Source organism: Oncorhynchus clarkii, chromosome 2 (genome assembly GCF_045791955.1).
Source record: "Oncorhynchus clarkii lewisi isolate Uvic-CL-2024 chromosome 2, UVic_Ocla_1.0, whole genome shotgun sequence".
Classification (NCBI taxonomy): Eukaryota; Metazoa; Chordata; class Actinopteri; order Salmoniformes; family Salmonidae; genus Oncorhynchus; species Oncorhynchus clarkii.
Window position 1 is genome coordinate 41,780,343 of NC_092148.1, and position 72,089 is coordinate 41,852,431.

At 42.0% G+C, this 72,089-nt stretch overlaps 1 protein-coding gene across 1 annotated transcript; it reads right to left on the reverse strand.

Moving 5' to 3' along the window:
* Positions 1 to 23,182: 23,182 nt before the first annotated feature.
* LOC139381173 (tyrosine hydroxylase) lies at positions 23,183 to 42,918 on the reverse strand. Its single transcript, XM_071124563.1, has 13 exons — positions 42,752 to 42,918; positions 42,086 to 42,289; positions 39,535 to 39,709; positions 38,997 to 39,085; positions 38,653 to 38,720; positions 33,965 to 34,015; positions 31,872 to 32,017; positions 31,301 to 31,436; positions 27,094 to 27,163; positions 26,801 to 26,857; positions 26,510 to 26,605; positions 25,522 to 25,655; positions 23,183 to 23,398 (listed from the first exon to the last, which is right to left on the reverse strand). The coding sequence occupies exons 1-13, from the start codon at positions 42,833 to 42,835 to the stop codon at positions 23,299 to 23,301; spliced, it is 1,410 nt and encodes a 469-aa protein (XP_070980664.1). The 5' UTR covers positions 42,836 to 42,918; the 3' UTR covers positions 23,183 to 23,298.
* Between the last annotated feature and the right edge of the window lie 29,171 nt (positions 42,919 to 72,089).

Consider the following 72,089-nt stretch of genomic DNA (forward strand, 5'->3'; position numbering starts at 1 on the left):
GTCACCATTGCCCTTGATTCTAAGCAATGTTGTGCTGCTATGTTTATATACTTTGCCAAAGCTTTTGATACGGTAGACCATTCCATTCTTGTGGGCCGGCTAAGGAGTATTGGTGTCTCTGAGGGGTTTTGGCCTGGTTTGCTAACTACCTCTCTCAAGTGCAGTGTATAAAGTCAGAACATCTGCTGTCTGAGCCACTGCCTGTCACCAAGGGTGTACCCCAAGGCTTGATCCTAGGCCCCACGCTCTTCTCAATTTATATCAACAACATAGCTCTGGTAGTAGGAACCTCTCTCATCCATTTATATGCAGATAATACAGCCTTATACTCAGCGGGCCCCTCCCTGGATGTTGTGTTAAACGCTCTACAACAAAGCTATCTTAGCGTTTAACAAGCTTTCTCTGCCCTTAACCTTCTTCTGAACACCTTCAAAACAAAGGTCATGTGGTTTGGTAAGAAGAATGCCCCTCTCCCCACAGGTGTAATTACTACCTCTAAGGGTTTAGAGCTTGAGGTAGTCATCTCATACCAGTTCTTGGGTGTATGGCTAGACAGTACACTTTCTTTCTCTCAGCACATTTCAAAGCTGCAGGCTAAAGTTAAATCTAGACATGGTTTCCTCTATCATAATCGCTCCACTTTCACCCCAGCTGCCAAAATAACCCTGATTCAGATGACCATCCTACCCATGCTAGATTACGGAGATGTAATTTATAGAATGGCAGGTAAGGGTGCTCTCGAGCAGCTAGATGTTCTTTACCATTCGGCCATCATATTTCCCACCAATGCTCCTTATAGGACACATCACTACACTCTATACTCCTCTGTAAGCTGGTCATCTCTGTATACCTGTCGCAAGACCCACTGGTTGATGCTTATTTATCATACCCTCTTAGGCCTCACTCCCCCCTATCTGATATATCTACTGCAGCCCTCATCCTCCACATACAACACTCATTCTGCCAGTCACATTCTGTTAAAGGTCCTCAAAGCACACACATCCCTGGGTCGCTAGTCTTTTCATTTCGCTGCAGCTAGCGACTGGAACGAGCCTCAAGAAACACTCAAACTGGACAGTTTTATCTCAATCTCTTCATTCAAAGACTCAATCTTGGACACTCTCACTGACAGTTGTGGCTGCTTTTTGTGATGTATTATTGTCTCTACCTTCTTGCCCTTTCTGCTGTTGTCTGTGCCCAATAATGTTTGTACCCTGTGCTGCTGCCATGTTGTGTCGCTATCATGTTGTTTTCATGTTGTCTTAGCATGGCAGCAACACATGACATGTTGGCTTAGGTCTCTCTTTATGTAGTGTTGTGTTATCTCTCTTGTCGTGTTGTGTACTGTGTCCAATATTTCTGTTTAATTTATTTTTATTTTTAATCCCAGCCCCCGTCCCCACAGGAGGCCTTTTGCCTTTTGGTAGGCCATCATTGTAAATAAGAATTTGTTCTTAACTGACTCGCCTAGTTAAATAAAGGTTAAATAAAATAAAATAAAGTAAAATCTCCATTCTGAACTCATTCTCCATAGGATACATTCTAATGTTGTGCTGATCAAATTAAAATTATAGGTAGAGTACACAGTATTTAAAGGGATCGCTTTAGATAAATTAACAGATCAACAAATTGAGTAAAAACTTCCTGATCAAATTGGTAGGCCACCCAGTGGGTGTGTTTACCTTGCCTGATGACTCAAACTGAATTCTTCCGCTGCTGTATGTTTGCTGCATACTTGAAGTCGTTTGTGGCGATATCAAAATGAGGGGTGTTGTCTAAAACATTCCCCTCTTCCCAAGTCATCAGCGATTGGAACATTTCTAACCAACAAAGCCAATGACGAATTTTCTAAATGCCACTTTACTCATGTGTATTCTGGCTCTAGCCAAACCTATCGGTTTCTGTGACCAATCAGAACCGTTAGAATGTGTTTGCGTTCTAGCAATTGTTGGGGAGGTATTCAGATCCAGACTCATTTCGGTGAAGAAACGTGGGTGTGGCATAGCATTTGGCCAGAGCAAGGAGTTTGGGTAGCCAGGGAAGTGTTTTCTGGGATTGAATTAGATTTATTCAGTGCACACAAGGAAGCCCCACCTGCAAACCTCGTTACACAAGTTTATAGGGTAAGTAAACACCAAATAATGAGTGTTTAAATCAAAAAGTGTAAAAAAGGCATGCATTTCCTAAATCTGCATCGGCTCCTATTTGAATTCATCCTCCCTATATAAAGCGAAGCCACTTTAGAAAGGGAACCCAAGTGCCCGCCACAGCTGACGCATCAGGTGCTCGTAACAATCACACCTACCTTATTTGGCTGTCGATTTAAGGTGACCGGTTCTGCTCACACATTCTGCTGTTGCTCTCTGCTTCCACTAGTATGTATTTGCTTCTTTTGCTGCATTGATGCTCTTGCTGTAATTGGCGGTACTCCCTATGCTGCTGTTTCTGATATGACATTTTCTTTGCAAATTCTCGCTATCTGTGTTTGAATCTCACCCACGTCACTCAATCTGCTCATGTTGTAATGTTAGGCTGCTGCGGGGATGTCATTGATTGCGGGGATCAACCACGTTGCTGCTCTAGTGTTGTCAGTCAATAGCCGGCTACAATTAGCTAAGTAGAATTAGCCTCGGGAGTAACCTATCATATACTTTGTTTGTTCCCAATGCCAGTTTTGTTGTACAAATTATTTCTGCCTATGGTTATTATTCTTTGGAACCCTATTCCCTTACACTTTTTAAACTAGAAACACATTGAATCTCATTTTCAGACTGGTCTGGATTAGTGCGCTTGTTCAAATCCAGGCTGTATCACATCCGGCTGTGATTGGGAGTTCCATAGGGCGGCACACAGTTGGCCCAGCGTTGTCTTTGTTTGGCCGTGTTAGGCCGTCATTGTAAATAAGAATTTGTTCTTAACTGACTTGCCTAGTTAAATAAAATGTAATTTTTTTAAAACATTTTTTATCCTACACATTTGCTGCTTTTCTGCTCTGAGAAAATCAGAGTATATGGTGATGACCATGCTGGTTCCTCATCTAGGAAAGAGACACTTTGTATGTGGACAATTGGTACAGAAGTCTTCCGGCATCTGCTCTCCAACAGCACAGGGACCTGTGGCACAGTCAGGTTGAACAGGAAGGGGATGCCGGGATTCGGAAGCAGGAAGATGCAGAGGGGGAGGTTGTGTTCAAGGAGAATGGTCAACAGCTGGCAGTAAAGTGGCACGACAAACGAGACATCCATGTCCTCTCCAGTGTCCATACGTCAACCATGTCGGTCACAGGGATGGAGGAAACATCAAACCAGACTGTATGCTTGACTATAACCTCAAAATGGGGGCAGTGGATAACGCAGACATGATAAATGTGAAATGCGTTCAGAAAACTGTCCTCAATGGCCACATAGTTCACCGCCAAATAGCTGGTGAGATGATTACTGTACAATATGTTTTTTGGACATACAGTTCACATACAAATCACAAAGTTGCATTAATCAATTATAGTGACAATATCTCACCCACCTACCCACTCCCTCATCATTCTCTCCTCTCCCTCATCCTCCCCACTCCCTCATATGTAAAGTAATTACCTACCAAAAGTACAGAGAGAACCTCATGAGAGAGCTGCTGGAGGAGCACCACACCCCTCAGTGTGGATCCACTGGGGGTCGTCCTGCTGCAGACAATTCCCTATGCCTCACTGTACGACATTTTCCCTGTGAAGTCCCTCAAACTTCTGCTCAAGGCAGTCACACACGGAGACACTGCAAAGTCTGCCTGTCTGGAACCAGGAGAAGGAAGCAAAGGAGGTTGACAAAGTATATGTGTTTAGCTTGTGACACACTCCTGTGTCTTTCACCATGCTTTAGGGAGTACCAAACGCTCAAGCACTATTGAGCACATCTGCAGATATTACTGACTGACTGACTGACTTGACAGGTGACCTGCCATGATGTTATGCCTTTAGTTGTTGTTCAATCACTGCATTAATATTGAAATATGGATTATGCATATTCATAAGTTGTCAGTATTTTCTTGCAGTTTTTTTCCCTTGAGTAAAGCAAGTTTTTGTTGTTCAACCACCGCCAATATTTCAATAAAATAGACACACGTCTTGCAGAGCGTTGGTTTTCCTGTGATTTACTCCTCCCGTGTATGATAGTTTTTTGCCTGCCTCAGTAACTTTGCTTTTTGCCTATTCCCTGCCTGTACTTCAGCATATTGGATTTCCTGTTATCTACCTATTGCCTGATCTCCCGGACTATGTTACTAGCCTTTCCCTGCCTGTACTGTTGCCCTTTTGGACCCCCTGTGTGTGACCTTCTGCCTGCCCCTGGATGTTTCCAGATTGGTTTTTGAAAATGGCGCTGGAGGAGATGGACGCCGTTTTACGGTCTCCTAACCAATTGTGCTATTATGTGGGTTTTTTCGCGATATTTGTAAATTATTTTGTATATAATGTTTCTGCAACCGTATCTGACGGAAGAAAAGAGCTTCTGGACATCAGGACACCTCGGATTAGATGAAGATTTCTTTAACAACAAGCAGGACTCAAACGATATTCTCCAAACACCCCATAGGGCAGACATCCCAATTATTCACAAAAGGAAGCGACGCAGAGGACGAAGAGCCGGATGCCTCGTCCGGACCCGCAGACGACAACTAGGAAAGCTGCCGTTACCGTCAATATTACTCGCCAACGTGGAATTATTGGACAATAAACTAGACGAGGTAAGATCACAAATATCCTACCAACGGGACTTCAAAAACGGTATTATCCTATGCTTCACAGAATCGTGGCTGAATGACGACATGGATATTCAGCTAGCGGGATACACATTGCACCGGCAGGATAGAACAGCACACTCTCTAGGCAAGTAGTGTGGCCTGCAGTTTATCACAATATACTCTACTTCAGGAAAGCAAAATCTAGAGACTTCCTTAGATTTCGTGCACCAGCACCAGTCGTAAGACTCGTGGCTGTTTATTTACCACCACAGACAGAAGCTGGCACTAAGAACCCCACTCAGTCAGCTGTATAAGGAAATAGGCAAACAGGAAACCACTCATCCAGAGGCGGCGCTCCTAGTGGCCGGAGACTTTAATACAGGGAAACTTAAATCAGTTCTACCAAATCTCTATCAACATTGTAAATGTGCAACCAGAGGGAAAAACATTCTAGATCACCTGTACTCCACACACAGAGACGCGTACAAAGCTCTCCCTCGCCCTCCATTTGATAAATCCGATCACAACTCTATCCTCCTGATTCCTGCTTACAAGCAAAAATTAAAGCAGGAAGCACCAGTGACTCGGGCTATAAAAAAATGGTCAGATGAAGCAGATGCTAAACTACAGGACTGCTTTACTATCACAGAATGGAACATGTTCCGGGATTCTTCCGATGACATTGAGGAATACACCACATCAGTCACTGGCTTTATCAATAAGTGCATTGAGGACGTCGTCCCCACAGTGACTGTACGTACATACCCCAACCAGAAGCCATGGATTGCATGCAACATTCGCACTGAGCTAAAGGATAGAGCTGCCGATTTCAAGGTGCGGGACTCTAACCCGGAAGCTTACAAGAAATCTCGCTATGCCCTGTGACGAACCATCAAACAGGCAAAGCGTCAATACAGGGCTAAGATTGAATCATACTGCACTGGCTCCGACGCTCGTCGGATGTGGCAGGGCTTGCAAACTATTACAGACGACAAAGGGAAGCACAGCCGTGAGCTACCCAGTGACACGAGCCTACCAGACGAGCTAAATCACTTCAGTGCTCGCTTCGAGGCAAGCAACACTGAGGCATACATGAGAGCATCAGCTGTTCTGGACGACTGTGTGATCACGACCTTTAAACAGGTCAACATACACAAGGCTGCTGGGCCAGATGGATTATCAGGACGTGTGCTCCAGGCAGGTGTCTTCACTGACATTTTCAACATGTCCCTGATTGAGTCTGTAATACCAACATGCTTCAAGCAGACCACCATAGTCCCTGTGCTCAAGAACACAAAGGCAACCTGCCTAAATGACTACAGACCAGTACACCTGCCACACTGATCCTCAACACTGGAGCTCCCCAGGGGTGCGTGCTCAGTCCCCTCCCGTACTCCCTGTTCACCCACGACTGCATGGCCAGGCACGACTTCAACACCATCATTAAGTTTGCAGACGACACAACAGAGGCCTGATCACCGACAACGATGAGAGCCTATAGGGAGGAGGTCAGAGACCTGGCCGGGTGGTGCCAGAATAACACCCTATCCCTCAACGTAACCAAGACTAAGGAGATGATTGTGGACTACAGGAAAAGGAGCACCGAGCATGTCCCCATTGGTCCAAAAACACCAAGACAGTCGTGAAGAGGGAACGACAAAGCCTATTCCCCCTCAGGAAACTAAAAAGATTTGGCATGGGTCCTGAGATCCTCAAAAGGTTCTACAGCTGCAACATCGAGAGCATCCTGACCGGTTGCATCATTGCCTGGTAAGGCAATTGCTCGGCCTCCGACCGCAAGGCACTTCAAAGGGTAGTGCGTACGGCCCAGTACATCACTGGGGCAAAGCTGCCTGCCATCCAGGACCTCTACACCAGGCGGTGTCAGAGGAAGGCCCTAAAAATTGTCAAAGACCCCAGCCACCCCAGTCATATACTGTTCTCTCTACTACCGCATGGCAAGCGGTACCGGAGTGCCAAGTCTAGGACAAAAAGGCTTCTCAACAGTTTTTACCCCCAAGCCATAAGACTCCTGAACAGGTAACCAAATGGTTACCCGGACTATTTGCATTGTGTGCCCCCCCAACCCCTCTTTTACGCTGCTGCTACTCTCTGTTTATCTTATATGCATAGTCACTTTAACTATACATTCATGTACATACTACCTAAATTGGCCCGACCAACCAGTGCTCTCGCACATTGGCTAACCGGGCTATCTGCATTGTGTCCCACCACCTGCCAACCCCTCTTTTTACGCTTCTGGCACTCTCTGTTCATGATATATGCACAGTCACTTTAACGATACCTACATGCACATACTACCTCAATAAGCCTGACTAGCAGGTGTCTGTATAGAGCCTTGCTACTCTATTTTCAAATGTATTTTTACTGTTGTTTTATTGATTTACTTACCTACACACACACATTCACACTTTATTTTAATTTTTTCCCCCACACTATTGGTTAGAGCCTGTAAGTAAGCATTTCACTGTAAGGTCTACTACACCTGTTGTATTCGGTGCATGTGACAAATACACTGTAACATACTGGGTGTAGTGGGTGAGAAGTCAGGCGCAGAAAACAGAGAGTTCAGGGTAGTGCTATATTTAATGCACAAAACGGTGAACATACACGCACAACAAAACAAATGTCCCAAACACGGGGACTAAAACAGTCCAGCAAATCCCACGAAATGGGAAACAGGTAACCCACAGATGTGCATACAAGTTACACAAAACAATCCTGCACAAAGAGCAGGCGGGCCTACTGGTAAATAAAGCCCGACTAATCAGCCTAAAACACAAACAGGTGAAACCAATAACCAGAAAGGGGAAAAAGGGATCAGGGGCAACTAGTAGGCCGGTGATGACGACCGCCGAGCGCCACCCGAACAGGAAGTGTTCACCTTCGGTAGGAGTCGTGACATACACTTTGGTTTGATTTGATCCAGCTACCTGCCTCCTCCTGTGGTCCTTTGCAATAAACACCTGCTGCGCCCTGCGACCTTCTCTTGAAACCAGCTCTCTGTCTCCCCTCGTGTTTATCACTTTTATACTGTTTGTGTGTGTGGTTTCTGGAAGTACAGAATAAATATTAGGATATAGCAATAAAACAGTATTGCAAAGAACATAACACTGCTCTAAAAATAATATGTTGCATTGACAAAATGAAAGCTCTACAAGGGGACAGGGCAAGGCAAAGCAGCGCTATGCTAAACAGGCCAAATTAAATCACACAGACCATGGTCATAAGACCAGGGCAGCTTCAAAAGACAACACAAGCTAATCCTTCTCTGACACCGTTAGCATTGTTTTACAGAGCTACAATAATAGAAGAATGTAGCTAGCTACAGAAGCACAACTGAGTATAACACCATAAGGGCTATGTCCGCGGTTATAAGGAATACACACAAATATATTATGCTCCATACATACAGTGAGCAACAGTGGAAACGACACACAGAAACTTTTATGATAACCTAGTAAGGCACTTACTTTGATAGAAACGCACAAATGTCCAGAGTTATTATCATGTAGTAATGAAAACAACAATGAAATCAATGAGGGCAATTGTGACCTCTATCTGACCAGCTGGTCATAATTCTGACCACTATATTATGTACTATATTATTGTAACGGTTTTCTTCCTTGGCTCCTTACGATAAACAGGGGGAGTTAAGGAAGAAAACTGTTACAGAATCACCCACCACAACAGGACCAAGCGGCGTGGTGACAGGCAGTGGCAGCAGGAGCAGCGCAAGGAGGGGAAGGAGATCCTGGCGGGAAAGGATCGCCTCCCATGGGAACAGGTGGAGGCAGCTAGGAGAGCAGAGGCAGCCGGAGAGAGGAGCCGGCGATACGAGGGAACACGGCTGGCAAGGAAGCCTGAGAGTCAGCCCCAAAAAATTATTGGGGGGGAGGCACACAGGGAGTATGGCAAAGCCAGGTAGGAGGCCTGCGCCAACTTCCTGTGCTTACCGGGGGGCTAGAGAGACCGGGCAGGCACCGTGTTATGCTGTGGAGCTCACGGTGTCCCCAGTGCGGGTGTATAGCCCGGTGCGGTACATACCAGCTCCTCGTATCGGCCGGGCTAGATTGGGCATCGAGCCAGGTGCCATGAAGCCGGCTCTACGCATCTGGTCTCCAGTGCATCTCCTTGGGCCGGCGTACATGGCACCAGCCTTACGCATGGTGTCACCGGTTCGCCTGCACCACCCAGTGCGGGCTATTCCACCTCGCCGCACTGGCAGGGCGACCGGGAGCATTCAACCAGGTACGGTTGGGCAGGCTCGGTGCTCAAGAGCTCCAGTGCGCCTGCACGGTCCGGTCTATCCAGTACCACCTCCACGCATCAGCCCTCCGGTGGCAGCTCCCCGCACTCGCCCTGAGGTGTGTGTCCTAGGCCCAGTACCACCAGTGCCGGCACCACGCACCAGGCCTACAGTGCGCCTCGCTTGTCCAGCGCTGCCAGAGCCTTGCTCCTCTCCAGCGCTAACAGAGTCTCCCGTCTGTCCTTACCTGCTAGAGTCTCCCGTCTGTCATGAGCCGCCATCGTCTCCCGTCTGTCATGAGCCGCCAGAGTCTCCCGTCTGTCATGAGCCGCCAGAGTCTCCCGTCTGCAAGTCAGCCAGGATCTTCCAGAGCCGCCAGTCAGCCAGGATCTTCCAGAGCCGCCAGTCAGCCAGGATCTTCCAGAGCCGCCAGTCAGCCAGGATCTGCCAGAGCCGCCAGTCAGCCAGGATCTGCCAGAGCCACCAGTCAGCCAGGATCTGCCAGAGCCGCCATTCAGCCAGGATCCGCCAGAGCCGCCAGTCAGCCAGGATCCGCCAGAGCCGCCAGTCTGCCAGGATCCGCCAGAGCCGCCATTCAGCCAGGATCTGCCAGAGCCGTCAACCTGCCTGAGCTATCTCTTAGTCTTGGGCTACCTCTCAGTCCTGAGCTACCTATCAGTCCTGAGCTACCTCTCAGTGTTCAGCTACCCCTCAGTCTTGAGCTACCCCTCAGTCATGAGCTACCCCTCAGTCTTGAGCTACCCCTCAGTCCCGAGCTACCTCAGTCCCGAGATGTCCCTCAGTCCGGAGCTGCCCCTCAGTCCAGTGGGACCCTTTGTTAAGGTTACTAGGCCAAGGTCGGCGGCGAGGGTCGATCAAGCAATGCCACAGGAGGAGACATAAAACATCACGTCCTTCGCTAAAGTGGGCCACCAGTACCTCCCCCTAAGACCCCGCACTGTCCTCCCAATTCCCAGATGACCCGAAGAGGGTAGTGTATGGGCCCACCGAATCAATTTGTCACGAACACCAAGCGGCAAGTACTGAAGGGGGCGCGGGTTCCAACTGTAATGCCCGCTCGATGTCCGTGTCCACCTCCCATACCACCGGTGCCACCAGACATTAAGCTGGAAGTATGGGAGTAGGATCGATGGACCGCTCCTCGGTGTCATAGAGACGGGACAGCACGTCGGCCTTATTGTTAAGGAAACCTGATCTATAGGAGATGGCGAACCTAAATCTGAAAAACATGGCCCACCTTGCCTGACGAGGATTCAGTCTCCTCGCTGCCTGGATGTACTCCAGATTACGGTTGTCAGTTCAGATGAGGAATGGGTGTTTAGCCCCCTCAAGCCAATGTCTCCACACCTTCAGAGCTTTTACCACAGTCAACAACTTCCGGTCCCCCACGTCATAGTTTCGCTCCACCGGAGCGAGCTTCCTCGAAAAAAAGCACGGGGGCGGAGCTTCGGTGGCGTGCCCAAGCGCTGTGATAGCACGGCTCCAACCCAAGCCTCGGACGCGTCCACCTCCACTATGAACGCCAAAGAGGGGTCTAGATGAGCCAATATGGGAGCATTGGTAAACAACGCCTTCAGATGACTAAAAGCTATGTCCGCCACCGCAGACCACCGCCCCCCCTTCAGCAGTGAGGTAATGGGAGCAGCCACCTGGCCAAAACCCCGGATAAACCTCCGGTAGTACTTGGAAAACCCTAAAAACCGCTGCACCTCCTTTACCGTGGTTGGAGTCGGCCAATTACGCATGGCTGAAACGCGGTCACCACGCCAGATGTGGAAATGCGATACCCCAGGAAGGAAATGGCTTGTTTGGAGAACACACATTTATCAGCCTTGACGTACAGGTCATGCTCCAGCAGTTGCCCAAGCACCTTGCGCACCAGAGACACATGCGTGGCGTGTGTGGCGGAATAGATCAGTATATCATCGATATACTCCACCACACCCTGCCCTTGCAGGTTGCTGAGAATCTCGTCTACAAAGGATTGAAAGACAGCTGGAGCATTTTTCAACCCATGCGGCATGACGAGGTACTCATAATGGCCAGATGTGGTACTAAACGCGGTCTTCCACTCATCTCCCTCCCGGATACGCACCAATTATACACGCTCCTGAGATCCAGTTTTGTGAAAAACTGCGCTCCGTGAAATGACTCCACCGCCTTAGCGATGAGAGGTAGCGGGTAACTAAACCCCACTGTGATGGAATTTAGACCTCTTCAAAATCAATGCACAGACGCAGACCTCCCTCCTTCTTCACAAAAAAGAAACTCGAGGAGACGGGTGAAGTGGAGGGCCAAATGTACCCCTGTCCCAGAGATTCAGTGACATATGTCTCCATAGCCATTGTCTCCTCCTGTGACAGTGGGTACACGTGATTCCTGGGCAGTGCTGCGTTTACCTGAAGGTTTATCGCGCAATCCCCTCGTCGATGAGGTGGTAATTGGGTGGCCCTCTTTTTACAGAAGGCGATAGCCAAATCTGCATATTCTGAGGGAAGGCGCACAGTGGAAACCAGGTCTGGACTCTCCACCGTCGTTGCACCGATGGAAACTCCTATACACCTACCTGAACACTCCTCTGACCACCCCTTTAGAGCCCCCTGTTTCCATGAAATCCTAGGATTGTGACTAGCCAACCAGGGAATCCCCAACCAGGGTATCCCCCCAGTGTGGTGGAAATGCAGGCGAATCAATAAGGAAGAGACTAACCCGCACCTTATGACCTCCCTGCGTTGGCCTCCCTGACCAGCCCTGACCCTAACGGTCGGCTATCTAGGGAGTGCACGGGGAAGGGTTGGCCTATCGGCACCAGCGGAATCCCTAAACTAAGAGCGAGTCCGCGATCCATAAAGTTCCCAGCTGCACCTGAATCGACTAGCGCCTTATGCTGGAAAGAGGGGGAAAACTCAGGAAAATAGATTAGTATGAACATGTGACCAACAGGGAGCTCTGGGTGAGTCTGGTGCTGAGGTGTCCGAGAAGTGCTCTGCCTGCCCTCTCGACTCCCAGACGAGCTCCTCCAGCACCGATCGGCAGTGTGCCCTCTCCGACCACAACTGGTGCAGGAGGAGCCTCCTCCTCCGGTTCCCCTAGAACCTTGGGGGTGGAACAAACAGGACCCGCTCTGGACGCCCGCGGGCAGCTAGCAGGTTGTCCAGTCGGATCGACATCTCTATGAGCTCATCCAGGGTGAGGGTGGCGTCCCGACAAGCTAGCTCCCTGCAGACGTCCTCCGGGAGGCTACAACGGTAGTGGTCCATCAGGGCCCTGTCGTTCCACCCTGCTCCAGCGGCCAGGGTCTGAAACTCCAGCGCAATATCCTGTGCGCTCCTCGTCTCCTGCTTAAGGTGGAACAGCCGTTCACCTGCCGCTCTGCCCTCTGGTGGGTGGTCGAAAATGGCCCGGAACCGGCGGGTGAACTCAGAGTAGTGGACCCTTGCGGAGTCAGGACTCTCCCAGACCGCATTGGCCCACTCCAGGGCTCTGCCCGTCTAAAAGGAGACGAGGACGCTCACACTCTCCTCTCCAGAAGGAGTCGGGCGAACGTTAGCCAGGTACAGCTCTAGCTGGAGCAAGAATCCCTTGCACCCGGCAGCCATTCCATCGTACTCCCTCGGGGGTGCGAGCCGAAGAGCACTGGGTCTGGACGGCACCGTAAAAGTAGGTAGAGCAGGCGGAGGAGGAGCTGGAGACAAGGTAGGGAGGCCACTCCTCTCCCATCAGTCCATTCTCTCCATCATCTGGTCCATTGCCGTCCTTATTCGGTGTTGGATGGCCGTGTGATGGAGGACACGCTCTTCCATAGATGGAGGGGGGGGGGGGGGTCGCAGCTGCTCCTGCTGACTCCATGCTTGGGTGCGGGCTTCTGTCACGTTAGCTAGGAGTGGTGGGTGTGGAGTCAGGCGCAGAGAGCAGAGGTTCCAGAAAGGACGTATTTATTCCAAAAATGGTCAAGCAAAAAACAACAGGCACAAATGACCACAAAACGGGACACCAAACAATCCGTAATGGAACAAAACACAAACCTCCACTGACAGAAAATAAAATAAGCCTGCACAAAAGCAGGCGGGCCTTGAAGACTTAAATAGCCCCGAATTAACCACAAACAAGGTACAGACAAAACCAACAGAAAAGGGAAAAGGAATCGGTGGCAGCTAGTAGACCGGTGACGACGACCGCTGGGCGCCGCCCGAACAGGGAGAGGAGCCACCTTCGGTGGAAGTTGTGACAATAAGTTCTGTACTCCTTCCCGTTGTTCCCTCCTTCAACCTTCCACCCAAGCTAGAAGATTCCTGCAAAAACGGAGAATCAAGAATTGAAAAAGGCAGTTGAGAGGTATAACATTAGAATGCGTGTTGAGGGGGACCAGGGATAGGCAAAATGTATTGTATTGTCAAATACAAATCACGCAAAAATACAGTGGCATTAAGTACTTCAGTAAAAATACTTTAAAGTACTACTTAAGTAGTTTTTTGGGGTATCTGTACTTTACTTTCTTTGTTTATATTTTTGACAACTTTTACTTTTACTTCTCTACATTCCTTAGGAAAATTATGTACTTTTCACTCCATACATTTTCCCTTACACCCAAAAGTACTACTTACATTATGAATGCTTAGCGGGACAGGAAAATTCACGCACTTATCAAGCGAACATCCCCGGTCATCCCTATTGCCTCTGATCTGGCAGACTCAATAAACACACATGCTTCATTTGTAAAATGATGTCTGAGTGTTGGAGTGTGCCCCAGGCTATTCCTTAATAAAAACATTTAATGATGCCATCTGGTTTGCTTAATATAAGGACTTTGAAAGTATTTATTATTTTATTTTGATACTTAAGTATATTTTAGCAATTACATTTACTTTGATATTTAAAACCAAATGCTTCTAGGCTTTTACTCATCTAGTATTTTACTGGTTCACTTTCACTTTAACATTAGTCATTTTCTATTAAGGTATCTTTACTTTTACTCAAGTATGACAACTGGATATTTTTTCCACCACTGCAAAAATACAAGGATCTCTGATGAATCATCTCTGATGAAATCTTCACATCCATATTGGGGGTACAAGCCGAGCTTACTGTTTTACAGACATAAACAATTAATGTTTTGTCTATTCATGTACCATCCATCTCTCTCTCTCTCTCTCTCTCTATTTAGTCAGCCACCAATTGTGCAAGTTCTCCCACTTAAAAATATGAGAGAGGCCTGTAATTGTCATCATAGGTACACTTCAACTATGACAGACAAAATGAGGGGAAAAAATCCAGAAAATCACACACCACACTGTCTGAAGCCCAAGTAGTGTACTGGCTAAAATGCCTACCCACAGGGCCTGCCACCCCTCACATCCAGTTTAAGTTCAACCAACTGAAAGCTCAAATCTACACTCTGCACCCATATAAGACTCCCCAAGCTGAGATCCATTGCACACTCAATGCAACAGAAACTGATGACTGTCTCTACACTGCAGACTGGGACGAAGACATGATGCACCTGACCCCACCTATCAGGTGTTGTACCATTGGGTGTGGCCCAGAGGGGGTGGCAGCACCGGTCATCCTACGATCAAGGAACCTCCATGCACCCCTGGCCTGGACGGCTGAAGCATCAACAGCCATAGCACTCCTGAAAACAGATCTATCAGCGGCAGCAGCTCTGACTGCACCTGACTACAAGAACAAGTTCCATTTGGATGTTTCTGAAAGGGAAGGATTCACCTCATCCGTCCTATTCCAGAAACAAGAGGGGGAGAGAAGGGTCTTGATGTACTACTCTTCAAACTTGACCACATTGAGGTAGGACAGTCAACATGCTCCAGATACGTTGCTGCAGTAGCAAAAGCTATTGAAAAAACAGCTCACCTTCAATCAGCCATCATCCCTCAACCAGCATCGGCCAAATTAGCTGAAATCATCGGATTGACGCAGGCCCTCATCAGAGGAAAAGGAAAGACTGTGAATATCTATACAGACTCAGCCCATGCCCATGAAGCAGGCCACACTGATGGACCCAGAACTTTTATGAGAAGCACATGGCCCCACACACGAAGGCAAACTAAAGACCCTCCAAAAGGCCTCGCACATCTGGTGGCACCCTCACATAAAAAATATGACTGACTTATTTTATGACGATGATTTATTTTGTGACGAATGCAATGTTTGTGACAGACACAACCCAAAGAAACCATATCGAACACCAATGGGCTCATACTTAATACCTAATGCAGGTTTTCAGGATATTAGTATAGACTACACCGACATGGGCCCCGACAATGTATCTAAAGGCAAACGCTATCTCCTAGTTATAGTAGATAGGTTCTCCAAATGGGTAGAGGCAATACTAACAAAAGGGGAGGATGCTAGGTCAGTCTTTGAGTGGCTACAAACCAAACTAATACCCAGGTATAGCATCCCAAGACAAATCAAATTTGACAAATGGCTCACATTTAACAAACACCTGAGACAGGTGGAAGAAAGATTTGGCATAACCCACAGATTTGGATCTGTGTACAGGCCCCAATCCCAAAATCTGGTGGAACGTCAAACCAAAAGCAAAAGCTAAGATAGCTAAAGTATGTGCCTCATGGGATAATGACTGGTAGAGTCATGCATGGTCCACCAAGGGAGGGAGGTCATATGCCCGCCCTTGATGTACAACAAATTGTAATGTCTAATTATGTGAAAAAACTGACGGTTCTCTCTGCAGCACTCTCTACCCAGGTTCACAAGGTCCAGGAGGGGGAGCTGCCGGGGGACACGCCACTACTGAAGGTAAAGGTTGGTGACTGGGTGAGGGTTAAAGTCCACAAGAGAAAGTGGCTGGAACCCAGGTGGACTGGACCGTACGAAGTGAAGGTGGTTACTTCACACTCAGTCCAGGTCAAAGGTAAATCAGGCGCACCTTGGCACCACCTTACACATTGCACCCCAGCCCCAATTCCTTCTAGAACACTGACTGAAGTCAGAGCTGATTTGAGCGGCCTAAATTCGATTCCAAATGAAGACACTCAGGCATCAAACTCCGCCTCCCCTGAGAAGGGAACCTCGCCCAGTTAGAGGGAAATTTCTCCCTCTCTGGGTGAGGCTGGGGATATCTGGTCCCTTATTTGTGATATTCCTACTGATATTTGGAGTAACCCTAGGACTTTCACATGGTTAATTGAACAACTATTTCACCCTGCCACATCACGTACACCAACCCCTACACATGTCCCTAACTCCTTTCCTGATATCACTCCCTCCAATCACTCCCGTCCCAAACGTAGCACTACACCTACAGACCCACCATGCAAACCAGACAAGGTTAGAAGCACCACCTTATGTATACCCACGATTGCAACCGCCACCTTTCTGCTATAGTTTTCACGTCTAATAGATGTGAAGAGGGGGATTTGTTATATAAATATTCATACACATAGCTCATATAAACAAAGACATTCCGTCGCAAGAACACATACACCCAGCCACAAGACTGACCCCCTCTATTGGTCGGATGCTCAGGATAAGGCTCTGCTGTGCACCAATGGGGCTTCTGCTCTGGCTAGAGCAAGGCCCGCCTCCAACCCTCCGACCAGTCAAGAAGACCGAAACGACAAGACTCCACCTACTTTATTCTATGTATAAAAATGAATGTAACCGTTGTATAAGGCCTCTTTTTCACCTGACTCCTTGCCGAGTTGTATGAACTAGGTCCGTGCACGTAAAACTGCGGGACAAGATATCTCTGACTCATTAAAACTGTCTTTTGTTACAACTGAAATCCACTCTGTCCAGCGTCCGTGATTTGGTCTCAACTCAACTATTTAAACACTAACACTTCAGACTCTGACTCGAGGTTTAATGACTTGACTCTATCACTGTATAGTATCAGCAATTCTCATTCAGATGAGACAGACTGGTCTCATTGATTAACAGATATTACTGAAACTGAGATTTTTTTTATTTTAATTACATTTATTATATTAAATATAAGGCAACATACAAGCAGTACACAGGGGGAGAAACATTAACAACAACAAAAAACAAGTAATAAATCAATCAAGAAGGTCAAAACAAATTGTGTTGCAGTTCTTGTGTTTTTTTCTGGTGAATAAACATGACTGTCATAAGAGCAGTGTAATGACACCTTTGGGCACAGGATGGTGCAAAGCATGCACACTCCTGAACAAGAATACACCACAATATATGCACAAACATATACGTACAAACCACACATACAAATATAGCCTATAATAGCAGCCAGATATCCTAAAGTGATGACTGGGGACAGATCCTAGATCAGATTCTGAGTGTACGTGATAGCCCAGGATCAGTTGGTTAGTGCTCAACACTATGTTCAAACATTTTGGCTATTGACCTTTCTAATATGCAAATGCTATTGATATTAAAACCGCAAATTTTACACAATACAATATTCGGGTTCAAACAAAGGAATTTGAACGTTTTTTTCACAGCAGGTAAGATTATTAGCTTTTCTTGAAAGGACATGTTGAAATGTGGGTTGTAACCAAAGAGCTTTTTAAATTACATTCAGCATATAAAGGCTTCATAACGCCTTCATAAGCACTACATAAATGTGTTTCAAAGCATCTATAAGCATATGTCATGCTTTATAAAGGGTTCATAAATGTGGCATAACTGTATGACAATCACCAATGTCAAACATAATATTATACATGTGCTTCATTTTTATTGTTAATTTTTTTATTTTACCTTTATTTAACTAGGCAAGTCAGTTAAGAACAAATTCTTATTTTCAATGACGGCCTAGGAACAGTTGGTTAACTGCCTGTTCAGGGGCAGAACGACAGATTTGTGCCTCATAAAGGGTGCATGTTGTGCTGAAGGATGGCTCACGCTCTGTGAAGTCATGTTAGTCACATTACACCTAATCTCGTTCCCAGACACTTCTGCCCAAATGTACAGAAGGTCTGGTGGACCAACGCATTAAACTTGGCCTTCATTAGTTCGGTTACATTTCAAATCAAATTTTTAAGAAGAGAAATTGTGGAACTGTACAAGGTTTTGCCATAATTATGACTTTGTGCCTGTGTTAACTAGTGATACCCAGGGGAAATGCTTTTGTTGACAGAGTACATAGCCTGATGACAAATACTTTACTCAGTAAGGTCCCTCCCATAGGATTCTATGGTCACTCCCACTAAGGCCAACTTTGAATGGTTGATATCCCAGGCTTATATGTGTTGTGTGCTCAAAAGCCTTATCCAAATCAACTTACAGTCATGCGTGAATACATTTTTATGTATGGGTGGTCCTGGCAATCAAACCCACTATCCTCGTGTTGCAATGCTCTACCAAGATGCATGACAAGGTTGTAAATGCTTTGTGAACCCTCAATGTAATATGATTTATAAGCCTTTATTGAGTAGAGCTTATGCCACCCTTTATAAAGCACCGGCGTATGTCATATTTGACGTAGTGGTTGATGTCACATTTGACATTGGTGGTTATATCACACAGTTATGTCACATTTATGAACCCTTTATAGAGCTTGAGACACTGTACACTTATAGATGATTTGTGACGCATTTTTGTTGTGTTTATAAGCTGCACATCACTTAAAGCACGGCCAGAATTGGTCCCAAAACGTCAACAACATTTTCCCAAAGAGTTTCAACAGTGAAACGGTGTCAAAACATATGCATGAAGTTTCCTATTTCAGAACAAGAGCATTTATCGTTATCGGCAAGCTGCATTTTAAATCTGCTCTCAGGAGTAAAATAGGTACTGTGTGCAAATTTGAAATGGATCAGCTAATAGACCAACACATTTGTTACATTGTATTCATTTCATTTGGTCCATTTTGGTTTCATATTGCCAAATGTCTAACAAACAAAAATGACCAAACAAAACCACATGTTCATGCAAGTCATTTGTTTTTTGGACACAAATGGTCATGTTAAATCCATTTATTATCATCATGGAGCATCACTTGTGTGTCCCAATCTTCATATTACCTTTGCTTTGGTCAACATACTGGAGGAAACTCATAACTGCCATGATAGGGGAGACTGTGTGTCTCATCATGGGTTGGTTGTCAGAGTTCTTAGCCTATTACTCTAGGATGCTGTGTAGCCTAGTAATTTTAAGATTAAAACGTGTGACCTATGTGACTTGGTCAATTCATATCAACATCTCAAAACATGGAGGAGAGTGGGATCTGTGTGTTTTTATAAGAGGTCATAATAAAAATACATGTATTGGTACACTATATATACAGAGGTATGTGGACACCCGTTCAAATTAGTGGATTCTGCTATTTCAGCCACACCGGTTGCTGAAAGGTGTATAAAATCGAGGACATAGCCATGCAATCTCCATAGACAAACATGGCCTTACTGAAGAGCTCAGTGACTTTCAACGTGGCACTGTCATTGGATGCCACCTCTCCAACATGTCAATTAGTAAAATTTCTGCCCTGCTAGAGTGGCCCCGGTCAACTGTAAGTGCTGTTATTGTGAAGTGGAAACGTCTAGGTGCAACAACGGTTCAGCCACAAAGTGGTAGGCCACACAAGGTCACAGAATTGGACTGCCGAGCGCTGAAGCATGTAGCGAGTAAAAATCGTCTGTCTACGGTTGCAACACTCACTACCGAGTTCCAAACTGCTTCTGGAAGCAAGTCCGGAAAAACAAAAACTTCATGAAATGGGCTTCCATGGCCGAGTAGCCGCACACAAGCCTAAGATCACCATACACAATGCCAAGCGTCGGCTGGAGTGGTGTAAAGTTAGCAGCCATTGGACTCTGGAGCAGTTGAAATGCATTCTATTGAGTGATGAATCATGGTTCACCATCTGCCAGTCCGATGGACAAATCTGGGTTTGGAGGATTCCGGGAGTATACTACCTGCCCCAAAGCATAGTGCCAACTGTAAAGTGTGGTGGAGGAGGAAAAATGGTCTGGGGCTGTTGTTCATGGTTTGAGCTAGGCCTCTTAGTTCCAGTGAAGGGACAGCTACAGCGCACAATGACATCCTAGATGATTCTGTGCTTCCAACTTTGTGGCAACAGTTTGGGGAAGACCCTTTCCTGTTCCAGCAGCTTGACTGTCCTGCACAGAGCCCTGACCTCAACCCCATTGAACACCTTTGGGATGAATTGGAACGCCGACTGCGAGCCAGGCCTAATAGCCCAACAGCAGTGCCCCGACCTCACTAATGCTCTTGTGGCTGAATGGAAGCAAGCCCACGCAGCAATGTTCCAACATCTAGTGGAAAGCCTTCCCAGAAGCGTGGAGGCTGTTATAGCAGCAAAGGGGGGACCAACTCCACATCAATGCCCATGATTTTGGAATGAAACGTTTGACGAGCAGGAGTCCACATACTTTTGGCCAAGTAGTGCATTATTTGAATTATAGGAGTAGGCTATCCATGAACAATGTATTTGTTGAAAGAAGACAGGAGAGTTGTGTTTCAAACCTATTTCTGAGTTGCTATCGGACAAATCATATGGAAATGAATATCACATTTTGCCTTTATGCTCAGTTGGGGGTAATTGTATAAAAAATGATATTACAAAGTTTAAACGGTTGAATTTTGTTTAAGAATATTGTTATATACTCTGTTTTTATAGTTTATTCTCCATTTGTCAGCAGCTCTACACTAAATCAGTGTCTCTGGGTGTGCGCCAGCTCATGCTTTTTATAAGAATATTGTTCAATCAAAATCAATAGCCTGACTATTTCTAGTTGAAAAGAGTCTCATAAGATATCCTACTGGTAATGAGGAATACAAGTGTGTAAAAATTCTGACATCCAGCCCCCATCTCCCTTAAATCGGAAGCACACATAAATGAGCTGCGACTCACCAAATGTTTCAGAGAAAACAAGTTATGATATTGCATACATTTGATCAAATGCTCGCATTCAAACAACCAATAACACTGTGTGCATCTGGTTCTTTTCCTGTGTTTTGTTGGTATGTATGATGTTTATTTATTTAATAAAATGTCGTCATAATAGCCAGATTAAATTTGAGAGGAATAGTCAAAGCGATAGTCAATATACTAGAAAATGTACTGTATAGGTGTGTTTTTGTTTTGAGGAATCCCTTTTTCTTTGAGATTATTGAGTCAGGAATGGACACCCAGAGGTAATGCTAATGTCTGATTATTTCTTTTTTTTATATTGATATTTTTACAGAGAATGTGCATTCATAACTTCCTCAGTGGGCAAGCATAAATATATTTATATAACATCAGATACAGTTCTTTCTTTTTATTCTGCTATTAGATCGCAACAAGCACAATGCTTACAATTCACAGAACATTTTTATACACACAATAATATATATTTTTTTATTCCAAACAGGGTGATTTCTTTTTAATGATTTCAATATTTTCCCTGGTTCAATATTACAGTAATTTACATAAACATCTTTCATTTTTATCATTATACCATGTCCAGTTTCCCTACTTTTATTACATTCATAATTTTACTGCTTGGATTTGGTCATTTTCCTAGCGTTTTACATATTTTGTTGAATTCATACCAAACTATTAAAGTGAGGTGAAACTTTGCATTGAGACTTTTGTTTGAAAGCATAATACATGTGAGTAGCAAACCACAACCTTGCCTTAGCCCTACATTAACCCTGCATTTTAGCCCTATTCCTTGTGCACAAAATTTGCATTTTGTCGACAATGCGCCATTTAAAAATAATTTCAGATCGAAGTGACATACTCTCCCCTCTGTATTTATTTGGACAGTGAAGTTTACATTTTTAATTTGTCTCTATAATCCAGCATTTTGGATTTGAGATCAATTGTTTTGATGCAACAGTACAGAACGTAACATTTTATTTTTTTGTGTGTTTTGTTCTGTTCTGTGTGTTGTTGTTTTGTTTTGTTTTGCACTTTATGTATCAAGTCCCAACATTTGAAGGTGTCAAGTATTTGGACAAATTTACTTGTGGCCTATTATAGTGGTCAGAAGCTTAGTAATTGTTCCCATTTTCCTAGCACGCAATGCCTACACTGTACATCAAACTTGTGACTCTTCAAAGTTGTTGGATACATTTGCAGTTTCTTTTGGTTGTGTTTTGGATTATGCTGTGCCCAAAAGGAACTGCATGGTGAATAATGTAGGTTGTGTTTAAAACAGGTAGCCCAGCGCTGATCTTTTCTCCACTAATTGGTCTTTTGACCAAAATCAGATCTTCTCTCATCAGATCTTTTTCAGATCTGATCAGATTCATCAAACGCAGCCGAATTGTTCATTTTGGAATCACTTTTATTGTAAATAAGAATAGAGTATGTTTATGAACACAACAATAATGTGGATGCTACCATTATGGATAATCGTGAATGACTACTGAATAATGATAAGTGAGAAAGTTAGAGGCACAAAGACCATACCCCCAAAACATGCTAACTTCTCACCATTACCAATAACGGGAGTTTTTTGGTGGCGGGGTATGATATTTATGCCTCTGTAACGTTCTCCCTCATCATTATTCAGGATTCATTCATGATTATCCGCAATCATGATAGCATCTACATTCCTTTAGAAGTGTTCAGAAAAATATTTTATTCTTATTTACAATAAAACTGACTCCAAAATGACACAATATATTATTCACCATTCAGTTCCTATTGGGCACAACGTAATCCGAAACATAACCAAAACAAACTGCAAATGCAACCAACAAGTTTGTGGAGTCACATGCTAGGAAAATGGGACCAAATACTTAAATGTTTGACTACTTTTAATACACTATACGTGAATTTGTCCACATACTTATGACACCTTCAAATGGGCCGACTAGATACATATAGTACTTTCATTTCTAAACGGTAAAACAAATATGTATGAACATACCCTCAAATAAACGGTGACATTCTGTGCTGTTGCCTCATAAAACATTTGATCTCAAAATCAAAATGCTCAAGTATAGAGACAAATTAAAACTTTTAGCTTCACTGCCCAAATAAATATGGAGGGGAGTGTGTACAACATTTGAGATGAATGCAGTCTCCACCAATGGAGGAAAACTGCCTTTAAACGCCTCATTGTCTACAAAGCGCGATCAGATTGAATCCTGACTTTAGTAAGCATTGGTACCAATGGATAATGCCCACCCACCTGCACAACATATCTTAGAGACATCACCAGATCAAATAAACCAAACAAGTCCAGTGAGAGGTTTCAAGGTCGCCACTTAGCCAGCCACATAAAGCACAAGAGAACAATGGTTATGTCACACATCAAAATGGCACAGAGTGGGACCAGTAGCAGTAGCAGTGTTGTTGTGCATCATGCGAGCACGTTGAGGGCATCTGTGAGCATCTTCAGCTCATCCTTGACAGACTCCAGGCCTCCTCGGATCTTCAGGGGATTGTCCAGGACCTCTATGCTGTAGGTGTAGGGGTCAAACCGCACAGAAAACGGCCTCTTAATTCCAGCCACATACGATCTGTCAGGAAAAAAACAAGGCAAATATACAATGTATAAAAAGTCTAATATCTATTGATTGGTCAATGTCTGCCTGCCTGCCTGCCTGCCTGCCTGCCTGCCTGCCTGCCTGCCTGCCTGCCTGCCTGCCTGCCTGCCTGCCTGCCTGCCTGCCTGCCTGCCTGCCTGCCTGCCTGCCTGCCTGCCTGCCTGCCTGCCTGCCTGCCTGCCTGCCTGCCTGCCTGCCTGCCTGCCTGCCTGCCTGCCTGCCTGCCTGCCTGCCTGCCTAAAGTGCAATGACAACATTCTCATCATTCTTATTGTATCTGGCAATATGGATATAAAGGGTTCACCTTTTCTTCAGTAGAGGCCAACTACAAGAAACATGAATTCAATATGCATTGAATCACAGAAAACTGATTTGCATTGCACTGCAACTACATACTGTATTAACCATCTACAGTCTAAGCCTCTAGAGAGCGATATCAACTAACCAAACATATATAATTGTTTTAAGTTAGTAATAACATGGACCATTTAGCTGATTTGGAATTTTAGGACACCTGTAGGTATAAAAAAAAAGTATTTTTTTATAATATTACATTTTGCCTTACTGCTATTTGACCATAGAAACCCACTGAATAACACACACATACATGGCAAATAAGACAAGCAAAATATATACACTACCGTTCAAAAGTTTGGGGTCACTTACAAAAGTCTTTGTGTTTGAAAGAAAAGCAAAAAATGTTGTCCATTAAAATAACATAAAATTGATCTAAATACTGTGTAGACATTGTTAATGTTGTAAATGATTATTGTAGCTGGAAAAGGCTGATTTTTAATGGAATATCTACATAGGCGTACAGAGGCCCATTATCCGCAACCATCACACCTGTGTTCCAATGACACGTTGTGTTAGCTAATCCAAGTTTAGCATTTTAAAAGGCTAATTGATCATTAGAAAACCCTTTTGCAATTATGTTAGCACAACTGATTGAGTATCTGGAGCATCAGCATTTGTAGGTTCAATTACAGGCACAAAATGGCCGGAAACAAAGGCGTTTCTTCTGAAACTCATCAGTATATTCTTGTTCTGAGAAGTGAAGGCTATTCCATGCGAGAAATTGCCAAGAAACTGAAGATTTAGTACAACACTGTGTACTACTCCCTTCACAGAACAGCACAAACTGGCTCTAACCAGAATAGAAAGAGGAGTGGGAGGCCCTGGTGCACAACTGAGCAAGAGAACAAGTACATTAGAGTGTCTAGTTTGAGAAACAGACACCTCACAAGTCCTCAACTGGCAGCTTCATTAAACAGTACCCGCAAAACACCAGTCTCAACGTCAACAGTGAAGAGGCGACTCTGGGATGCTGGCCTTCTAGAAGCTAGCAGGTAGATCAGGTTTAAAACAAAAACTGATGTAAGTTGGTAAAATAATAAATCTAGTGTGAGCCCGGACTATACGGCTTGTACGTGTGCGCTTGTGTGTGTATGCATTCGTGTGTCAATGGCCGTGTCTAAAATCTGTCTTGCCTACTACTTACTAAAACTACATGCTGTGTACGTCAGTGGAGGCTGGTGGGAGGAGCTATAGTAGGGCAGCTCATTGTAATGGCTGGAATGGAATTAATAGAAGGTATCAAACAAATCAAACATATGGAAACCACATGTTCGACTCCATTCCATTCATTTATTTCCAGCCATTACAATGAGCCTGTCCTCCTATAGCTCCTCTCACCAGCCTCCACTGATGTACTTATAGTACTACATACTATTTTGTATGTACTGTTTAATAAAAATGTATTCAGCAAACAACAAATATCAACATTCCACTCATCCATACTGAGAAGGCATCATCTAATGCGCAACCGCGCTTGTTAATTTTTCATTCATCTTTGAATGGATGATTCTCTTCCTCGATAGTGTGCAGTGAATTCTACTTCATGTAAAGCCAAAATTAGTATGACATCCTGGCATACTACGTTTTCTAAATGTATATTTTTGCATACCAAAAAAGCCTACTATTTAGCCTACAAGTATGGGTATTCTGACACGGCCTATGTGTGTCTGGTCCGTTACCTGAGTTTCTCTTTGGCATCTGTGAAGCTCTCAGAGACAAAGTATACAGACTGGTAGTTCTGGTCTTGGTAGGGCTGAATGGCAGCAGCCTCTGGGTCAAACTCCCTCCTCTCTGGCTCATCTGACAGAGCATGCTGGGCAAGACAGGGGGAGAGTGAGAGATAGAGAGGGAGAGAGGGAGAGAGGGGGGGGGGGGGGGGGGGTGGTTAATGTCTGGACGTCTGGATATTCCTGTAATTCAACATTTAATTGAAAATTAGGTTAGGGGAGGTTTATTCTGTTCCATTATGTTGTCTATATTATGGTGGCTTATATCTAAGATGAACCTCTTAAAGATCTGACCTTTTTTTTGTTGCCTAAAATGACATACCCAAATCTAACTGCCTGTAGCTCAGGACCTGAAGCAAGGATATGCATATTCTTGATACCATTTGAAAGGAAACACTTTGAAGTTTGTGGAAATGTGAAATGAATGTATGAGAATATAACACATTAGATCTGGTAAAAGATATCACAGAGAAAAAAATGTGCAGTTTTTTTCATCATCTTTGAAATGCATGAGAAAGGCCATCATATATTATTCCAGCCCAGCTGCAATTTAGATTTAGGCCACTAGATGGCAGCAATGTATGTGCAATGTTGTATCAAGTCTGCCCAAATGTGCCTAATTGATGTATTGATACATTTTCAAGTTCATAACTGTGCACTCTCCTCAAACAATAGCATGGTATTCTTTCACTGTAATAGCTACTGTAAATTGGACAGTGCAGTTAGATTAACAAGAATTTAAGCTTTCTGCCCATATCAGATATGTCTCTGTCCTGGGAAATGTTCTTGTTCCTTATAACGTAATTCTAATCACATTAGCGCACATTAACTCAACCGTCCCGTGGGGGGGGTCACCGATCCCGTAGAGGTTTTAAGATATGGTATGATTTTAGATTGGAGAGAGGAAGAGAATACTCCATGTCTAAATCCATGTACTCACCACTAGCTCTCCATATGAGGAGAGGAGTCCTGCCCCGTAGGCTTTCACAATGCCACCCTGTTTACACAGACCAAACTCCACCGTGAACCAGTAGAGCTGAGACACACACACACACACACACACACACACACACACACACACACACACACACACACACACACACACACACACACACGCTTTCTAAATTTGTCATGTTTCCACAGCTTTACACTTCATATGTTTTGCATGTGTGGTAGGAAGCAAATAAGGGATCAGGAATAATCCAAGCCATGTTGCAACAACAAAACTTACCGTTGACAGTTTCTCAATATCTTCTTCTGAAGCCCCCAGTGAAGCAAGACCGATGTTCTACAAGACACATGTGATCTCTGTTAGTAAACCATGACAGAGTATCATCTTTGGTTCATGGTATACAAAGCAGACAAGAGGGTGATGGGTAGACAGCTCAAGTCAAGGTGCAGGCCAGAGGCCCAACTCTCATTTTAGAACTGCTCCTTTAATAAATGTTATTGGGTTAAAAATGTCCATCTTCACAATCAATACATCAGAATCAATAAAGCCAATAAAGCCACAGAATTTGTCACCTGAGAAAACTGGGCGAACACCCGGTCAGCCAGAATGGGGACGTGGCCCAGGAGTTCGTGCACACAGTCCCTATCGCAACATCACAAAAGTAATGAGATGATTAAATGCTCACAGTCACACAGGAGATGGAGACAGAAAGTGAGAATAAGATGCCCAGAACATATTTCCTACAATTATCATACAGAAAGTGCATGATGCTGTCTCGATCTAAGAAGGTGCAGATAAGGAAGAGAGAGGTATGGAAAGAGAGAAATTAAGATAAATAAATGATACAGGACAGAGAGCTGTTTGGACTGCAGACCTGAGTTTAAATACTATTTGAAATCTTTCAAAATACCCTGCAAGAGATGCATAATAAGTCATGTCAAACTTTGTAGAATTGCAGGAAATTGACAAGCGGTTTCAACTCGCTGTTCACATTTGAGGTATGGTCCAATAGAAGGTCTAACCGAATGATTCATAATGTGTTTCGGGGTCCATATTATTGAGATATTATTTTACTGTAATAGAGGAGAAGTTTTCTAACAATCCCCTTTAAATGTCTCAAGTCCTCAAATTGCACACAGAGCAGACACTACTAAAACGGTAGTATCGATGAACATTGATTCTGTATGCTCAGTACTACATACCACTAGCAGGATTTTATCCACAGACTGTTATACTAGCTGTCTAGTCTGTGTTTTATAAATGTGCAATAAGCATAAAACACAATTATATAAGGAATTGGCAACACATTCTCATTCTGAGAAATAAGGTAGGCCACTCGATTTCAACATGAACAAAGTGGACAGGCTATCATGCTGTTCAAACAGTCGGGTGCTATTAAAATAGGCAGACGGCCTCAGGTCGCGCCCCAAGGCCTGGTCTCAGGGAAGTAAAAAAATAAAGTTTCCAGGGCACTTGGTTTCTGAGATACTGTATCTCAGGGACCGTCCATTTTCCCTATGAAAATCCTTATCAATCGTTAGGGAGCTGCCACATGCGTCCCTTATGTAGGGTTGCACAATTGGTGGCTGACTAAATACTTTTTTGCCCCACTGTATGTATACATATTATTATTTTTTAAATGTAATGCTGTACCGGAAAATTCCACCAGATGGCGGCTGACTGTATATGGCAAATAGACATTTCATAACCAAATGGACATGGCCGTTTCTTGTAAATGGAACAGACTTCAAAGACGAAACTCAGTGAGCATAGGGGTGGCCAAATGTACTTTTAGCCCAGAAACAAGATGGCGTCGAGGCCACAACGCTCTTTGAGTTAATGCACATTTTGTGAGATTAAAGGTTAAAAATGGTAATACAGCACTAATTTGACCACTTCACATCAAAGTACATAAACCTACGCTGTAAGGAAAAATAGAACCAGCCATTTATCTATTGTAGTTTACAAGAAATCGTACAACGTTCATTTCATGATGCTAAAACAAATGCTTTTTTGTTTTTTTAAACTTATAGATCCAGTTGAGGTGTGTTAAGGCGAATCCATTAAGGAAGGTTTCAGAGCTCTACATGATTTCTGTGATTTTCTGTACTCACACACGCACAGCCAACATGGAGTGACACAGTGTGGGGCTTACAGACCCACAGAGCCTGCAATAGTTACCGGCGTTCGAAACATCAAAGAACAGTCAGACCCAGAGCTCTGAAACTTTATAAACCTGTTCTAGAGCTTACGTCGGTAGTGCATTGTGAGTTATGTGGCTCTAGAAGGTTCTCAGGCTGAGAAACAGCCTAGTCCATTTGCAATATCTTCAATAAATTTTTAGCGTAACGAAAATGACCACCTTTAGAAAAGTCTCGGCCCATAGAGACGGACCCTACAAGTTTCTGTCCGATAGCTCTTTCAGGGACCCCGTACCAACGCCCGAATAAAAATGCATTTTCAGCACTAATGAAGGTCGCTGCTCGGGCTCCGAATGACCTATCGAGCCAAAACTCTGAATTCGGGGTCGCCGCAGCTAGGCCTACACAAAAAGTTAGAACTGGAACCGCAGCTAGAACGTAACTATGTGTTTTACGGTCTTTTAGGCGTTGTGAATTTTGGGCCGGCTCTGAAATATGTGATAGTTGGCTTCTAAACGAGTTGGAAAAAGTGGGTTTGTGTCAGTATGTATCAGTTTGGTGTCAGTATGATATCTTATTGACTGATGGATGGCTGACTTGATGGCTGAATTATTGTCCATTTCCAATAAGTTTAAACAGTGATGAACCATCACCAAATGGGCAGGCTGAAATCAACACTGAAAGGGTTGGCAAATGGCATCACCGTAGTCTCTGGGATGTGCCGAGTTCAACGAGGTGCCCCACTTGACCGTAGCTCGCTTGGTCTGACCGCAGCGACTGTGCAAAAAGTAGGCCCAGAATGAAGCCTGACAATTAATGATTTCAACATGCTTGTGACATATTGTGGCCTCTTCGTCACACAGAGACACACCGATTTCGATGGGGTCGTCGAGGGGAGGTTGGGGTGGATAAGCCACAGAGTTATTCTCTCTGCGCTCACAGGTTCATGTAGTTTGACACATCCGAGTTTCTCCATAAGGATAACATGGGTTTACAGGTTATGCTCTAACTTTTTGCTACATTAAATACATGCTTAATCATTTGGACAAGTATGCTGCCTCTATTGTATTGTGTTTTGGAGAAAATGGGGGTCATGTTAGCAGTAACTGCATAAGGTTACTATGAAACCAAGGTAAATAAAAGCATTTTTTCGCTATGAGCAGTTACTGCCTTTTTGCTTAGTAGGGCAGTACTGCAGAAAAGCAGGCTCAACTATTTTGATGAAATAATGACATTATTATTGGGTCTTATGGTTGTGGAAGGCTTATATTTAGACTAGGACTAATTTCAAAAACCCTGAATTCATTAGATTATTGCTGACTGTTTGTATTTGACCTGTAATTGTACAGCAAATCTTATTTAAAGAAACCCCTGCCAATTTTTTTTATAGATACACAGTTTATTAAGTAAAGCACCCCATTCACGAAAGTGGTTTGCTCTTACAGCGAGTCACGTGGCCGTGGCTTGCTATATAAAGCAGGAAGACAAGCATCAAGGTATTCAGAGACTGTTCGATTGAACGTTAGAAAGGGCAAAATGAGTGACCTAAGCAGCATTGAGTGGGGTATGATCATCGGTGCCAGGCACTCCGGTTTCAGTATCTCAGCCCACTTGGGCTTTTCACGCACGACAGTGTCTAGGGATTCCTGACAATGGTGCGACAAACAGAAAACAACCAGTCAGTGGCAGTCCTTTGGGCAAAAACAGCTCGTTGATGAGAGGTCAAAGAGAATTGCAAGGGGGTATGCTCCAAAACGTTTTGTGTGGGTTCAAGTCCCCTACGCGACTCAAATTAGAAAAAACTATCTCCTGCTGGTCCTTGAGTCAAATAATGCATTTGTGATGTTTGTAGATCAATTTTAATAATGTATGTACAATGTTGTACAGTTAAATATACACGTCTGTGCAATATATGTAATAAACAGGATTATTAACCGTGTGTCTACAGGGCTGAAGAAAGATGCCTCATTAAATGTATTATTATTATTAATTATCAAGGTGTTGCACTTCCCTTTGCAACACAATAACACAAATGTAATTGTACATAAAAAAATGAATAATTTAATCTGGGATTCAAACCCTTGCTGCAAACTGCGAATATGATCAGGAGCTTGGCTCACTACATTGTGAGCTATTTAACCAGTCATTTAAACACACGTGATTTCGTAACTTTGATTAGCAGAACTTCTGTTAGGAACGCTTTCATGAAAAACTGCTCGATCACGTCCAACTACAGTATGTCAAAGTTTTTAATTGGCTGATGTGGAATTTGTTACATTATAGTTAGTTGCATGTCATTTGCGGCATACATGATCTTGAGCAAAGTCATTATAGCCTATCATTTCACTTCCCCTGTGAGAACCATTAGCACAGGTTGATTTGGCTTTGCTGTACCACAGTCGAAGCCTGACAGCAGACTACCTACCAAAGGTTGCACTGTATCCAAAACAATGTAGAAAAATGTAGATCAGCTATCTTTTAACCGGGGTATGGAGAACTAGGATGTTGTGCAATGTTAAGATAGAAATATAACATGTAGAATTAGGAATCACATCAGCTCTATTCATGACATCTCTATCTGCAACTTTCTACAATGTTTGCATACTGAATATGGCCATGGTGAAACAGTAGTACTCACGGTTCAGGGGAGTGCATGGGAGAAGAGGCGTGGCGTATATACTGGGTACACTGGAACACGCGGAAGGCCAGACTGGCTAAAAAGTCTCTGGCGGAGAGGAGACCTGCCACGGGACGCAGCTGGAACCCTGTTCGCTCTGTGTGTGAGAGTGAGTGAGAGTGAGACAGAGAAAGAATTCTACCGATTCTTCTCTGTCTCTTCTACTGAGTCCTGCACAGCTTGTGTGATAGATAAAAACAGAAGAGACAAACACATTCCTGAGAATCTTAGCTTTCAGGAATGGGGTCAAAAACTAGAGCCAAATTTGTAGGAATATTTTGTTTTCAAGATGCGCTAAAAGCACTAGAAACCACTGTTACTGTTCCGTTTGTCCCAGCCGCTAATAGCAAAGGTTACTAACGTAACCATGGTTCTATGAACTAAGTGGCGCATTCAGCTGACTGAGGAAAACATTTTTCACAGTACATTCATTCAAATTATTGTTGGAGTTGCCAATGAAATTGCAGAGAGACGCATGCGTCTTGTGAGAAGCTCAATGACAATGGCTGCAATAGGTGGCATGTATGAGTACCTCTGAGGAAGCGTGACACGTCCTCCAACTGGGGGATGTTTTCAGGGCTGTATCCACAATGTCTCTCCAGCAGACGGAAGGCGTCCAGGTGCTCACTGCAGGCATGGGTGGTGTACAGGTCCCTGAGGGTGGAGTACACCTCTCTCCTATCCAACACACACACACGTGGGAGAACACAAAGACATACATGCACACACACATGGATACACACACACCAGAAGGTGAACACACGATGGAAACAAATATAATTTTGTAGATAAAATTGCAGATGAAAATGTAGAAATTTTAAAACACAACTGTGAGTCGTCATGGGAAAAGGATTGATTTCTCTGCATTTTCAAGACAGAAATGTTATAGAAGTCCAAATATATACATTAAAAAAAAGAAGACTTCTGTATAACCCATTTCCAGAATGGTGAGCTGAATGTGTGGCCTCTCTTTGATTGAGTTATGGCAGCAAATTGTCCTCTAGGTCAACTATAAATCTCTCCAAAACAAAACTGTTTACTCTCTTATAATCAGGTTATCCATGAGCAAGTCTACGTTCCAAATGGCACCCTTTTCCCTATATAGTGTGCTTATTTTGAACTGGGCCCATAGGACTCTGGTCAAAAGTAGTGCACGATATGGGAATAGGTTGTCATTTGGGATGCAGAACAAGTCGTGTACCAGATGGTTGACAGTCACTTCAGAGAAGTTCGGTAGAGGGACCTGAAGGTTTTTTTGAAAAGGTTTTTATATTGTTCAAACACAATGTTTCCGTTTGGTGGAGTGAGTCAAACAATGAACTGACATTTTAGACTGACATGATATCTGGGCAATTGACTTTAATCTGTGACATTTGCACATAAACGATCAAAAGCTTTTACTCTAGATGGCTTGATAGCACCCTCCATCCGTGGCAAATCAGGAAAATAACCATTAAATAACCTTTACCACTCAAAATCAAAAAATCGGGTCAAAATCACAAAATCATAAATAGTATGGAATAAACACGTCTTTGTGCAAATGGACATGTAAACAGAGGGCTGAAGCATAACAGAAAGCATACAATAAATAACCCTTGCACGATAAGTATTGAGATGTGAAGAGTCATTGTAGTTCGAAAAGCTACTGCCTAAGCTTTAATTCAATGGTCTAACACTATCTTAATTAGGGCTAGACCCCCATTTTCTCAATTTCCGCCTGACTAACGTGCCCAAAGTAAACTGCTTGTTGCTCAGGCCCTGAAGCCAGGATATGCATATAATTGGTACCATTGGAAAGAAAACACTTTAAAATTGATAGAAATTTTTAAATAATGTAGGAGACTATAACACCATAGATATGGTAGGAGAAAATCCAAAGAAAAACCAACCAGAATGTTTTTTTGAGAGCCCATGCTCTTACAATGGAAAGTATAGGGGCATACTGAATTCTAGCTCTCAGGATGCAATTCCTATGGCTTACATATACATAGGGTGTCAGCAGTCTATGTTCAAGGTTTCAGGCTTGTAACTTCCAAAACAAATAAGAAATATCAGTTTTAGTACGGGGACACAGTCTTGTAAATTCGCGTTTGGGCGCACGATGAACATCACTTTTTCCGTAAGAAATATTATAGCTTGATTACATTTTAGAGTATCTGAGGAGTGAATAGAAACATAGTTTGACTTGATTAAACAAAGTTTAGCGGTAGATTTTCAGATTCCTTTCTCTGCATGTTGAACGACTGGATTATTCAAATCGATGGCGCCAACTAAATTGACTTTTTGGGATATAAAGAAGGATTTTATCTAACAAAACGACACTACATGTTATAGCTGAGACCCTTTGGATGACAAATCAGAGGCAGATTTTCAAAAAGTAAGTGAATATTTAATCGCTATTTGTGAATTTATGAAACCGGTCCTCAAACAACCGCATGGCATGCTTTCGCTGTAATGGCTACTGTAAATCGGACAGTGCAGTTAGATTAACAAACATTTAAGCTTTCAACCGATATAAGACACTTGTATGTACCTAAATGTTTAATATCCACACGCCTATCACTGACTAAGGTTTGAAAACGTATCACTGATTTTACCAGAGAATATCATGTTAGTGCCACTCACCATGTACCGATCTCCTCCTCTGTGTATTCTACTCTGGGGATGGGCTCCCCTCTGACAAAGAGAACAATGAAATTAGTAGATATACATCATTGTAGCTTCCTATTCCTGAATAAACCTTGAATCCACTTTTTTGATGATTTTTACATGACATTTTAAGTAGTCAATCGTCTCCATTTACTGTGAAAGTTTCATGACTCTTTGTATTTGTATTACTAAATGGCAGACCTAGAAATACTATAGTTTTAACTATTCTTTGTGTAAAACTATTTTTTCAGGGAAATAAATAGTTACTTTTGAGGTGACCACAACTATTTGAATAGAGATCCCCCCCAAAATACTACTTTAAAATTGTTTTTTAATAAAAATCTCATAAAGTAACTACTTTTAAAAAATTATGTCAGTACTGTATCTGGAACTGCATGTTAAGATAGAAATACAATGAATAGAGCACACCAAATCTAATAAACCATTCCAATCTATAGGACAGCCATAATTGATATACACAATACATTTCTATCTGAACATTTTGTAAATGTCCATTCTCCTGAATGTCCATTTCCATAAAGTCTAACCATTTATATATACAGTACCAGTCAAAAGTTTGGACACACCTACTCATTCAAGGGTTTTTAGTGAAGACATCAAAACTATGAAATAACACATATGGAATCATGTAGTAACCAAAAAAGTATTAAACAAATCAACAAATATTTTATATTTGAACATTTTAATTCAAAAGGCAATCGCTATCTTTTTTGCTAATGCATGGTAACAGTTGAATAAAATGAGAAAAAATAAGAAACCCGCGCACTGCTCTTGATAGTATCACTACTCTTTAATAAGCTTTTACGTATCGGCCTCACGGCCTTCTTCAGAGCTTTTTTTGCACTCTTGGCATTCTCTCAACCAGCTTCATGAGGTAGTCACCTGGAATGCATTTCAATCAACAGGTGTGCCTTGTTAAAAGTTCATTTGCGGAATTTCTTTCCTTCGTAATGTGTTGTAGCCAATCAGTTGTGTTGTGACAAGGTAGGGATGGTATAAAGAAGATAGCCCTATTTGTTAAAAGACCAAGTCCATATTATGGCAAGAACAGCTCAAATAAGCAAAGAGAAAATGACAGTCCATCATTACTTTAAGACATGAACAGTCAATGCCTATGTGCCAACATTTCTTCAAGTGCAGTTGCAAAAACCATCAAGTGTTATGATGAAACAGGCTCTCATGAGGACCGCCACAGGAAAGGAAAACCCAGAATTACCTCTGCTGCAGAGGATAAGTTCAGTAGAGTTACCAGCATCAGAAATTGCAGCCCAAGTAAATGCTTCACAGAGTTCAAGTAACAGGAACATCAACTGTTCAGAAGAGACTGTGTGAATCATGCCTTCATGGGCAAATTGTTGCAAAGAAACCACTACTAAAGTGAACCAATAATAAGAAGAGGTTTGCTTGGGCCAAGAAACCTGAGCAATGGCCATTAGACCGGTGAAAATCTGTTCTTTGGTCTGATGAGTTCAAATTTTAGATTTTTGGTTCCACCAACCGCTGTGTCTTTGTGAGAAGCAGAAAAGGTGAACGGATGATCTCTGCATGTGTGGTTCCCACCATAAAGCATGGAGGAGGTGTTTTGATGGTGTGGGGGTGCTTTGCTGGTGACACTGTCAGTGATCTTTTATACATTCAAGGCATACTTAACGTGCATGGCTACCACAGAATTCTGCATTGATACGCCATCCCATCTGGTTTGCGCTTAGTGGGACTATCATTTGATTTTCAACAGGACAATGACCCAACACACCTCCATGCTGTGTAAGGGCTATTGACCAAGAAGGAGAGTGCTGCATAAGATGACCTGGCCTCCACAATCACCCGACCTCAACCCAATTGAGATGGTTTGGGATGAGTTGGACCACAAGAGTGAAGGAAAAGCAGCCAACAAGTGCTCAGCATACACAAGGAGTCGCTAGAGTGCGATGACACAAATTAAACACTCCCGGCCAAACTCTCCTAACCTAGACGACGCTGGGACAATTGTGATCCGCCCTATGAGATTCCCTGTCACGGCCGGTTGTGACACAGCCTTAGATCAAACCCGGGTCTGTAGTGATGCCTCAAGCACTGCATTGCAGTGTATTAGACCGCTGCGCCACTCGGTAAGGGTAGGCCCTAACCAATTATATTTTGTACAGATAAGTATAAGGAAGTTGTGACGCTCAACTACTATGCCACTGAAAAGGTAAAAAGCTCCATCTGAGGGTAAATGTTCTTGTTTCAAACACACACTATACCGTCTTAAAAGGGATTGTTTACTCAGAATACAAATTAACATGATTTTCAACCTACCTTGGCTGTAATTGATTCAAGAAGGCAGTATTTTCAAAAAAATGTTTACCTTTATTTTTCTAGGCAGATCAATTAAGGACAAATTCTTATTGTCAATGACAGCCTAGGAACAGTGGGTTAAGTTCCCTGTTCAGGGGCAGAACGACAGATTTTTACCTTGTCAGCTCGGGGATTTGATCTTGCAACCTTTCAGTTACTAGTCCAACCCTCTAACCACTAGGCTACCTGACGCCCTAGTATTGGGATTTTTAGTTTCCTTTTGACACTTAATAGGCATATTTTGTTACTGTTAGCGTTCTCAGTAACACTTAACAAACTGTTCTGGCGCCTGTGTAATTAAACTGTAATAACCTTGAGCAACAGTTTATTAACATGTTACCTAACACTTTGGTAATTGCATAGCAATGAGCAATACAGTACTCTACAGGAATAGTAACTGCTCCTTATTCCACATGTTATAACTCCATTATTATGCAATTATAAAGCAATTTCCACAATCTTATGGAGGGGTTGGAACTTAAATTATTTTCCAATCGTTTCGTTCTGAACAGAACCCCTCAAAAAAATGGTTTGGTTCCACTGTTACTATTCACACAATACCCCATAATGACAAAGCAAAAACAGGTTTTAAAAAATGTTTTCTAATTTATTAAAAATAAAAAACTGAAATAACTTATTTATATTTGTTTGAGCTCAGCTGCATCCTGTTTTCATTGACCATCGTTGAGATGTCTCTACAACATGATTGGAGGTCACCTGTGGTAAATTCAATTGATTGGACATGATTTGGAAAGGCACACACCTGCCTATTTAAGGTTCCACAGTTGACAGTGCATGTCAGAGCAAAAAACAAGCCATGAGATTGAAGGAATTGTCCTTAGAGCTCCGAGACAGGATTGTGTCAAGGCACAGATCTGGGAAGGGTCCCAAAAAATGACTGCAGCATTGAAGGTCCCCAAAAACATAGTGGCCTCCATCATTCTCAAACGGAATAAGTTTGGAACCACCAAGACTCCTAGAGCTGACCACCCGGCCAAACTGAGCAATTGGGGGAGATGGGTCTTTGTCAGGGAGGTGACCAAGAACCCGATGGTCACTCTGGCAGAGCTCCAGAGTTCCTCTGTGGAGATGAGAGAACCTTCCAGAAGGATAACCATCTCTGCAGCTCTCCACCAATCAGGCCTTTATGGTAGAGTAGTCAGATGGAAGCCACTCCTCAGTAAAAGGCACATGACAGCCCGCTTGGAGTTTTCCAAAAGGCATCTAAAGACTCTCAGACCATGAGAAAGGGTTTGGGTCAGGGTTAGGCTTCTCTGATCTGATGAAACCAATATTGAACTCTTTGGCCTGAATGCCAAGTGTCACGTCTGGAGGAAACCTGGCACCATCCCTACGGTGAAGCAAGTTGGTGGCAGCATCATACTGTGGGGATGTTTTTCAGCGGCAGGGACTGGGAGACTAGTCAGGATCGAGGGAAAGATGAACGGAGCAAAGTACAGAGAGATCCTTGATGAAAACTTGCTCCAGAGAGCTGAGGACCTCAGTCTGTGGCAAAGGTTCACCTTCCAACAGGATAACGACACTAAGCACACAGCCAAGACAATGCATGAGGGGCAAGTCTCTGAATGTCCTTGAGTGACCCAGCCAGAGCCCAGATTTGAACCCGATCAAACATCTCTGGAGAGACCTGAAAATAGCTATGCAGCAACGCTTCCCATCCAACCTGACAGAGCTTGAGAGGATCTGCAGAGAAGAATGGGAGAAACTCCCCAAATACAGGTGTGTCAAGCTTGTAACATCATACTTGAGGCTATAATTGCTGCCAAAGGTGCTTCAACAAAGTACTGACTAAAGGGTCTGAATACTTATGCATATGTGATATTTCTATCTTTAATAAATTAGCAAAAATGTTTAAAAACCTGTTTATCCTTTGTCATTGTGGGGTATTGTGTGTAGATTGAAGGAAACAAAACAACTAATCAATTTTAGAATAAGGATGTAACCTAACAAAATATGGAATAAGTCAAGGGGTCTGAATACTTTCCGAATGCACTGCATATTCAAGTACCTTAAAATTGTTTTTCTGAGACCTGTATTATCAAAGAAAATAGTTGCCTTTTTGTTCAAATTATATAAACTATATTCAACTACCTCCAGTTTGTACTGTATTTTCAAATAAACTACAAAATACAACTAGAGTATTTTCTGCCCAGGTCTGCTACATAGCAGTATATTGAAATATCTATATATATTAATTTGTGAAATTAGAAATCTGATTTCTTAGGGCTTATGTTTAAAATGAATAAATGTTGTAATGAGTCACGGTATAATTATTTCTGGCTTACTGTTTATATCTGAAGGCAATGTCTCCAATCATCTTCCTCCTCTGCCGATAGACGGGATCTGTGAATCCCTGTACAAAACCGTCACACAAAACATGAGTAGTGACCCAATATCTATAGTTTCACATTTGATCTAGTGTCATTATACTGTTATTCGAAATATGGCATCGTTATAGCAATGTAATAAGATTATTATCTGATGTAGGCTCAACGACAGTCAAAACTTGTGAGTTGCGCCCAAAACGTTGTTTAATAATCATGTAATAACAGTGTAATAACAATGATATTCTCACTCTCACTCTCTCTACATAAGCAGCTAGACTGATTGTTTCCATTCATTCACTCACTGGGTGTTCTTGGTCTAAATCTGGATCAAATTTTGTGATAAGGTGGTGACATCTGTCCAGCTCAGAGATTTTCTTTGGGAACCAGTGAACTGTAAAAAGACCATAAAGATGTTGTTTTGTTTTTTTACAAACATGCTCCCATTTCCATGTATATCTTTAGTTCTTGTCACTGCAAAACACGTAATGCACACAAATGTTTGGACAAAGCCTGCCATCTATCGTAGATGAATAGCCTTGGTCAACTCAATAGCAGCTACAATGCAAAGGTGGCTATATCTAAGGAGGTGACCAGACAATCAAGTCTTGAGATTCAACAGGAACATTCAACTACACTTTTTGAGATTTTGTGAGTGTAAAGATGGTTAAGCTAGGTTACTTTGGGTCATACATTGGCTATACAATATGAGATGGTCTTACACTTGAGGCTTAAACAGAAGCAGCTATCGAGTTCCACAGCATTATGTGTTCTCACCTGTGCTCGTGAGACTAGTACAGTTTTAATAAAGTGCATTATGCAGAAATTATTGAAGGTTCTTACATTTGACTTCTTTGGTGGTTTTGACGTCCTCTGCTATCCTCTTGATGGAGCTGATGAGGGTGCTGACATCAGACAGGTGCACCTCGCAGCGAACAAAGTACTCCAGCCCCTCCAGGCTGTCCCGGGGCTTCCTGCATGGCCGTGTTTCCAGGTGGTGGATCTTAGCTTCAAACGTCTATCAGGCACAACATATATATCTCTTAGGCTCTTCTCAATTGCTCAAACATCTATCGTTTCCTCGTCTACTCTCCTTCATCTGCACAGTGGTGGAAAAAGTACCCAACTGTCATACTTGAGTAAAAGTAAAGATTTCTTAATAGAAAATTACTCAAGTAAAATTCACCCAGTAAAATACTACTTAAGTAAAATTCTAAAACTACTTGGTTTTAAATATACTTAAGTATTACAAATAAATGTAATTGCTAAAATATACTTAAGTATCAACAGAAAAAGTATAAATCATTTAAAATTCCTTATGTTAAGCAAACCAGACGGCATCATTTTAATTCATTTTTTTACTGATAGCCAGAGGTACACTCCCACACTCAGACATTCATATTTAAAAAGAAAAGTGTTTAGTGAGTCCGCCAGATCAGAGGAAGTAGGGATGACCAGGGATGTTGTCTTGATAAGTGCGTGAATTGGACCATTTTCCTGTCCTAAGCATTCAAAATATAACAAGCACTTTTGGGTGTCAGGCGAAAATGTATGAAGTAAAAAGTATTTTATTTTCTTTAGGAATGTAGTGAAGTAAAAAAATATATAAATAGTAAACTACAGATACCCCCCCAAAAACGACCTAACTCGTACTTTAAAGTATTTTAACTAAGGTTTACACCACCACTGCATCTGCACTAGAACATAGGAAATGTCTGTCAAGCACAACATACTTCTCTTAGGCTCTTTCTCATTTGCTAAAAATGTTTCCTCGTCTCCACCCCTTCATCGGCACTACCTAGAAAAGACTTGAGAACATTATTTTATGGTGGAATCTCATCATTAGACTGGTTCTCATCTGGCTTGTTCTTGCAGTGAAGGAAAGGAAGTGAGGAGATATTACACTTTATATACATCATAGAAGACTGAAATATAACCAAACCGTTTGACATAGAAATTCTGGATTTTCGTAGTTAAAGTTTTTTAATTATGAAAAAGATTAATAAAGTTCCACCCATAAGGGGCTTCTGGTCATTCGACTGCAGAAATGAGCTATCACATAGCTACACGTCAGTGCAGGATTTCTTCACAAACGCAGGGCAACTAACGCCTCTATCAGACCTATCAGACCCACAGTGTAGGGTCTGTATGCATCAATACTTTAAAACATTTTTTTATTATAATTTTGCACTAAAACGCAACGACACTGACGGTCTGATCAAGGCAGAAAGGGAGATTACATGCTCTTAAGTGTTTAAACAAACTTGCTTGCAACATTTGATCTCATGCTGTTGTACCAGGCAGCTTGCTCTAGGCTCTCTACATCCACACCCAATGAAATAGCGACCTATCAGGAACATAAAAAATCTCAAGGCTGGTAATATAGGATTACATTTCCTACAAAGATTTCATCTTAAATGTCAACATAATTTATGTAATTTTAAATAACTTTATGAGACTACAATTTAATTAAAACAAGATTATACTTTAACGCAATCATGACCTACTGGGCATTGACATCAGTTCAACATGTAGTTTTGTTTTACATTTGGTTCAGTTGTCAATTAACGTGGATTCAACGTGAAATCAACGAAAAATGTTACCCTTTCATTGGATTTACCTTAACAGTTAAGTGAAAAAATGACGAAATTCATGGACATTGAAGACTTTTGGCAAATCACATCAGTTTCCCACGTTGATTCAATATCATCACAGATTTTTTGGTGGGGTTGAAATGACGTTGAATTTAACTCGTTTTGGCTTGATTAGATTAGCCCACACATTTTAAGATGTGGACAATTCAGGGATATTTTATTTTCCCTTGATAAGAAATTACTATACTTTAAAACAAGTTGTTGTTGATAGCATAAGCTACACCACGAAAACAATATCGCCATAGAATCATTCCCATTTAGGACATTTATTTAGGAATAATCCTTGACACCTTTGTTCAAGGCTCCAACAATCTGCTCTGCATAATTTGCCATAACATTCGAATTTACCTAGTTGCCTCTCCTGAACCATAATGACATAATAGACACAGTTATGCTGCCTTGTCGCATGGAAAAATTAACAAGAAGAGCTGAGAGCAAGCACTAATAGGCTTAGGCTACAACATTTTCTCACACCTTTACAACTCCGAATTAATTGCCTTCTTGAATATCTCCTATTTTCCCGTATATTCATACAAAATATAAGTTGTGCAAAATATGTATCCCACTCTCCATTTGAACAAAAACAAGTGTTGGTTTGTGTTAATTGGTAGACTATTAGGTTCAATTCGATGTTGTTTATTTTCAAAGTTAAACGTTTCACTTTAAATCCTTTTTTGAATTATCCCAAATCCTATTTAGGCTCTTTAATACAGAAAAAGGCCTAGCTCGTTTGTACTTACCTCGAACACCTTGAGAGAGCGTGAAAGTGCTGGTGTCTTGGAACTTCTCAGCGTGAAGAAGAGATTGAGCAGAGCTTTTCCATCCTCTTCCTCAAACACGATCTGTTCAGTCGCTTCAGCCGCCTCTGCCGCGGCTGCCGCTGCTTCTCGTTCCTTCCGCGCATCCTCGATCAAACTTTGTCGTCTCCCAATGAATCTTGGAGACTGCGCCCAAAAAAAGAGCAACATATTGGATTTAAAAAGATTTACTGTTACGTCTGTGAACATATTTAAACTCGAACATATGTATCTCGACCACCGACAGCGCACAAGACAGCACATAGAGCCTTGCTTACCTCGGTGGAACCATTTTACATCTCCAAACACGCATAAGAACACCAATGCAGTCTAAGTAAACCTGACGCATAGCTTAGTCTTAGTGATTTAAAAGCCAAGCTGCTAAACCACAATAAGTTATTTTCCTATAAAAAGTTACCATTTACCCAACCGCTCCTGTATAATAGTGCCCTCTCCAAGGAGCCAGGCTCTCTGCGCGCATTGAGGCAACATAAAAAAGTCTTAAAAAGAATAGCAAGTGACACTTATAACAATAGTTTTGACCATTTCTACACAAAAGTTGAGTATGATAGGTCTAAATGGAATGGTAATAAGAACGTTACTCCTTACCGTAACAGAATCAGACCTCTCGAGCTCGGACGCTGCCCTGCGCATACTCTTCGTTGAGGAAGAAGAGCTGCTTGAAATCGGCATGATCAGATTCTGGAGTGTGTAAAATAGTGTCTTTGTATGCGTGTGTAATGTGAGTGTCTGTGTATCTGAGCGTCTTTTATTGATGCTCCCTGCACTGCGTTGACTTTGCTTGGTGCGCCTGGTGTCTTTTTCCCCCACGCGGAAGAACGTGTCTGTCTTATTTATTGAGGAGGGGGGAGGATTTGTTTGTCCTTCCTGACGTCAAGCATCCCGTTCTCTTTATCAAACAACACAGCATCCGACACATGTTCCCATATTTGCCTTGATTATTATGTAACAGAGAAAGTGGCATTTTAAAAGCGTGTGGGTTCGTTTTGGTATCCTAATGTAGCAAGAACATTAATATGGATCTCCAATCATAGCTGCGGGAAGTAGGGGTGCTGAAGTTTCTGCAGCACCTCCTGATAAATTGAAATAATGTGTACAAAATTAAATGACTACTCCTGTCTGAACACTGATGAACATGGGCAGCACATGCACCAAATATAGAACAGTTTCTTGCTCTGCTGCCATAGAAATATAATCCATAGCACCCAGCTAGCACATAATGTTCTGAGAACCATATGTTTCTTAGAGCTTGGTGAGAGCATGTTTGTTCAATGGTTATTTTGCATATAACCTTCCCATAAAGTCTCCTACATGTTTCTTCATGGTTCTATTTAAAGTAATATTCTCAAATTATTCAGAGACCGTAAAGAAACAACCTTCTTCTGTGGGAATTCTAAGACTTTAGCATAATCTTTTCTGCATGTTTCCTCATGGTTCAATTTAAAGTCCTGTTTTCAGAACATTAAGAAAACTTTCCATAAACCCCCCCTAAAATCCTTAGTAATGTTCAAAGAAGGTTCTAATAATATTATTAGTGTTTTGGCCGCGTCCACTAATTGGCCACACCTGAATCAGCTCCTCTGTAGAGATGGGTGAACCTTCCAGAAGGACAACCACCTCTGCAGCCCACCAATCAGGCCTTTATGGTAGAGTGGCCAGATGGCAGCCACTCCTCAGTAAAGGCACATGACAGCCCGCTTGGAGTTTGCCAAAATGCACCTAAAGGAATCTCAGACCATGAGATTCTCTAGGCTAAAGAAACCAAGATTGAATTATATTTTTGTTCAGTATACAGTACCAGTCAAACGTTTGGACACACCTATTCATTCCAGGGTTTTTCTTTATTTTTTACTATTTTCTACATTGTAGAATAACAGTGAAGACATCAAAACTATGAATTAACACATATGGAATCATGTAGTAACCAAAAGAGTGTTTGTTATATTTTATATGACATATTTGAGATTCTTCAAAGTAGCCACCCTTTGCCTTGATGACAGCATTGCACACAGGTGTGCCTTGTTAAAAGTTAATTTGTGGAATTTCTAATGCGTTTGAGCCAATCAGTTGTGTTGTGACAAGGTAGCCCTATTTGCTAAAAGACCTTGTCCATATTATGGCAAGAACCGCTCAAATAAGCAAAGAGAAATGACAGTCCATCATTATTTGATAAGACATGAAGGTCAGTCAATCTGGAACATTTCAAGAACTTTGAAAGTTGAAACTGGCTCTCATGAGGACCGCCACAGGAATGGAAGACCAAGAGTTACCTCTGCTGCAGAGGACAAGTTCATTAGAGTTAACGGCACACCAGATTGCAGGCCAAATAAATGCTTCATAGAGTTCAAGTAACAGACATCTCCCCATCAAACTTTCAGAGGAGACTGCGTGAATCAGGCCTTCATGGTTGAATTGCTGCAAAGAAACTACTACTAAAGGACACCAATAAGAGGAAGAGACTTACATAGACCAAGAAACACGAGCAATGGACATTAGACCAGTGGAAATCTGTCCTTTGGTCTGATTAGTTAAATTTAAGATTTTTGGTTCCAACCGCTGTGTCTTTGTGAGACACAGAGTAGGTGAATGGATGATCTCTGCATGTGTGGTTCCCACCATGAAGCATAGAGGAGGATGTGTGATGGTCTGGGGGTGCTTTGCTGGTGACACTGTCTGTCATTTATTTAGTATTCAAGGCACACTTAACCAGCATGGATACCACAGCATTATGCAGCGATACGCCATCCCATCTGGTTTGCACTTAGTGGGACAATCATTTGTTTTTCAACAGGACAATGACCCAGCACACCTCCACACTGCTATTTGACCAAGAAGGAGAGTGATGGAGTGGTCCATCAGATGACCTGGCCTCCACAATCACCCAACCTCAACCCAATTGAGATGGATTGGGATGAGTTGGGCCGCAGAGTGAAGGAAAAGCAGCCAAGACGTGCTCAGCATATTTGGGAACTCCTTCAATTCTGTTGGAAAAGCATTCCAGGTGCTGGTTTAGAGAATGCCAAGATAAATAAAGGTTTAATAAAAAACTAAAAACTGATCCTGGCACTAAGACTGCACTCAACGAGCTGTATAAGGCCATAAGCAAAAAATAAAATGCTCATCCAGAATCTGTGCTCCTAGTGTCCAGGGACTTTAATGCAGGCAAACTTAAATCTATTTTAACCTAATTTCTACAAGTGTATCACACATGCAACCAAAGGAAAAAAACTATAGGCCACCTTTACTCCACACACAGCGATGTATACAAAGCTCTCACTCACCCTCCATTTGGTAAATCTGAACATAATTACAGTGTCTTGCGAAAGTATTCGGCCCCCTTTAACTTTGCGACCTTTTGCCACATTTCAGGCTTCAAACATAAAGATATAAAACTGTATTTTTTTGTGAAGAATCAACAACAAGTGGGACACAATCATGAAGTGGAACGACATTTATTGGATATTTCAAACTTTTTTAACAAATCAAAAACTGAAAAATTGGGCGTGCAAAATTATTCAGCCCCTTTACTTTCAGTGCAGCAAACTCTCTCCAGAAGTTCAGTGAGGATCTCTGAATGATCCAATGTTGACCTAAATGACTAATGATGATAAATACAATCCACCTGTGTGTAATCAAGTCTCCGTATAAATGCACCTGCACTGTGATAGTCTCAGAGGTCCGTTAAAAGCGCAGAGAGCATCATGAAGAACAAGGAACACACCAGGCAGGTCCGAGATACTGTTGTGAAGAAGTTTAAAGCCGGATTTGGATACAAAAAGATTTCACAAGCTTTAAACATCCCAAGGAGCACTGTGCAAGCGATAATATTGAAATGGAAGGAGTATCAGACCACTGCAAATCTACCAAGACCTGGCCGTCCCTCTAAACTTTCAGCTCATACAAGGAGAAGACTGATCAGAGATGCAGCCAAGAGGCCCATGATCACTCTGGATGAACTGCAGAGATCTACAGCTGAGGTGGGAGACTCTGTCCATAGGACAACAATCAGTCGTATATTGCACAAATCTGGCCTTTATGGAAGAGTGGCAAGAAGAAAGCCATTTCTTAAAGATATCCATAAAAAGTGTTGTTTAAAGTTTGCCACAAGCCACCTGGGAGACACACCAAACATGTGGAAGAATGTGCTCTGGTCAGATGAAACCAAAATTGAACTTTTTGGCAACAATGCAAAACGTTATGTTTGACGTAAAAGCAACACAGCTCATCACCCTGAACACACCATCCCCACTGTCAAACATGGTGGTGGCAGCATCATGGTTTGGGCCTGCTTTTCTTCAGCAGGGACAGGGAAGATGGTTAAAATTGATGGGAAGATGGATGGAGCCAAATACAGGACCATTCTGGAAGAAAACCTGATGGAGTCTGCAAAAGACCTGAGACTGGGACAGAGATTTGTCTTCCAACAAGACAATGATCCAAAACATAAAGCAAAATCTACAATGGAATGGTTCAAAAATAAACATATCCAGGTGTTAGAATTGCCAAGTCAAAGTCCAGACCTGAATCCAACCGAGAATCTGTGGAAAGAACTGAAAACTGCTGTTCACAAATGCTCTCCATCCAACCTCACTGAGCTCGAGCTGTTTTGCAAGGAGGAATGGGAAAAAATGTCAGTCTCTCGATGTGCAAAACTGATAGAGACATACCCCAAGCAACTTACAGCTGTAATCGCAGCAAAAGGTGGCGCTACGAAGTATTAACTTAAGGGGGCTGAATAATTTTGCACGCCCAATTTTTCAGTTTTTGATTTGTTAAAAAAGTTTGAAATATCCAATAAATGTCGTTCCACTTCATGATTGTGTCCCACTTGTTGTTGATTCTTCACAAAAAAATACAGTTTTATATCTTTATGTTTGAAGCCTGAAATGTGGCAAAAGGTCGCAAAGTTCAAGGGGGCCGAATACTTTCGCAAGGCACTGTATATCCTCCTTATTCCTGCTTACAAGAAAAAAAACTAAAGCAGGAAGTTCCAGTGACTCACTCAATATGGAAGTGGTCAGATGACGTGGATGCTACGCTAGAGGACTGTTTTGCTAGCACAGACTGGAATACGTTACGTGATTCATCCAATTGCATCGAGGAGTATACCACCTCAGTCACCGGCGTCATCAATATGTGCATTGACGACGTCGTCACCACATATCCCAACCAGAAGCCATGGATTACAGTTAACATCCACACCGAGCTAAAGCCTAGAGCTGCCACTTTCAAGTAGCGAGACACTAATCCACTTATAAGAGACTGTCTAACATGGAGACCTGGGAGCGCCATCCGGTGAAGATCATCAAAGGTTAATGATTAATTTTAACGCTATTTCTGACTTTTGTGACACCTCTCCTTTGTTGGATAATGGCTGTATGGTTTTCTGTGGCTAGGCGCTGACCTAACATAATCGCATGGTGTGCTTTTGCCGTAAAGCCTTTTTGAAATTAGACATTGTGGCTGGATGAACAAGAAGTTTATCTTTAAAATGGTGTATAATACTTGTATGTTTGAGGAATTTTAATTATGAGATTTCTGTTGTTTGAATTTGGCGCCCTGCAATTTCACTGGCTGTTGGCGAGGTGGGACGCCCACATATCCCAGAGAGGTTAAAAAAAAGTGACACTCGCTCTCTCTTGCTTTTCCTTAATTTTTGAAGAAATTAAATTGTTGAAAACTGTTAAACTTTTGTCTTTCTCTCTCTGAGACAATTTCTCACCATATTTTATGCACTGCAGTAGTAGCTAGCTGTAGCTTATGCTTTCACTTCTAGGTTCCTTCTCTGATACTTTGATTGGGTGGATAACATGTCAGTTCATGCTACAAAAGCTCTGATATGTTGGAAGACGTCCTCCGGAAGTAATTACTGTGTAAGTCTATGGAAAGGGGTGAGAACCAAGAGCATCCTAGGTTTTGTATTGAAGTCAATGTACTAATAGGAGGATGGAAGCTAGCTGTCCTCCGGCTACACCACGGTCCTGTTGAGGCTACTGTAGACCTTCATTGCAAAAACAGTGTGTTTTAATCTATTATTTGATGACGTGAATATATTGAGTAGCGTTTTATCTAAAAATGATAACTTTTTCATTTTTATGAAATTCACTGTGGAGGATGGTCCTCCCCTTCCTCAACTGAGGAGCCTCCACTGGATCACACTCTCAGTAGATGATGTGAGCAAGACCTTTAAACAGGTCAATATTCACAAGGCCGCAGGGTCTTCACTGATATTTTTAACCTCCCTGACCGAGTCTGTAATACATGTTTCATGCAGAACACCATAGTCCCTGTGCCCAAGAAAGCGAAGGTAACCTGGCTAAATTACTACCGCCCTGTAGCACTCACGTCGGTAGCCATGAATTGCTTTGAAAGGCTGGTCATGGCTCACGTTGACACCATTATCCTGGAAACCCTTGACCCACTCCAATTTGCATTCCGCTCCAACAGATCCACAGATGACGCAATCTCAATCGCAATCCACACTGCCCTTTCACATCTGGACAAAAGGAACACCCATGTGAGAATGCTGTTCATTGACTACAGCTCAGCACTCAACAACAAAGCTCATCACTAAGCTAAGGACCCTGGGACTAAACACCTCCCTCTGCAACTGGATCCTGGACTTCCTGACGGGCCGCCCCCAGGTGGTAAATGTAGGCAAAAACACATCTGCCATGCTGATCCTCAACACAGGAGCCTCTCAGGGGTGCGTTCTTGGTCCCCTCCTGTACTCCCTGTTCACGCACGACTGTGTGGCCAAGCACAACTCCAACACCATCATTAAGTTTGCTGAGGACACAACAGTGGTAGGCCTGATACCCGACAACGAGTTCACATGTATTACATTTTTAACTTTAATCCCAATATTACTCTTTATATACATCGCAGAACACTGCAATTAAATAAAAACGTTTGACATAGGAAAACCTGATTTAAAAAAAACATGGACAAGAAAACTTTCCACTTCAAATCCCCACCCCCAGTTTAAGCAACACCTTCGCCCAATCCTGCACCACCTTCGCCCAATCCACCTTTGCCCAATCGAAGGATTGGGCGAAGGTGATGCTTAAACTGGGGGTAGGGATTTGATGCGGAAAGTTTCCTCGTCCAAGTTTAAAAACATACGCATAAGCTAGTTAAGAAGCTGAGATTTAAGTAGTCTTCTTTTATAGAAATAGATCATGCCTCTCCCTAAACAGCAGGAAGTAGATTGTACAGTCAACTTTCCTGCAAGTTCTTGACTATGACTATGGCGACACCATTTATCAGAAAACAGTAGTCTTTCCTGCAGGCAAATGACTAGTGACCTCATGGGTGGAATGTTATAAATATTTTTCATAATGTAATAATTAAGTTTTCTAGTGTGCCCCTGGAAGGACCATCCAACCTTAACGGACCCCTCCTCCTACATCATTTTAATTAAATGAACATGTCACAACAGTCGCCTGGTAAAAAAAAACAACACTTTGCCAATGACCCCATCCGAAGTGCTGGAAGTGTGTTGAGTTTGTGGATCTACTTTCAACACGTCTCCAGAACACAAACTTAATTGAGTATCTGACCAAATTACCTGAGATTTTAGTTCCGTGTTTACCGAGATTAGGCCCATGTTATGCACAACCAAGATGAGTAAACCACATGTTCTAACCATACGATGTTGCTTAAATAAGGTCCCCTCATGCTACGGTATGAAAATATAATGATAAGGAGATACGGTACGTCAATGGAGTAGATTGAGGTCCTGGCTATTGCAGCCTCGTGTGGTTTTAGTGTGGCCCCAGGGCAGGTGGTGGATGGAGGACAGGGGGCCATTAGAGAAAAGGTAAATCTAATCACCATTCTGTAGAGTGACAGGGCTTTGTGTCACTGCTGGAGGGAACACTAACCACTGCATCAATACACTGCTCCTCTGACCTCAGCACAGAGTTGTGTAATATAAAAAAAAACAGAAAGCAAATCTTTGTTTTAAAAATAAGAGGTGATTTGTTTCGAAAACAGCAAGGAAATTAGGGTCAGGTAGTTGCTGACTGTCTATAAAACAATGGGGACCTGGTGTATGGTTTTTAAGGTAAGCGTTTCAGTAGAATATTAGTCTATCACAAGTGTTCTGTGAAAATGTTTTCGTCAAGAGGTTGTGCTGTATAGTTGTATAATCATCATGCATGACAATGTGGTTTACTTTTTAACATATTACACATCACTGAGTGTAAAACTCTGAAATGTGACTGCGCTCTCTGGACGTTTCGTGTTTGTTACTTTTCATTTTGTGAGTTTCTTATTGGTGAGAAAGCACCTACGAGGCATGCAACCAAAGTGAGACACACTACTCAAAACAATTATCATGATTGATGAAAAACATTCTTGAAGTGATTTCTTATGGCTCAGACCAATTCTTCTCCAGGGCCTGGGAAGACGCTTTGATGTTCCAGATAAGATATGACACTCAGGGTGTTTCTCAATATGCAATTTTGCAATAAGGCATTCTCTTCAGCTTGGTGTCGAGCTTGGAGGGTTCAATAGTGTTGAATGCTGAACTGTAATCAATGAACAGCATTCTCACATACAGTTGAAGTCAAAGGTTTACATACATCTTAGCCAAATACATTTACACTCAGTTTTTCACAATTCCTGACATTTAGTCCTAGTAAAAATTCCCTGTCTTATGTCAGTTAGGATCAACACTTTATTTTAAGAATGTGAAATGTCAGAATAACAGTTGAGAGAATTATTTGTTTCAGCTTGAATTTCTTTAATCACATTCCCAGAGGGTCAGAAGTTTAAATACACTCAATTAGTATTTGGTAGCATTGCCTTTAAATTGTTTAACTTGGGTCAAATGTTTCAGGTAGCCTTCCACAAGCTTCCCACAATAAGTTGGGTAAATTTTGGCCCAATCCTCCTGAAAGACATGGTGTAACCGAGTCAGGTTTGTAGGCCTCCTTGCTTGCACATGCTTTTTCAGTTCTGCCCACATATTTTCTCTAGGAATTGAGGTCAGGGCTTTGTTATGGCCACTCCAAACACTTGACTTTTTTTGCATTTTTTTGCATTTTGCATACTTTGGAAGTATGCTTGGGGTCAATGTCCATTTGGAAGACCCATTTGCAACCAAGCTTTAACTTACTGATGTCTTGAGATGTTGCTTCAATATATCCACACAATTTCCCTCCCTCATGATGCCATCTACTTTGTGAAGTACACCAGTCCCTCCTGCAGCAAAGCACCCCACAACATGATGCTGCCAGCCCCGTGCTTCACGGTTGGGATGGTGTTATTCGGCTTGCAAGCCTCCCCCTTTTTCCTTCAAACATAACGATGGTCATTATGGCCAAACAGTTCTATTTTTGTTCCATCAGACTAGAGGACATTTCTTCAAAAAGTACAATCTTTGTCCCCATGTGCAGTTGCAAACAGTAGTCTGGCTTTTTAATGGCAGTTTTGGAGCAATGGCTTCTTCCTTGCTGAGCGTCCATTCAGGTTATGTCGATATAGGACTTGTTTTACTGTGGATATAGATACTTTGTACCTGTTTCCTCTAGCATCTTCACAGGGTCCTTTGCTGTTGTTCTGGGATTGATTTGCACTTTTCGCACCAATGTACATTCATCTCTAAGAGACAGAACGCGTCTCCTTCCTGAGTGGTATGATGGCTGCGTGGTCCCATGGTGTGTATACTTGCGTACTATTGTTTGTACAGATGAACATGGTACCTTCAGGCGTTGGGAAATTGCTCCCAAGGATGAACCCGACTTGTGGAGGTCTTGGCTGATTTCTTTTGATTTTCTCATGATGTCAAGCGAAGAGGCACTGAGTTTGAAGATAGGCCTTGAAATACATCCAGAGGTACACCTCCAATTGACTCAAATGGTGTCAATTAGCCTATCAGAAACTTTTAAAGCCATGACATAATTTTCATATGTTCTGGGATTTTTCCGATGGCATTGAGGAGTACACCACATCAGTCACAGGCTTTCTCAATAAGTGCATCGAGGACGTTGTCCCGACAGTGAATGTACGTACATACCCCAACCAGAAGCCAAGGATTACAGCCAACATACACACTGAGCTAAAGGGTAGAGCTGCCACTTTCAAGGAGTGGGACGCTAACCCAGAAGCTTAGAAGAAATCCCGTTATGCCCTCCAACGAACCATCAGACAGGCAAAGAGTCAATACAGGACTAAAATCGAACCGTACTACACTGCTCCAACGCTCGTCGGATGTGGCAGGGCCTGCAAACTATTCCAGACTACAAAGGGAAGCACCACCGAGAGCTGCCCAGTGACACGAGCCTACGCTTTGAGGCAAGTAACACTGAAACATACATGAGAGCATCAGCTGTTCTGGACAACTGTGTGATCACGCTCTCCGCAGCCGGTGTGAGTAAGACCTTTAAACAGGTCAACATTCACAAGGACGGATTACCAGGACATGTACTCCGAGCAAGCGCTGACCAACTGGCAAGTGTCTTCACGGACATTTTCCACCTCTCACTGTCTGAGTCTGTAATACATGTTTCATTCAGACCGCCATAGTCCCTGTGCCCAAGAACACTAAGGTAACCTGCTTAAATGACTACCGACCCGTAGCTCTCATGTCTGTAGCCATGAAATGATTTGAAAGGCTGGTCATGGCTCACATTGACAACATTATCCCAGAAACCCTTGACCCACTCCAATTTGAACACCGCTCCAACAGATTCACAGATGATGCAATCTCACTTGCACTCCACACTGCCCTTTCACATATGGACAAAAGGATCACCTATGTAAAAATGCTATTCATTGACTCCAGCTCAGCGTTCAACATCATAGTGCCCTCAAAGCTCATCACTAAACTAAGGACCCTGGGACTAAACACCTCCCTCTGCAACTGGATTCTGGACTTATGACGGGCCGCCCCCAGGTGGTAAATGTAGGTAACAACACATTCTCCACGCTGATCCTCAACACGGGGTCCACTCAGGGGTGCGTGCTCAGTCCCCTCCTGTACAACCTGTTCACTCATGACTGCACAACCAGGTACGACTCTAACACCATCATTACATTTGCTGATGACACAACAGTGGAAGGCCTGATCACCAACAACAATGAGACAGCTTGTAGGGAGGAGGTCAGAGACCTGACCGTGTGGTGCAAGGACAACAACTTCTCCCTCAACGTGATCAAGACAAAGGAGATGATTGTGGACTACAGGAAAAGGAGGACCGAGCACACCCCCATTCTCATCTACGGGGTTGTAATGGAGCAGGTTGAGAACTTCAGGTTCCTTTGTCGTCAACATCACCAACAAACTAACATGGTCCAAGCACACCAAGGCAGTCGTGAAGAGGGCACAACAAAGCCTATTCCCTCCAGGAGGCTGAAAAGATTTGGCATGGGTCCTCAGATCCTCAAAACAGCTGCACCATCGAGAGTATCCTGACAGGTTGCATCACTGCCTGGTATGGCAACTGCTCAGCCTCTGACCGCAAGGCACTACAGAGGGTAGTGTGTCCGGCTCAATACTTCACTGGGGCCAAGCTTCCTGCCATTCAGGACCTCTATACCAGTCGGTGTCAGAGGAAGGCTCTAAAAATTGTCAAAGACTCCAGCCACCCTAGTCATAGACTGTTCTTTCTGCTTCCGCACGGCAAGCGGTACCAGATCGCCAAGTCTAGGTTCAATAGGTTCCTAAATGCTTATACCCCCAAGCCATAAGACTCCTGAACAGCTAATCCAATGGTCACATAGACTATTTGCATTGCCACCCCCCCCCCCTCACACTTTCACGCAGCTGCTACTCTCTGTTATTATCTATGCATAGTCACTTTAATAACTCTACCTACATGTACATATTACCTCAAATACCTCAACACTGGTGCCCCCGCAAATTGACTCTGTACCGGTACCCCCTGTATATAGCCCCGCTATTGTTATTTACTGCTGCTCTTTAATAATTTGTTATTCTTATCTCTTACTTTTTTTGGGGGGGGGGTATTTTCTTAAAACTGCATTGTTGGTTACGGACTTGTAAGTAAGCAGTTCACTGTAAGGTTGTAACAAATATGATTTGATTTGATCTAATATAATATTGCAGTTTAGGCACAATTTAGATTTTGGCCAGTAGATGACAGCAGTGTGTGCAAAGTTTCAGACTGATCCAGTGAATCATTGCAATACTGCACATTATTATGTATCAAGTCTGCACAAATGTGCCAAATTGGTAAATTGATGCATTTTCAAGTACATAACTATAGACAACATACAAAAATGGTATGGTAATACAAAATGTAAGTTTACACACTCCCAGGAATGTCATACATACTAGATCATTAGCTTATACACCAATTTTCACACATCTAGATGCCAGAGATGGGGTGAGTGTGGAGCCAGAGACAGCAGGGGTTCAAATTGTAGAACCCAGTTCCTACATTTGAATATAAAAATGGCTTTTATAAAAAAAAAAAAAATGAAGCTCCATTTTATCTCTGGGACCCTCAGGATGACAAATCAGAGCAAGATTACTGAATGTAAGTACATTATTTACCTTCAGAGGTGAATGTATCAAACCAGTTGCTGTGATAAAAGTTTTTTGTTGTTGTGCACTCTCCTCAAACAAAAGCATGGAACGTTTTTACTGTAATAGCTACTGTAAATTGGACAGTGCAGTTAGATTAACAATAATGTAAGCTTTCTGCCCATATAAGACATGTCTATGTCCTGGAATGTTTACTGTTACTTACAACGTCATTCTTGTCACATTAGCTCACGTTAGAATTAACCGTCTCAGTTTAGGGACACCAATGCCGTAGAGGTTAAACACCTGGCCAAGTCCTAAAACAATGGGACTCCCTAAATCTCTCTCAGATCATTACCAATCCCACAAGGTATGACCTCAAACTCCCAGAAAAGGCTACTCTCCTTGATGTTATCCTCACAAATAGGTATCACTTTGATGTTTTCTGTAATGACCTTAGTGGTCACTGTTCATAATTGCTGCTCAGATAAACAACCTGTCCTGATTTGTCATAGACGCTTGCTGAAAAACTTTAATGAGCAAACTTTCCTTCATGAACTGGCCTCTGGAAAATGGTATAGAATCAGCCTGATCCCCCCCAGTAGAAGATGGTTGGACCTTCTTTTTTTATATTTTCAGTGGTATTTTTAACAAGCACGCCGCCATAAAGAAAATGAGAATAAAAAACAGGTTCAGCCCCTGGTTTGACTGTGATCTGGCAGAGTTACTCCACTTCAGGAACACCATTTGGCGAAAGCCTCGGCACACAAATATTCAGATTGACTGGCTTTTGTTCAGGTAAATGACAAATAACTGTATTCGGGCTGTCAGGCTATCACAGTCAGTTACTTTAAGGACCAGTTCTCTCTCTGTGGGTCTAACCCCAAGAAGTTCTGGAAAATAGTGAAAGGATAAACCCTCATCCTCACAGCTGCCCCTGCACCTTAATGTTGATGGTGTGGTTGGTACTGACAAGGAATGTATTCCAAGCGCTTTAGTCACCACTTCGATAAGTCAGGATTCTTATTTCACTTAATTCAATGATGAACTGACTGGCTTTCTTGATGTCTATAGTATTCTCTCGGGTATGCAATCTGGTTTCCGCTCAGGTTATGGATGTGTCACTGCAACCTTAAAGGTTCTAAATGATGTCAGCACTGCGCTTGACTCTAAGCAATATTGTGCTGCTATCTGTATTGACTTGGCCAACGTCAATTGTACACTCCCTCAAAACTTGAGACATCTGTGTCTTTGTGTTGTGTGACAAAACTACACACTTTAGAGTGGCATTTTATTCTCCCCAGCACAAGGTGCACCTGTGTGAAGATCATGCTGTTTAATCAGCTTCTTGATATGCCACACCTATCAGGTGGATGGATTATCTTGGCAGAGGATAAATTCTCATTAACAGGGACGTAAACAAATTTGTGCAAAACAATCTTTTTGAGCGTATGGGAAAAAAATGTATCTTCCATTTTGTCCTTCGTGTTGTTGTCTTTGCCTAGCAATGTTTGTGCTTTTTGGCTCTTGATATGCCGTCATTGTCAATATGAATGTTTTCTCAATTGACTTGCTTGGTTAATTAAATGTTAAATAATAAATAAATACAATAGTAGTTGTTGTGATGGTTGTAATAGTATAAGCTAGTAGTAGTAGAGAAAGTGTTACATGATGGTTTGTTTTTTATGGTATAGATAATAGTTGTTTTTTATGGTATATGTTATCACTTGAACATGTCTCCTTCTTTTTGCAATTACTACAAATAAAGAAACATAACAAAAGCTTCTAAGGGTAGATCACAACAATTAATTTAACCTTTATTTAATTTGAACAGTTAAGAACAAATTCTTAGTTACAATGACGGCCTACCACGGACAAACCCAGACGACGCTGGGCCAATTGTGCACTGGCCTATGGGACTCCCAATCATGGCTGGATGTGATGCAGCTTGGATTTGAACCAGGTACTGCAGTGACACCTGTTGCATTGAGATGCAGTGTCTTAGACCACTGCACAACTCAGGAGCAGTGGTCTACAACTGTTGTGTCCTCAAGAAATGTAATGATGGTGTTGGAGTCTTGCTTGGCCACGCAGTTGTGGGAGAACAGGGAGTACAGGAGGGGACTAAGCTTCGCACCCCGTGTTGAGGATCAGCGTGGCAGATATGTTGTTGCCTACTCTGACCACCTGGGGGCGGCCCGTCATGAGGTCCAGGATCTAGTTACAAACGCAGGTGTTTAGTCCCAGGGTCATTATCTTAGTGATGAGATTTGTGGGCACTATGGTGTTGAATGCTGAGCTGTAGTCAAGGAACAGCATTCTCACATAGGTGTTCCTTTTTTCCAGGTGTGAAAGGGCAGTGCGGAGCACGATTGAGACTGCGTCATCTGTGGATCTGTTGGGGTGGTATGTGAATTGGAGTGAGTCAAGGGTTTCTGGGATGGTGAAGTTGATGTGAGCCTTGACCAGCTTTTTAAAGCACTTCGTGGCTACAACGCGAGTGCTACGGGCGGAAATCATTTTGTCAGTTTACCTTCGCTTTCTTGGGCACAGGGACTATGTTGGTCAGCTTGAAACTTGTAGGTATTACAGACTCGGCCAGGGAAAGGTTGAAAATGTCAGTGAAGACACTTGCCAGTTGGTCCGTGCATGTCTGGCCCAGCGGCCTTATGAATGTTGACGTGTTTAAAGGTCTTGCTCAGATCGGCTACGGAGAGCGTGATCCTGCTGTTTAATCAGCTTCTTAATATGTCACACTTGTCAGGTGGATGGATTATCTTGACAAAGAATAAATGTATTTTTTTTTTAATGTAAGATGGCTTTGGTCTAACTGGTCTATCCTGTTCTCCAAAATTAAACAAATTCGTGTAACCACCTTTGAGTGTGGACTGTATGGACTGCATACAGGATGGACTGGTTACCTAATGCTACACTCCAAACTTTCTATCCTTGAGTCTGGGAGAGAGCGTATATACTTAAGCGATGCTGTTGGTTCATTGGTTGTGCAGGACGGCTTACAGAATTAGCCTACAATTATAATGTATTTGATTTAGAATAACTTACAAATTTGGATTTTTATATTTGTATAATGAATAGGCTGACACATTACCTTTAGCTACAGAATATCGCACCAACATGCGTTTCCATATATTCCTCTCTCTCCTTCATTCCTTTCTGGAGCATGCAGAGAGAGGGGCTGTCAACAGTTTAATGAAATAGTTTTAGTTGCTTAAAACCTATTACGATTAATGTTCCTGAACATACTTCACTTGATTTTCCAAATGAAGCACTGGGTAGCTGCAGGAACAGGTTTGGAGAGCCCATGTCATACAGAGTTTGGGCGGATACAGTGCCTTGCGAAAGTATTCGGCCCCCTTGAACTTTGCGACCTTTTGCCACATTTCAGGCTTCAAACATAAAGATATAAAACTGTATTTTTTTGTGAAGAATCAACAACAAGTGGGACACAATCATGAAGTGGAACGACATTTATTGGATATTTCAAACTTTTTTAACAAATCAAAAACTGAAAAATTGGGCGTGCAAAATTATTCAGCCCCCTTAAGTTAATACTTTGTAGCGCCACCTTTTGCTGCGATTACAGCTGTAAATCGCTTGGGGTATGTCTCTATCAGTTTTGCACATCGAGAGACTGACATTTTTGGGTTGTCTTAATTGGGTTGAGAACGGGTGATTGTGGAGGCCAGCTCATCTGATGCAGCACTCCAATCTCCTTCTTGGTCAAATAACCCTTACACAGCCTGGAGGTATGTTGGGTCATTGTCCTGTTGGAAAACAAATTATATGCTTCGGTAGCCATGCTGGTTAAGTGTGCCTTGAATTCTAAATAAATCACTGACAGTGTCACCAGCAAAGCACCCCAACACCATCACCACTCCTCTACCATGCTTCAGGGTGGGAACTACACATGTGGAGATTATCCATTCACCTGTCTCACAAAGACACGGCGGTTGGAACTAAAAATCTCAAATTTGGACTCACCAGACTAAAGGACAGATTTTTAATGTCCATTGCTCAGGTTTCTTGGCCTAAGCAAGTCCCTTCTTATTATTGGTGTCCTTTAGTAGTTGTTTCTTTGCAGCAATTCAACCATGAAGGCCTGATTCATACAGGCTCCTCTCAACAGTTGATGTTGAGATATATCTGTTACTTGAACTCTGTGAAGCATTTATCTGGGCTGCAATTTCTGAGGCTGCTAACTCTAATGAACTCATCCTCTGCAGCAGAAGTAACTCTGGGTCTTCCTTTCCTGTGGCGGTCCTCATGAGATCCTGTTTGATCATAGCGCTTGATGTTTTTTTTGAGACTGCACTTCAAAGTACTTGAAATGTTCCGGATTGACTGACCTTCATGTCTTAAAGAAATGATGGACTGTCGTTTCTCTTCGCTTATCTGAGCTGTTCTTGCCATAATATGGACTTTTACCAAATAGGGCTAACTTCTGTATAGCACCCCTATCTTGTCACAACACAACTGATTGGCTCAAATGCAAGAAAGACATTTCACAAATTAACTTTTAACAAGGCACACCTGTTAATTGAAATGCATTCCAGGTATGTTGAGTGTGCAAAGCTGTCATCAGGGCAAAGAGTGGCTACTTCGAAGAATCTCAAATATAAAATATATTTTGATTTGTTTAACACTTTTGGTTACTACATGATTCCATAAGTGTTTTTTTTCTTAATTATGATGTCTTCACTATTATTCTAGATTGTAGAAAATAATAAAAATAAAGAAAAACCCTGTGTCCAAACTTTTGACTGGTACTGTAGCCCTTATACAGCCTGGGGCGTCAAAGTAGTGTCAAAAGTCGATTTGTTTCAGAAGTTGCATTGTTGAATTTACAGTGAATCGAATGTTGGAAGTCATGATGGGGAGATTTAGAATGTTGCAAAAAGTCCCATGAAAGTGAATGAAGATGGGCAAAAATTTGAGAGTTGAGAAGTTTAAAAAGTATTAAATATATCAAAATCTGCCTCTATTTCTCTGCTTTTCAAATCTGAATGTGGAACAAAAATCATTATGGCAAAAAGTTACTGGGTATGATATCTTCGTCTACTTCTCTGGTATTCAAATATGTTCATGGAACAAAAATATCCGCTACGGATCTAACGATACAGCTGCTTCAGTAACTGAATTAACACATTTGCTACTTCTTTGCCTACAAATTCCAATAGAACTACATCACGCTTTGAAGTTTACTTTCCTTGCTTTTTCAAACACTATTATGAATCTAGCAAAGACGTTTTGTGATCTAAATAACTAAACTGGCTAGTTTCCCTGTCTGTAAAGAGAAGGGCAGGCTGTAGCCCTGTGCTTGGATAGAGTGAAATTGATTCCGTTCACTCGCTTCAAACTTCACCCGATAACCTTGTTCCCGATAACCTCGTTCAGTTTTGAGATGCAACAACTGTAGTTTAGACTCTGACCACAACTAAATTCTTAGAAAAAAAGGTTATGGATATAACCAAGAAGGGTTCTATTGCTTGCGACATATATGGCAGCCCTAAATGTACTATATACAGTTTTTGTAGAGTTCTTTAATCAGAACCCCAGGAGTTCTTCTTCACTGAACCTAAACTGGTTCAATATAGCACCCTTGGGTTCCATATAGGGTTCTCCATAGCTTTTCACACAGCTTTAACACATCTGGACTAGAGCAACACCTACAGTGGAAGTCAGAAGTTTACATACACTTAGGTCATTAAAACTAGTTTTTCAACCACTCCACACATTTCTTGTTACCAAACTATAGTTTTGGCAAGTCAATTAGGACATCTACTTTGTGCATGACAGAATACATTTTTTCAACAATTGTGATTATTTCACTTAATTCACTGTATCACAATTCCAGTGGGTCAGATGTTAACATACACTAAGTTAGTTGACTGTGCCTTTAAACAGCTTAGGAAAACATTTAAAAAATGATTTCATGGCTTTATAAGCTTCTGATAGGCTAATTGACATCATTTGAGTCAATTGGAGGTGTACCTGTGGATGTATTTCAAGGCCAACCTTCAAACTCAATGCCTCTTTGCTTGACATCATGGAACAATCAAAAGAAATCAGCCAAGACAAAAAGTTGGAGACCTCCACAAGTCGGGTTCATCCTTGGGAGCAATTTCCAAACGCCTGAAGGTTCATCTGTACAAACAATAATACGAAAGTATAAACACCATGGGACTACGCAGCCGACATACAGCTCAGGAAGGAGACGCGGTCTGTCTCCTAGAGATGAACGTACTTTGGTGCGAAAAGTTCAAATCAATCCCAGAACAACATCTTGTGAAGATGCTGGAGGAAACAGGTACAAAAGTATCTACAGTATATCCTCAGTAAAACGAGTCCTATATCGACATAACCTGAAAGGCCGTTCAGCAAGGAAGAAGCCACTACTCATAAAAAAGCCAGACTACGGTTTGCAACTGCACATGGGGGACAAAGAGTGTACTTTTTGGAGAAATGTCCTCTGGTCTGATGAAACAAAAATAGGACTGTTTGGCCATAATGACCATCATTATGTTTGGAGGAAAAAGGGGGAGGCTTGCAAGCCGAAGAACACCATCCCAACCGTGAGGCACGGGGCTGATAGCATCATGTTGTGGGGTGCTTTGCTGCAGGAGGGACTGGTGCACTTCACAAAGTAGATGGCATCATGAGGGAGGAAAATTACGTGGATATATTGAAGCAACATCTCAAGACATCAGTAAGGAAGTTAAAGCTTGGTTGCAAATGGGTCTTCCAAATGGACAAACACCCCAAGAATACTCCAAAGTTGTGGCAAAATGGCTTAAGGACAACAATGTCAAGGTATTGGATTGGCCATCACAAAGCCCTGACCTCAATCCTATAGAAAGTTGTGGTCAGAACTGAAAAAGCATGTGCGAGCAAGGAGGCCTAGAATTCTGTCTCAGTTACACCAGCTCTGTCAGGAGGAATGGGCCAAAATTCACCCAACTTATTGTGGGAAGCTTGTGGAAGGCCACCTGAAACGTTTGACCCAAGTTAAACAATTTAAAGGCAATGCTACTAAATTCTAATTGAGTGTATGTAAACTTCTGACTCACTGGGAATGTGATGAAAGAAATACATGCTGAAATAAATCATTCTCTCTACTATTATTCTGCTATTTCACATTCTTAAAATAAAGTGGTGATCCTAACTGACCTAAAACAGGGAATTTTTACTTGGATTAAATGTCAGGAATTGTGAAAAACTGAGTTTAAAACTTCCTATGTCTAGGGGTGTGTGTTTTGTTCGATAAAGTGCATATTTCTATCCACAAATCTCAGTTTACATTGGCGCGTTACGTTCAGTAGTGTTTTGCTTCCACATCAATTTACAGAGCCACATCAATTTACAGAAATACTCATAATAAACATTGATAAAATATACAAGTGTTATTCACAGAATTAAAGATAGACTTTTCCTTAATGCAACCGCTGTGTCAGATTTCAATTTTTTTTACGGAAAAAGCAAACCATGCTATAATCTGAGTACGGTGCTCAGAGACCAAACCAGCTAAAGAAATATCCGCCATGTTGTGTAGTCAAAATTAGTCAGAAATAGCATTTTAAATATTCACTTACCTTTGATGATCTTCATCAGAATGCACTCCCAGGAATCCCAGTTCCACAATAAATGTTTGATTTGTTCGATAAAGTTCATAATTTATCTCCAAATGCCTCCTTGTTGTTAACGCGTTCAGCCCAATAATCCATCTTCATGAGGCGCGAGCACTAGGTCCAGACGAAAAGTCCAAACGTTCCGTTACAGTCCGTAGAAACATGTCACACGATGTATAGAATCAATCTTTAGGATGTTTTTAACATAAATCTTCAATAATGTTCCAACCGGAGAATTCCTTTGTCTGTAGAAAAGCAAAGGAACACTAGCTACCTCTCACGTGAACGAGCGACACTCGTTTGGGGTATCGAGGGCCTGGTCCGCAAGGCAAGGACCCGGAGGTTGCCCGGCTAACCGGTTTTTCGTCACGGATTGTTCCCATTCGCCGGTCCTAGAATGGGCCCATTGCTCTTATCCAGGGGCCCAACTGATGGTACAGCACATCTTCTGAATCCATGGACTTCTGGTCGATATAGTCTCCGATCATGGTCCTCAGTTCTCGTCCTGATTCTGGGCCGTCGGCCACCCTGTCCTTCGGGTTTCATCCTCAATCTAACGTCCAATCGGAGCGTGCCAATCAGGTCAATACCACCACCAGAAGCCAGCAATTTGTGTGGGTGGAGTATGCCCGGATAACCCTTCCCTTCTCGGCCACTGGTCTCTTTCCCTTTGAGTGCTCTGTGGGTTATCAGACCTCGCTCTTCCCTGAGCAAGAGGAAGGCAACATACCCTTGGCCAATATGTATGTATGCCACTGTCGGTGTACCTGGAAGAGTGCACGGTCCACTCTTAAGATCACCTCCAGGTATCGTCTACAGGTGGACCGCCATCGAACCGCGGCTCCCCCAGAGGGTATGGCTGTCTACTCGGGATCTACCCCTCCTGGTGGAATCTTGCAAACTTTCCCCCGTTTCATCAGCCCTTTCCCCATCTCTAATATCCTTGGCCCGGCTGCTGTTCGCCTTCTGTTGCCCCGCACCCTCCGTATCCTTCCTACATTTCATGTGTCCAAGATAAAACCTGTGTCTCACTGTCCTGTCTTCTGTTTCTAGTTTCCTGTATATTCAATTCATCTCTGAGTCTTGAACCATCTGCTTCACGTGTCTGTATCTGGGTCTCATGATGAGTCAGTTTGGACACACGTACTCATGCAAGGGTTTTTCTTAATTTTTTACTATTTTCTACATTGTAGAATAATTGTGAAGACATCAAAACTATAAAATAACACGTATGGAATCATGCAGTAACCAAAAAAGTGTTAAACATACTTTATATTTGAGATTCTTCGAAGTAGCCACCATTTGCTTTGATGACAGCTTCGCAATGCATTTCAACTAATTGACAGGTGTGCCTTGTTTAAAAGTTAATTTGCGGAATTTCTTTCCTTCTTAATGTGTTTGAGCCAATCAGTTGTGTTGTGACAAGGTAGGGGTGGTACACAGAAGACAGCCCTATTTGGTAAAAGACCAAGTCCATATTATGGCAAGAAGAAGCTCAAATAAGCAAAGAGAAACAACAGTCCATCATTACTTTAACCTTTTCACATGTACCAACAAACGGGTGTGATCAGTCTATAGTGGTCCCTGGAGCGTACGATCAACCGGTTTGATTAGAATGCTTATTTAGAACGTTTTGATTGATGCAACAGTCAGCATTTGAGCTGGCCATACTGTTTTTTCACAGAATCATTTTGCACAAACACAGTCCTTACAAAGTTATGTCCTGAATGTGACACATTTATTTTTAGATGCAATGTTCAGACTTTCACAGAAGTAGCAACAGCACACAATCATCCAAACCGGAAAACGTAGGCTACATTAGTCCTAGCGCTAACTGAGGAATGACTGGCATTACACAAGCGGTCATATTTAGATAACTCTCGACTGCCAGAAACCACAATATGAATTAGCTAATAGCAATTACTATGTATTATTCATCACATCACGGGTCAGCTCAACATTGATTGAAATAATTGTGTAAAACCCTTTCTAGAAATTGAAAGTAATCCGACGATGGGTAGTTTGTGCACACCGCCATGTTTGTTTTTTGGGTAAACCCAAGTGAGCGTTGTGCTTCAGAATGCCTAAAGCCGGTACATGTTGCATGGTGTCACGCCCTGATCATAGAGATCCTTTATTCTCTATGTTTGTTTGGTCAGGGTGTGACTCGGGTGGGAAACTCTATGTTCTTTGTTTCTATGTTTTGTCCGGGTATGGTTCTCAATCAGGGACAGCTGTCTATCGTTGTCTCTGATTGGGAATCATACTTAGGCAGCCTTTTTTCCTTTTTGTATGTGTGGGTAGTTGTCTTTGTTAGGGGCATTATAACCTAAGTAAGCTTCACGGTAATTTCCTTGTTCTTTGTTTTGTTGGCGACATTTATCAAATAAAAGTAATGTACGCTCACCATGCTGCACCTTGGTCCGGTCATTTCCACGACGACAGCGATTGTGACACATGGCTCGATTTTCATAGCTGTAGGTGAAATTTAGAAAACACCGCAACGATGACTAGGTCTCGAGGTAGGTTTTAATGTACCACGTTTTTTACCCCCTACCCCTTTCAGATATAAAGAAAATATGATAGAAAATAGATTGTATGTTAAAGAAAACAAACCCAAGTTGTCAAGTAACTTATCAGTAATTACAGGTCTACAAAACCTCTGGATGGAGTCATGGCCACCTACCACAATGGTCAATGGGGACAGAGAGGACACACTGTATATATTCTTCTGAACGGAAGGGTTGGGAGGTTCAATTCAGTTTTCAAAATTAGTAAATTTAGGAAAGTGACTTGAAAATTATCAGTTGTATTCAATGTGGATTTTTCAATTAATGGATTGAATCTAAATTAACTTCATGAAAAGACTGAATGTACAACTGAATTGACCCCAACCATGTAGAGCTGGCTAGTACACTTGTGTGCCAGGTCATGGGGATGCTACGGTCATGACAATGGCAGTTAACGTGGCTGACTGAGCATTGCTTGCCTGCCCTCCACCAAAAACACTGCCAATCGGCTGACAAATTACCCATGTGGAGACAAGATCGAGGCAATGGAGGAGCACTCTTTGTGTGATTACCCATTTCTCTTGGCAGCTGTATTTTGACACATTCAGAAGCAATCACGACAATCTGTGGTTATAGCCCGTCGACTAAAAAGTACAGGAGAGAAAAAACACAGAAAGGACATGTTGTGATTGTTGTTGTGATCATTTGGCTAGAACAGTACCCAGTGAGCACCAACTGACACAGGAAGTCCATGGACGTTGATTATTAGTTGGTCAGCCCTGGCCTTGATTTTTGGACCAGTCCAGATGGATTAAATCTGGACCAATCATAGACAACTTTTTCGGGGCCAAATCAAGGACAGGCTTGACTGGCCCAATAGTTATCGTCTAATATTGGTCCAGACTTAGTCCATCTTGACTGACCTTGATTTGGTCCAAAAGTAGACGTCTATGATTAGTTCCGATTTCTTACTGGGTAGGCTTGCATAATGACAGAATATTACCAGGTCAGTTTTCATGTCATTTTCATGGGACAAAATATATAAAGGTCTTTATGGTGGCGAGATTAAATGACAATTGCAAAATCCAGGATTGTTTCTTTTCATGACTTTCAATCTGTCTTCACTCTCTCCTTCTGTCTCTCTGTTTTCATACACTCAATAGCCCAATGAAAAAGTGCTGTGTGTGTGTGTGTGTGTGTGTGTGTGTGTGTGTGTGTGTGTGTGTGTGTGTGTACAATTAAAGTACAATTAGTTCTCCCTTACAGGATTAGTTCCCCCTCAGCAAACATTTTAAGTAACTCATTTGTATTACCATTTGGAGAAACTATTTCACTGGATTTAAAGGAGGGATGGGTGTTTATGTTGTCTCATTTTCTCTGCCCCACTATATCACTAATCATACATCAACAACTACAGAGCAATAATGACAGTAATGTATTATAGCCCACTGATATGCTTATTGTGATACTTATGCAACCTGATTGGAATGAAAAGAGTATTTATTTGTTTCCTTCTCTTCTCATCCAATGAACGCTTCTAATGAGCGCCACAAAGACGACGCAGCATTCAATAGAGAGGGAGAAAAGAAATGTGGAGGATGGACAAATAATCGCCCAGCTGGTCGCCGCCTGCTGCAATTACCTCGTCTGAAGTCCGACAATTACACTGACGCGCACAATACCACGATGCTGCTGTCGAATCAATACATAATTGTCATAATTATCGTCCCTGTGTCTGTTGTCGGACCATCGGGGACTTCCAGAAAAAGGAGAGGTGATTGAACAAACACGACAGGGTGAATGAAAGAGGGATATCACCTCGCCAGATTGCGACTTTTCAAACAAAAGGTGGACTCGATACCTGGTGTGAGGCGCGGTGGCGATGAGTCAGAAGGTTTATGGGAGTTATTAGCTGAGATCTCCTCCTCAACGCTATACTGCCAGACCTTCAATGCAATTGAATAAGAAAGAAAGGGTTCAATTGGAACGTTTGGTGATGGTGGAACTTTTTGTCTGTATTTTGCCTGCCGTAAGAGGATAAGATTGATCATGTAATTTAATTGTTGGTAGACATTTATGATTACGCCACATAATAAATAATTTATAGTGGACTAGTAAATAGTTTATTCATAATTTATTAATTATTACTCCATTCATAAGATATTTAAAATAGGTCCTTATAAACCATTTACTACTCATTAGTTAAGTATTTTTTGTGGCCTCATCTCAAGCTATTTATACTTTATGAATACTTTATAAATGTTTTGAGTGACCAGTGTAATTTTACTGGCAGACATTCCACCAGTACCTGATGCTCTCAAAATAGCCTACTTGAGGATTTCATATCTATTGCTTCTGGTATTGTTATGTAGCCCAGACTGTTGTCTCTTCCTAATTATATGTGACATATGAATTGTCCATTTTTGATACTCTTATATGTAATCCTTGTTAATATGCATTGACTCCCTATTCTCTGATCAACTATCTGCTTGTACCTGTTACGCACAGCAGGTGTTTTAATTTGTTTGTACAGCACTGATGAAGGCAGAAGGCAGAAACATATGCTCCATTCCTTTGTTATTTTTATATAGCACCTTGCACGTTCACTTGATGTATTCTTTCATGCATGGATTAAATTAATGATATTACTTTGTACCTCGGCCTCCTTGGGTTATTCCTTTTCCTGGTTTTGAGTGTGAGTACTTTTTGAACTCTACTGTCAACCTCGTGAACACATAAAAATCATTGAACAGAGTGATGTAGCCTACACACAATCCCTTTATAATAATGCATTCGATCATCACATTTGCCTAGTGGCATGCAGTTCAGCAGAAGTGGCTTTAGGATTGACACACATCAGGCAGAAATCTTGGCCTTTTATAAATGCATTTCATGCAATTCTACGTCATTTGGGATCCTATGGTTCTAGCAATGTACTTAGCCTAAGATGCTTTTAGCAAACCGGGCCCAGGTTGTTTATATTTATCTGTTTGACAGTATCATTTTGGTAATTTGTGTAGTATTAAAATAGATTCTGATCATGTCTCCTGCCTTGGTCTTGACCTGGCCTAGGGACAATAAAAAGAAGGGAGACACACATATTGTACGATATACATAATGTATATATATATATATATATATATATATATATATATATATATATATATATATATATATAAATAAATATTCCAGGCTACAGTAGGCTACTGAATCAACTCTCCAGTGGAACTGACTCACCCAATCATTAAGATAGCATGCATAGGAGTAGCCAAGGCTTCTTCTCACCATAATGTTGATAGTCTCAAAATACTTTGAAAAATAGTGTTGTTCGTCCAACTTGTTGAGAAAAAAATGGTAGCTTCAACTGACAAATTAGTCTTCTCTTCTCAGCAGTAGCCATTTGCTTTCCAAACGTATAGTCTGGCACAGTGGACGCGTCATAATAACCATAAAACCTAGCTGTAAAACCCGATAATGGTTCCAATCATTTTGTCAAGTTTGCGTCTGGAATTGTAGAACTACTTCATAGAAGGTCTGTGTTTCGTGTATGCTTACCCTGGTGTGACGTTTTGATAGCCGTGTAGTTCTCTCCCGTACAAGGTGACTTTTCTCAATATAATCCCCTCAATTTACTCTCAAACATTCAAAATGCTATTAAGCAACAGAGAAGACCTCAGCAATATTACAAATTCCTGCAGGAAGTGCCTACACATCATCTCTAGCCCGACAATGTCAGCTACCGTTCACCAGCGCCATCAGAGGACTTTGTGCCCAGACACCTTCTGTGCCCAATCCAACAATTTATGTCCACTTTCTCTGTCTTAGCTAGCCACTGACTAGATTTTAGCTAGCTAGATAGCAGAGCACTAGATACATTTTTGTATTTGTTTTACTTAGCCTAGATAATTGTTTGTACAGTATGTTGACTTTGGTGTCTATTTCAGACCTTAAGGACCACCAGGTCCAAGGTTAGTTCCACATCACTGGAAGGGAGATGTGCTTCTTCGTTGTGTGGACCACCAAAGCCTCCTTCACCATCCCCATCCAGCGTGACGACCTCTGACAGACTCAAAGTGCTCCTCCTGTCAGTACCTCTTTTCAGGGAAGCAAATGGTCCAAAAATATTCATACACACACACACACTAGACTCCCAGAATAGGTTACATTGCATACAAGTTTGGCTCAAAGCAGCCAACTAAAGTAATGTAGTTAGTGTAAGTTCAATCACAAAGGCTGGTCTGAGTACATCTCCTCAGTTTCATTGAGTAGTACAACACAATCCACATCGCATTATATTATAGGCACAGTGGAAATGTAGATCTGTTATGTTCAAATAACAGATATACATGTTATTTAGATGTGTTATGTTATGCTTCATACCCCCTGTGTCTTACTTGCTGAAGGCCCCAGTCATCCCTGACATTGTTGAAAAACAAGTGAACAATGAATAAAGATCATACACAAACAATATTGTACAAGTATTGTCACTCGGGTCTGTAGCTAGTAAGAGTTACTGTTACTAGCTAGCTAAGTTGATTACTGAAATGGTAACATCTATATGAAAATACCATAACCCACAGACTTGACTATAGTAATGGTATAATAGACTGGGATTAGACTGCAGGGATGTAACATAAGGATTTTGGGCACTGACCAGCAGACCACGATTTCTACATTCAGGTCCTACATCTGTGGCAGGCGATGTTAGGAAAGGCAAAATTTCACTGCTGTGTCAGGGTAGTTGGGCACACTGTCTACTAGCCCAGTCTGAAAAGTAAATGCCTCGGGTTAGCTTAATTTCCTTCCCTGCTGACATTTCTAACTGACTTCACAGGTCATTTGATTAGTCAAATGACAAAGCACTCATGGAGCAAAACCGTTTCTGTGTTTTGTATGGGGAAAACATTGATCCCACAAGTCTTTTGTGAGCTAGCTAGCCAATATTAGCTAATTTAGCTAACTAGACCGTTCGTGTAGTCAAACTTTTCTAAGTGGTGACATGCTAGCTAACCAACTACCCTTGACATGGTGCCGGCCTAATCTTAGCTAGCAAGTCTGGTTACACGAACGGTGAGTTAATGTCAACTAGCTAGCTAAATATCCCTTCCCTGGTGGGCTAACGCTAGCTGGCATGTCACCTAAAGAAAAAATAGCTGGCTAGCTCACTAAACACATGTCAATTAAAAGATCAGAACAGTCATTGTGCTAGTCTATGCTGATTTTCTTTTTACTTGTAAGGGAATACCCCCCTGATTTGTACAAAAATGAATGTCAAGATATTGGCATTGGACAAACCATGTACACGATGTCCAATACCACCCAAAGCGGCGTTGATTCGTGCAAAGTATATGGCAAATGCCATATGGCAATTGCCAATTGTAACACCTCAAAAATCCAACAGGGGGCGAGTGCGCTCCACCTGGGTTTTTCATATTGGAAATGCAACCCAAGTCAACATCCAAAAGAAAAATTTTGAAAAAATGATATTTTTTTCAAAAACTTTTTACCCCTTAAAAAAGTGCTTTCTGGGCCTTTTTTCGAATTTCTTTCGCTTTTTTTGTCAATTACACATGTGTAAGAACTGTATGAATATACTTTTGTCCAATTTTGATATCAATTTTTTTTTTTTTTAATTACATGCGCATAAGGCATATGTTTTGTCCATTTGCAATATGATTTCATAGGAAGTCAAAAGTCAAAAGTCAAAAATGTCAAAATTTGGTAAAAAACTTCACACATCCTTAAAAAAGTGCTTTCTGGACCGTTTTTCGAAATTGTTTCGATTTTAAGACAATTAATCATGTGTAAGAAGTGTATGAATATACTTTTGTAAAATGTTATTATCATAATTTTATTTTTTTTACTTGTGCATAAGGAATATGTTTTGTCCATTTGCAATATGATGTCATAGGAAGTCAAAAGTCAAAGTCAAAAGTAACGATTTTCCTCCGTGCAACTGGTGATCTGAAATGTGCAACTGGTGATCTGAAATGTGCAACTGGTGATCTGAAATGTGCAACTGGTAACCCAAAAAAAAAAAATTTGATTCTATGTTTCCTTACTTTTTCAAAGTCACTGTGCATTTGCAATATGTTTTAATGGGCAGGTACCATCACGAATTTGTCATGCTATAAAAATCCTGCAGGAATGTGAAATTGACTGGCCTGATGAACTCGGGATGGCTTTGCAGTGATTCTGGGTCATCTCAATCGCTCGTTTGGGTTGATTTCAGAATGTCGCTTTTGGTGATGTTTTTTCACTATAGAATCATATTGCAAATGCACGTGCAACTGGTCACCCAAAAAAATTTTTTTTGATTTTTTTTGTTTATGTTTCCTTACTTTTTCAAAGTCACTGTGCATTTGCAATATGTTTTTTCACTATAGAATCATATTGCAAATGCACATGCAACTGGTCATCCCCCAAAAAATTTTTTAGATTTTTTTTGTTTATGTTTCCTTACTTTTTCAAAGTCACTGTGCATTTGCAATATGTTTTTTCACTATAGAATCATATTGCAAATGCACGTGCAACTGGTCATCCCCCCAAAAAATTTAGATTTTTTTTGTTTATGTTTCCTTACTTTTTCAAAGTCACTGTGCATTTGCAATATGTTTTTTCACTATAGAATCATATTGCAAATGCACGTGCAACTGGTCACCCAAAAAAAAAAAAGTTTGATTTTTTTTGTTTATGTTTCCTTACTTTTTCAAAGTCACTGTGCATTTGCAATATGTTTTTTCACTATAGAATCATATTGCAAATGCACATGCAACTGGTCATCCCCCCCAAAAAAATTTAGATTTTTTTTGTTTATGTTTCCTTACTTTTTCAAAGTCACTGTGCATTTGCAATATGTTTTTTCACTATAGAATCATATTGCAAATGCACATGCAACTGGTCATCCCCCCAAAACAATTTTAGATTTTTTTTGTTTATGTTTCCTTACTTTTTCAAAGTCACTGTGCATTTGCAATATGTTTTTTCACTATAGAATCATATTGCAAATGCACGTGCAACTGGTCATCCCCCAAAAATTTTTTTAGATTTTTTTTGTTTATTTTTCCTTACTTTTTCAAAGTCACTGTGCATTTGCAATATGTTTTTTCACTATAGAATCATATTGCAAATGCACATGCAACTGGTCATCCCCCCCAAAAAAATTTAGATTTTTTTTGTTTATGTTTCCTTACTTTTTCAAAGTCACTGTGCATTTGCAATATGTTTTTTCACTATAGAATCATATTGCAAATGCACGTGCAACTGGTCACCCA

Coding starts and splice junctions, on each gene's coding strand:
- LOC139381173 (XM_071124563.1), bottom strand. CDS start 42,835: ATGCCGATTTCAAGCAGCTCTTCTTCCTCAACGAAGAGTATGCGCAGG. Junction 31,437..31,871: donor CGTGTCACGCTTCCTCAGAG/GTACTCATACAT, acceptor TCTCACACACAG/AGCGAACAGGGTTCCAGCTG. Junction 26,606..26,800: donor ATATTGAGAAACTGTCAACG/GTAAGTTTTGTT, acceptor TGTGTGTCTCAG/CTCTACTGGTTCACGGTGGA.